At 39.3% G+C, this 65,845-nt stretch overlaps 2 protein-coding genes across 3 annotated transcripts; one reads left to right on the top strand and one right to left on the bottom strand.

Moving 5' to 3' along the window:
• The first annotated feature begins 34,436 nt into the window (after positions 1–34,436).
• LOC109237578 (peptide deformylase 1A, chloroplastic) lies at positions 34,437–41,160 on the top strand. Of its 2 annotated transcripts, none has more exons than XM_019403898.1 (5): positions 34,437–34,600; positions 38,709–39,204; positions 39,280–39,369; positions 39,455–39,522; positions 40,388–41,160. In XM_019403898.1, the coding sequence occupies exons 2-5, from the start codon at positions 38,773–38,775 to the stop codon at positions 40,626–40,628; spliced, it is 831 nt and encodes a 276-aa protein (XP_019259443.1). In that variant the 5' UTR covers positions 34,437–34,600; positions 38,709–38,772; the 3' UTR covers positions 40,629–41,160. The 2 variants fall into 2 exon arrangements, with proteins under 2 accessions (XP_019259443.1, XP_019259444.1); XM_019403899.1 differs by having other exon boundaries at positions 34,438–34,600; positions 38,712–39,204.
• A 2,061-nt stretch (positions 41,161–43,221) lies between these two features.
• LOC109237573 (polygalacturonase At1g48100-like) lies at positions 43,222–48,707 on the bottom strand. The gene is made up of 7 exons (XM_019403893.1): positions 48,532–48,707; positions 47,455–47,586; positions 46,929–47,129; positions 46,009–46,053; positions 45,505–45,712; positions 44,557–44,747; positions 43,222–43,857 (listed from the first exon to the last, which is right to left on the bottom strand). The coding sequence occupies exons 1-7, from the start codon at positions 48,682–48,684 to the stop codon at positions 43,480–43,482; spliced, it is 1,308 nt and encodes a 435-aa protein (XP_019259438.1). The 5' UTR covers positions 48,685–48,707; the 3' UTR covers positions 43,222–43,479.
• Positions 48,708–65,845: the final 17,138 nt, after the last annotated feature.

Here is a 65,845-nt window from a genome sequence, read left to right as displayed (position 1 = left end):
TATATATATATATATATATATATATATATATATATATATATATATATATATATATATATATATATATATATATATGTATGTATGTATATACCCTCATGTTTTACTTGTGTTTCATAGATTTCGGATGTAAAATGTATTGAGAATTCATGGTGTTTTTATAAGTAGGAATCATCTGGAGACAATAGGGGGCGAAAAGTGTGAGATTAGAGCCAAAACGGAGGAAAACGAGAAAATGTTGAATTCCAGCACCACAGACAGTGCCCACACCACCTGTGGCACCAATTACAGAATGTTCAGCAAGTCAGCGTGTATATGGTAAAAACCAGAGGGTCCAATTTTATGGCCGTTATGATGCTTCACAAGCACGTCTCCAAACGCTCACAACATGGTTCGAGGTTCGACCCCGAGGTTTCTCAACGTTCGATCTCGGGGCAGTATAATTCGATGGTTATAATGGTAAAACGGGAAGTTCCCAAGGCACTTGATTAATGCTGACCAAGTCTATTATGCTAGTAGCAGCCCGTACCGTGGGATTAAATAGCTATGTTAGCCACGTATCTTTGTAATAAATGCATCTGTACCATGTTGGGATTTCCCCCATATATAAAGGGGATCCTTGTCATTTTGTAAAAGATATAGCACACAACTTTGAATACAAGAAAAAGAACATTCTCTACTCTCTAACTTAAACATATTCTCCTTTGATTTCATTAACAACAACAACAACAACGACGACGACGACCCAGTAAAATCCCACTAGTGGGGTCTGGGGAGGGTAGTGTGTACGCAGACCTTACCCCTGCACCGAAGGAGTAGAGAGGTTGTTTCTGAAAGACCCTCAACTCCCGTGAGTAGAACCTGAGAATTGTCTTGGTATACCCGACGGTGTTGCGGCCACCTAGCTCGTTCACGTCCAACTCCCGTCGTTCCTTGCTGACACTCGGGTTGTTCTTCATTGTTTGCACGTGCACGTCTCGCTTGCCGCCCAAAGCCACCGGCCTTATCCTGAAATACACACAAAATACCACTGAGCCAAACAAACAGGGGTTGTCACCGCTACCACTGATGATGCCCAGTTATTGCAACGGAACACAAAGAAAAAGGAAGCGAATTTGAAGGTGCTAATTTATGAACAAACAAAATATTGCAGAATTAGTAAATTGCTTCGTGTATGGATATAGACTTCTTACTGAAGTTGCTGCACTGAATAGGAAAATTGCTTCGTGTCTCAGTAAAGGTAAGTGATGAAATTTCTTAATAGACCATCTAAATTATTCATAGTTCAAAAAAAAATCAAAATAAATCAAGAACAGTTTCAATGGATATTAAAAAGTAAAGGTAGGGGCGAAGACCACTATAGATCTAACTTATTAAAGGATTCTTACCCAATACAAATAGTTACTTGAAATAAATAACACCCTTCAAATAGAAAACACAGATAATGCAAAAAATGGCAAGAAACATTTATAAGTAAAAAGAGCCCAGATTGAAATGGGTACAAAAGAAGGTAATTGGTACCCCAGTAATCTTGATGAGCTAGTCGTGGCAGGCGATGCCGAGGTGACCGAGACCAGACAAGAGAAGCTATGCCTCAGAAGAAGGGAGGCGTAAGAGATGAGGGAAGGGAGGGGGGTGGTGGGGGTGGGGGTGAGGGTGTTACCTACTGGGTGGGTGTTCGGGGCGTGGGGTGGGTGTCGCCGGCGTCAAGTGGAAGGTCTGGTTTTTGACAGTTAGGGATGGGGACGTATATCTCAAAAGAAATCAGGAGTAGATAAAAAATAATTTTCTAATAATATTTTGATTTCATTATTTACATTTATTGTGTTTCATTAATTGTTCTTCATTTGTTACTCATCATTGATCGTAAAAAGCCCTCATCAAGGTCCTAAGAACTGTTAGTTCCCCATCAAATATTCAGAATTAAGGCCCAGCTCGACCTCAAGGCCCCGTATCCGTCAGCTCGAGGCCCCGATTCACAGCCACTCGGTTTGCTTGATACATTATCTTCAAGCCCATATCTTATTTTCTAGTCTCACACTTAGCCTATACTGCCTAACAACTAGCATAAAAATAAATCACATATTTTTAGAACCACAAAATCAAATCTAATTGTAATTACCATTTTCAAGGTAAACAGTTTGGCGCCCACCGTGGGGCTAAAAATAATAGTGATTGTTTTCTTGCTGGTTTACTACACATCGCAAGTTATCTTTCACACTTTTTCTTGTCCAAGGATCTTTGATTTCAGGTCAAAATGTCTAACTCAGTGAACGCACATGAAGACAACAGTCTTGAGGACCATGGAGAGAATGGTGTAGCTGTTCCAGGTGTTTGTGTACCACCGCGAAACCTTGAGGATGCAGCAGAACCAATTCCCGTGGACGTGGTCTCGCGCAACACCCAACGCGTCGATATAAGGTCCTACACCGTCAAGAGTATACGCCAAGAGAACCAACAAGAAGCTCAGAAAACTCCAGCTCGGGAGGAATGAGAGGTTAGACTTCACGTCATTTTTGAGATGTTGCAGGCACAATAGCTGGCGATCGCTCAACTGCAGAGCCACCAAAAAACTTAGAGCAAAGCAGCACCGAAAGCGGCTCCTCGAGCCGAACAAGTACCCGAAAGATCAAGCAACAACGGGTCAGCAGCCGACCCCGCAATCATAAAGATGCTCGAGGACCTCACGAAGAGGATTGAATCGGGTGAAAAGAAGATAGAAGCCAATGCAAAAAGGTGGAGATCTATGATTCAAGGGTTGATCACATCCCAGGCGCACCCCCGATCCTAAAGGGTGTAGATTCGAAAAAATTTGTACAAAAGCCATCCCCGTCAAATGCTGCTCCAAAGCCCATCCCGAAGAAATTCAGAATGCCTGATCTCCCAAAGCACAACGGAACCTTGGACCCCAACGAGCACATCACTGCTTACACTTGTGTTGTGAAGGGGAATGACCTGAAGGATGACGAGATTGAATCCATCCTATTGAAGAAATTCGGAGAAACACTTTCAAAAGGGGCCATGATGTGGTATCACAACCTAGCCCCGAATTCAATAGATTCATTTGCCATGCTAGCAGATTCTTTTATAAAGGCACACGCCGGTGCCATTAAGGTCGCTACATGAAAATCTGACGTCTTCAAGATCAAACAAAGAGAAAACGAGATACTGCGGGAGTTTGTATCTCGTTTCCAAATGGAGCGAATGGAATTACCACCAGTCTCCAATGACTGGGAAGTGTAGGCTTTCACCCAAGGTTTGAACGAACGAAGCTCAATAGTTTCAAAGACACTAAAGCAGAACTTGATAGAATACCCCGCCGTAACTTGGTCGGATGTCCACAACCGATATCAGTCGAAGATTAGGGTCGAGGACGACCAACTAGGAGCCCCCTCAGGCTCACTATATCCTAACAGGCTCTTGGCGAAGGGACCGAGGCCAAACAAAGAAAGGTATCAACCTTACACTGAAGATCGGAGAAACGCCCCAAGGTGTAACATACCCTGAAATGATCGAAGGAAAGACCAAGGTCAGAATCCTCGGGGACTCGTGGGCAGAGTCCGATTCGACAGACATATAGGACCAACGGAGGCACCCCGATTGTCCGAATACAACTTAAACATTGATATTTCAGACATCGTCTCGGCCATCGGTCAAGTCAGAGAAACCAGGTGGCCAAAACCCATACAATCAGATCCGTCACAAAGGAACCCCAACCTGGTGTGCCAGTTTCACGGCACACACGGTCATAGGACCGAAGATTGCAGACAGCTCCGAGAAGAAGTAGCCCGATTGATCAGCAAAGGGCACCTCCAAGAGTTCCTCGGCGACCGAGCGAAGAATCAAGTCCAGGAAAAAGAGGCGAACAGGAAAAATGAAACAGAATAACCACAACATGTCATCCACATGATTGTTGGGGGAGTCGACATCCCACAAGAACACATTGTCAAACGAACAAAAATATCCATCACCGGGGAAAAGCGAACTTGAGGTTACATACCCGCGGACGCTCTCACATTTAGCGACGACGACATCGAGACCCTGTCTCGGCCTCATAACGACGCACTGGTAATCTCTTTTCTTGTGAATAAATTCCAAATTAGACATGTACTTGTGGATCCAGGTAGCTCGGCCAACATTATCAGGTCGAGGGTGGTGGAGCGGCTCGGGCTGCTCGACCAGATCGTGCCCGCTTCTCGAGTCCTCAACGGATTCAACATGGAAAGCAAAACGATGAAAGGGGATATCACCCTCGCAGTCAACATGGCCGGAACAACCCAAAATGCTACGTTTCATGTCATCGAAAGAAACATGAGATACAATGCCTTACTCGGAAGACCAAGGATACACTGCATGAGGGAAGTACCATCAACTCTTCATCAAATGATGAAATTTCCAACAAGGGACGGAATAAAAATTGTGTACAGAGAACAGCATGCAGCAAAGATGTTTGCGGTGCACGATGTGGCACCGGCATCAAAGCCTCCAACATCGAAGGAGCTAAAGGATAAACAAACAGGGAAGTAGTGATTTTACGGCCGTTATGACGCTTCACAAGCACGTCTCCAAAGGCTCGAGGCATGGTTCAAGGTTCGACCCCGAGGGTTCTCAACGTTTGATCTCGGGGCAGTATAAATCGATGGTTATAATGGTAAAACGGGAAGTTCCAAAGGCACTTGATTAATGCTGACCAAGTCTATTAGGCTAGTAGCAGCCCGTACCATGGCATTAAATGGCTATGTCAGCCACGTATCTTTGTAATAAATGCATCTGTACCATGTTGGGATTTACCCCCATATATAAAGGGGATCCTTGTCATTTTGTAAAAGATATAGCACACAACATTGAATACAAGAACAAGACATTCTCTGCTCTATAACTTAATCATATTCTCCTTTGATTTCATTATTTACATTTATTGCTTACATTTTTTGTGTTTCATTAATTGTTCTTCATTTGTTACTCGTCATTGATCGTAGAAAGCCCTCATCAAGGTCCTAAGAACTGTTAGTTCCCGTCGACTATTCAGAACCTAACGCCCAGCTCGTCCTCGAGGCCCCGTATCCATCAGCTCGGGGCCCCGATTCTCAGCCACTCGGTTTGCTTGATACATTACCTTCAAGCCCATATCTTATTTTCTAGTCTCACACTTAACATCTACTGCCTAACAACTAGCATAAAAATAAATCACATATTTTTAGAACCACAAAATTAAATCTAACTTTTATTACCATTTTCAAGGTAAACACAGCGCTAGGGCCGGCACCCTACGCTGTCCTGGATGCTGGTAACGGGAACTTCTCCAACTACGCTCGGGACAAGGTTATTTCGACCCTAGACTTACCTAATGCGTATAAAAGCAAGACTAAGCCTATTTTGAGAGTCGGGACACCACTTTGAAAAGAGAATACACACGGGAAACATCGGGGAGCGAGGATATCTCAGTTTTCTTCATCTTTTCTTACTATTTTCAATTATCCAACACTTGTGAAGTTGTTAGATATTATCATGGGTGGCTAAAACTCATAATTCTGGGGTTGTGATTTAGCCATGAATATTTTCGTTTAACATTTACTTAACCTTGATTACAACTCACCAATATATTGTTGTTTCTTCATATTTGTGATTAATTGCTTAATTGTCTAGCCAGCAGTTAGGTTCTATTACTATCTATGCTAGGCTTGGGAAAGCCATATTTGGATTAGAGAAGAATTGAAGAGAGCAGATCTTAACTATGAGGGGGGATTGTGGTTAGGATAGGAATATACGTAGTCATCATGCTTAATTAAATATTGTAATCTTAATGCGTTCTTAATAGATTGATTTCATAGGAATATAGGCGTTAATCTATTTTGAATAGGCGAGTAGTACTTCGGGAGAAGGCTACGAGAGCAATTGTTCGGTTAATTAGCAATTATGAGTGAATTGTATGAAAGGGAGAGTTAACTAGAACACAATAGGATTGGTGAATCGATCACAGCCCTGGAATATTCGTCTCTACTGAATACATAATAACCATTTTGCTGCTTGATAATTTAGTTACTAGTTAGAATTATTGTTTAATAATATCACACTTTTGAACTCGGATTGGCTCAACTGAATAACAATTTTGGTGAATTTAGTGGGTAGTTAATACAATTCTCTGTGGATTCGACACTCGACTTATCATTTTATTACGTGTACAATCACTTATAATTGCGTCTGCGTTTGAGAGCAACACGTTGTAACTTGCAGTTTAGGCTCATGCCTCAAGGAGCTTTGTAACTTGCAGCTTAGGCTCATGCATCAAGGAGCATCATAACATGCATGGACTCTTCGATTTCATATTTAGATGAATAATTGCCCCCAATCTTGGCTTCGTCTACTTCTGATTCATCGTAAGGTTCAAAGACAGGCAGTTGTTGGTTCTCACTTGTCGCCATACTCAACTCCATATCATGAGCACAAGTTGCTAGTTCTTCAGTTTTAGGCTTTATACCTTGCAATATGTAACAAAGACCCTAGTGAATATCTTGGATGCATATTTCAATCCCAGAAGTTTCACTAAGGCGATCTTTGTAGTTGAGGCTTAAGCTCCTCCAACGGTTGATGAAGTTAATAACTGACTCTTTCTTTTGTTGACAAGCGTTTGTAAGTTCATTCATGTTTATGATGCGCCTTGTGCTATAGAAACGATTGAGAAACTTTTGCTCCAACTTTCCCAACTATCAATGGAAATAAATTTGATATCTGTGTACCAATCGAACACATTCCCTTTAAGAAATCGAACAAATTATTTGACAAGATAATCGCCGTACGTACCAGCATTATTGCAAGTTTCAACAAAATGCACTACATGTTGTTTTGGATTTCCACTTCCATCGAATTGCTGCAACTTAGGAGGTTGATAACCAGCCTGCATTTTCAAGTTATCAATTCATTGCGTATACGACTTTGCATATGTGAGAAAATACTTGTCTTATGGCTTGGATTTATCTTCGATAGCCCCGATGATGAAGTCCTTCAATTGCTCAACCGGAATGAGACCTTCGGCGGAGACTTGGATCTCCTTGGTCGTTGTTGCTTGGTCTGCAGAGGACTCTCCTTTCTTTTGTGCCTCATGAAACTTCAAAGTGCTTGTGCGGATTTCTTTCTGCAATGATCTCTACTTTATTTGTCAATTTGAAAAGTTTAGCATCTTGATCTAGCATATGCTTTGATAAGCCTTCAACTGCTTTAGTCAAATTTACAAGTTGTCCTTCTATACTGGAGGCTTCAATCCTATCGCTTGTATGACTATTGTAGATGATGAAAAATAACATGAGTTTTCATGAGCATGATATTTGGACATGTTATGCGGAGTATATCCAAGGCTTAAGACATTATAATTGACTTGCGTGAGGAATTATTTGGACTTAGATAAACTAAGTTTGGCAAGAACCTCCTTAATCCTTTTAGGAACATTGTTTGATCTGCAATGACTTTCTCTCTGTAGACTGAGTCTAGCCGAAATTCTTTCGACTCTATCAGCAATGTTGTTTCCTTCTTGTAGCATGAAAGAAGAAGATCTCACTTCTATTGGAGAAGATGTTGCGAACACATGAAATGACTTGGACGGTACCTGAAGCACTTGTTGTCCCAACAATTTGGTGTTACTCCTTTTGATATGGCCAATAATCTCCAAGGCAACTTTCAGTCCACTTTTGGATTGAGCCTCCTTAGTAGTATCGCATATAGAGTAGATCTTCATTGTGGCCATCTTAGAGTTCTTGAACTTTGAAGAGAAGAGATGAGAGGCAAAGATTGTCCCACTAGGCATGCCAAAATTTGTATCAACTAAAAGTTTCGTTCCTGAAAATAATAATCAAGGCAAGAAATATAGAGAAAAAGTATTTGTATTTCAATAATTTTTGCGGGTTACAATCTTTGAACAATCTTAAGTTAAAAGATGTAATCATCTGATTCTTCACCTCACGACCGTCAATTCGAGAGCTTTGCTTGTTCTTGAATTGAGGACCACTTGTTGTTGGGATTTGACCACGAATGCGGAGCTAGGCTTTGATCACAAACATGGAGGATGGAAACTTGTGTCTCACCCCTTGAAGACAATCACCACAGGAGAGGAGAGCTTTTTTATGTATTTTATTCTCCTTCTTGGCCTTATGGAGACCCCTATTTATAGTTATAGGAGAAAAGAGTTTGTGACGAATACAAACTTTTTCCTTCAATTTGTATGGCCAACTTGAATCATCAAACTTATCACAAAGGCTATATGAAAAGATTGCATGTGATTGGTTGAACCATGTCATTTGAACGCTTGGCGACATTTAACTGGTTGTTTAAATTGACTTGGCATGCTACATCGCTCACGCACGTGGCATGATTTTATTGGTCCTTGATTTGACTTGGGATGCCATGTCATTTTGATACATTGCATGGACCTTGGGCTAATAAAATGTGCTCATCATTGAAGACCAACTCAATGGACTAGCCCAATGAATTTGGGTTTTAATTTAAATCTAAATCTTGGACTTAAATTATTTAACCTTGGTTTGGGCGTGATATTTCCTAAATTTAGGAATTTGTCAAAATTTAATATGAACTTTAATTCCATAAAATTCATATGTCTACACCGTCCTTAGGGTAAGGAACGTAAAACAAAGGCATATAATTTTTTTTTTACTAATAGTAGGTTTATAAACAAATTTTTTAAATGTATTTTTAAGTAAAAAAAGCATATTTTTTTAATAAAATGAAAAGAAAATTTTAACATATTTGAATAATTCGAAGCATATGAAATATTTTTTTTATTTCTATTTAGAGGTCAAATATATTGCATTAACCTTAAGAGTTCCTTAAAACATAATTGTCAATTGATATTGACGATTTAGACTTATTTTTCAAATTAAAACTGTTAAGAAAAATAGCATAATTATAAGATAATACTCTAATCGATAATTCGATATGTTTAATAATATAAGAGGATTTGATTCTTTTTCAAATACATATATTGCTTATAAAATAATATTAACAGTTTTTATATTAGCTGCATATATGGAAATAATTTTTTTTAAATTAAAATTTATAATATCTTACTTAAGCTCAACAATATTGATGATAGGCTATAATTACATATTTTAGTCGATTGTTACACTCTAATTTACTGCACTTTAATTGAGTTTGAGCTTTAATCGCTAGTGTTTTGCACTAATTGTATGTTTTATACCTTGTAGGAGTGATTCCGAGCTATATAGATGTTATGGAATGAATTCAAGTGATTTTTAGCTTTAAAGTTTGAGTAAAAGTTCAAGGAATTAAGCCGGGATCGTGTTTGAGGGTCAACGGATGATAGTTAGAGCGAACGAAGACTCCAGTAGGCAGATTGCGCACTGTCTAGTAAAATAGACATAACCTTTTGATCAGTACACCATTTTGGCTACACAATATATGGTTGGAAAGCTAACTCAAAGGGCTACAACTTTTATGTTTTACGTTTTTCCAAATTCGGAACGGAACAGGGTGAAAAATGCCCAGATGCGCGGCCGCGCTAGTTTTAGCGCGCCCAGAAACAGAAAGTCAGCCAATTAGCGCGCCCAGATGCGCGGTCAAATGCGCTGCAGCGCTAGTTAAGCCCGTGAAAAGTGTCTTTTTTCACATTGGAGAACGTATAATTGTTTGGGCCCAACCCTACTTGGTATATATACATAGGAGGACGTTTTTGAGAGCAATTTTTGACGAAGGAAGAGCACAGAGCCGCCGTGGAGGCCGGTTTTATCTTTTCTTCCACCAACTTAGTCTTTTTATGTTTCTTTGTATGATTTGTTGTTTTTCTACCATGTCTATATGGAGCTAAACTTCACGTTCTAGGGTTATGGTTCTTTCATGACTGTTGTTATTCGGATATTGATTTTGATTTCTTGATTTATCGTATTGGTTTATTTGTTCAATCTTGCACTTAATTATTTGATTCCTTGATCACCAATTGAATACTATCTACGAATCTAGAGTTGAACTCGAAAGTGGGAATTCTAGATTGCATATAGGATTGAGTAGAGCAAGTTCTTGAACCTGGGCCTCGGGGAACGGATTCGCGGTTAGGATAGACATATACCTAATTGCCTTGCTTGGTTGATTTACAGGAATTATAAATGCGTTCTTGTTGATTCTAATTCCATAGACATATAGGCGTTAGGTTAGCTTGAATAGGCAAGTAAGAACTCGACAGATTCTTATGAGCAATATTAACCCTGTCAACCAATAAACTAAATAAATTGGTTAGTCAATTCAATTGAAGAATACAATAGGAATGTTAGATAGCCCATAACCCTAGATCGTTTTCATTACATTGATATCATAAAAATCTGCTCTTTCTCTGTCCAAAGTTCATTTTTTGTTTTTATTATTTTAATTAGTTTAGAATCAAATACTTCTAGGTTTAATTCTTGTTTAGATAATTAGGATAATCTAATTTAGTTAATAGTTAATCACAGTCCTCGTGGGATCGACATTCGACTTTTAGTCACTTTATTACTTGACGACCGCGTGCGCTTGCATGTGCGTTTGGCCGCAACAAGTTTTTGGCGCTGTTGCCGGGGACTTAGAAATTAACTATTTTTCTAAATTAGACTTTTACTTTTATCTCTACAAGGTTTGTTTTTTTTTCTTCTCTTTTTTTGTAAATATTTTTATTTTTATAACTATTTGATTTTTCTCTTAGCGTGTTTCTAGTTCTCTCAACACGACATCTGGGCATAAAATATTTGGAGATAAGGTTATTGATGAAGACTCTTGGTTGAAGGAAGACTTTTATGGCCCATCTTTTTGGGCTTGTCATGACCTGAACTCCTGGAGGTCTGAATTTGAATATGGGAGTAAGGATTGGTATTGGGAACTCCTGGAGGTCTGAATTTGAATATGGGAGTAAGGATTGGTATTGGGAAGAATATTTTCGATTAGGCGAATATGCGAAACGACGTTGTCTTCTAACAACGTTGGTGAATGATTGGTCTAAGGAGAGAGAAGAACTTGCACATAAAATTGATAATTTTGGCTTGGCTGTACATAACTTAGATGCAGATTTGAGTGCAAAGGTTGATGCGTGTAACGCCCAACAATTTAATAATGAGTTGTGTGAAGCTGAAAAAAATCTTTTAGACCAAATTGAGGAGCTAAAACGAGAATACCAATCACTAGACCATATTTTTCTTGATGATGCCAATATTGAGAAGAGTGCTCTAGAGTCATGTGAGGGAGTAGATAATATTACTTTGGGAGACTTGAGTGTGTGTAAATATGGGAATGCAAATAGTAGTAAAATTCATGAGTTAGGGCGCATTAGACCTCATTCCAATCATTTTTCCACATTGTGTTTAGATAGTAAGATAGTAATCGAGCCATCTGAGCCAATGAAGGGGTCAAAGAAAGAGGATGAGAGCGCCTATATTCTTGAATTTGTTGTGCCAAAAAGCAAATATTACATTCCTCATCTAAAGGCCGAGAGGTGCAGAGTGAAAAATTTATTACTTGGCCTGGTTATCTTTGTAGCCCCACCAAATGAGCATAGCCATAGACTGGATGCCATGTTAGGGGTACAATTCATAAGTTCAAGGTGGAGACAAAAAAGTGGTTCACGTCGTGTCGCGACGTTAAATTAGGCGCTTGTTGGGAGGCAACCCAGCTTTACTGCTTTCTTTTTATTTTTGATTTTTTTTTCTTATTGTATTATATTTGTAGTGTTGTTTTATTTTGTAGGATTTTGAGCATAGGGAGCAAAGCCAAGAGGCATGGGCAAAAGCGAGCAGGTGGTTGAAACTAAGTGTGAGGTACCCGCACAAGGGATCATACCAGGGAGAAGTCTGAGTATCCCGTGAGCTGCTAATTCTTCGGCCTTTGGCCTACCAGGGAGTCTCTTTTACCCTCTTGTTATTTTTAGTGTGCATTGAGGACATTGCACAATTTTAAGTGTGGGGTGAGGAGATTGTCTGGGTGATTTTCTGTGCTATGTTAGCTTAGTTATAGTACTCGTTCTTAGTGTAGTAATTTTTTTTTTTCTTAAAAAACTAAAAAACAAAAAAAAAATTGAAAGATTTGGACTTTTCCCGACGATGGATCTCCTAGACAGTTTTCTTGAGGGATTAAAGTCTAAACAAAAAATTCAAAAATATGTCTTTTATTTTCTTTAGGTAGTAATAATCCCCTGTGGTTTTTCTTTGTGCCTCGGTTCTTTTCCATGGAATGTACTTTGAACCGGGTAGTAGTATTTTTTTATATTTTTAGAGTAGATTAGAATTTAGGGAATAAATGGAGGAAGAATGATGAACCTAGGCGCCCTTGACTTGTTTGATAGTAGCATATTTAGGCTTTGCCATGTGCAGTATCTTCCCTATGATTTGAAATTATTGATGATGCCTTATATGTTGGATAGCATGTCTTGTGATGCCTATGTCTCGTTTTCTTGACTTATGTTCACTTTGTGATTCATGCTTAATATCTCGTGACTCCGTGAATACTTGCATTTGTTTGAGAGTCGGAATGAATCATCCTTAGTGAGTCATGTGCCATGTGTGGTGAGGTTTTTGTGTAGTCCATGTATTGTACTTGTGTCTAGAACTTGCCCGGTATGTGAGTTGAAGCGAAATTTAAGGTAATGCTCGGTTTGAAAAATGATTTTAGGCTTTCTTTGATTTTTTTTTTTGAGCTTTATTGCTTATCACAAATAAAATCTATCCCTAGTTAACCCTTTTGAGCCTATAGACTTTTATTTGGCACCCACATTACAAGCCTATACCCTTTTTGTTCTTAATTGACATTGTTTTGATCCCTTTTCCTCTTAAAGCACTTTAATTGTGAGATGAGCGCTAAAAGAAGTAAGAAGGAACTAAGTGTGGGGTGGCTTTTGGATGGAACCAATAAAAGGAAGAAAGGTGCACTTGTTTTGTAAAATAATACGCCATTAGCAGAAATTGAAAAAAAAAGAGAATAATCTGAAGAAAAAAAATAGAGATGAATACATTGTTGTCTTGTTCTTGCTAGTGGGTATGAACTAAAGTAGTGCTTAAAGAAGAAGGAAACGTTTTTGGGGGTGATATTAGTTGTGAAATTGAAGTTGGGATTGAATAATTTGCGCTTAAAGTTGATTATGTGGTGTGTTAAAGTGCTTAGGAGGGTTAGTCACTATTTCTAAATATATCCTACCCGTCCCTTAGCCCACATTACAACCATGAAAAAGTCCTAACTGATTTTAGATCGAGTGAGCCTACATTAGTAGAGATTTACATTATGGGCAAGCCTATGGTACCAATTACATGCATGTGACTTCTTTTGTGAGGGTGAGCGATATTTTCTTTGATATATATGAGTCCTTAAAATATATTTGATCATGAGATTCGAATGTGTGGATTCAACTTACACTCTTGCCTTGGTTGTGAGGGCACATGGTTTCACGAAGGATAGGTAACATTATTAGACTTCTCTAGGATGTTGGGTGTTCAAGCCATGAGTGCATTGTGACATTGAGTCGGTTTTTGAGGCTAGGATTGTTGTGAGGATATTGTCTTTGTTTGAATATTTTTGAAGAATGACATAAGTAAAGGGAAGTGTATGATGATTGCATATGCTAGAGTTTAATTGTTGCTATCAACCATAATCATTGGTGTAGTGTGCTTCAAATATGTTAAGTGCTCATAGATAGAGTAAATTTTTGGTTGACTCGAGGACGAGCAACGTTTAAGTGTGGGGTGTTGATGATAGGCTATAATTACGTATTTTAGTCGATTATTACACTCTAATTTACTGCACTTTAATTGAGTTTGAGCTTTAATCGCTAGTGTTTTGCACTAATTGTATGTTTTATGCCTTGTAGGAGTGATTCCGAGCTATATAGATGTTATGGAATGAATTCAAGTGATTTGGAGCTTTAAAGTTTGAGTAAAAGTTCAAGGAATTAAGTCGGGATCTTGTTTGGGGGTCAACGGATGATAGTTAGAGCGAACGCAAGACTCCAGTAGGCAGATTGCGCACTGTCAAGTAAAATAGACAAAACCTTTTGCTCAGAACTCCATTTTGGCTCCACAATATATGGTTGGAAAGCTAACTCAATGGGATACAACTTTCATGTTTTACGTTTTTCCAAATTCGGAACGGAACAGGGTGAAAAATGCCCAGATGCGCGGCTGCGCTAGTTTTAGCGCGCCCAGAAACAGAAAGTCAGCCAATTAGCGCGCCCAGATGCACGGTCAAATGCGCTGCAGCGCTAGTTAAGCCCGGGAAAAGTGTCCTTTTTCACATTGGAGAAGGTATAATTGTTTGGGCCCATCCCTACTTGGTATATATACATAGGAGGACGTTTTTGAAAGCAATTTTTGACGAAGGAAGAGCACAGAGCCGCCGTGGAGGCCGGTTTTATCTTTTCTTCCACCAACTTAGTCTTTTTATGTTTCTTTGTATGATTTGTTGTTTTGCTACCATGTCTATGTGGAGCTAAACGTCACGTTCTAGGGTTGTGGTTCTTTCATGACTATTGTTATTCGGATATTGATTTTGATTTCTTGATTTATCGTATTGGTTTATTTGTTCAATCTTGCACTTAATTATTTGATTGCTTGATCACCAATTGAATAGTATCTACGAATCTAGAGTTGAACTCAAAAGTGGGAATTCTAGATTGCATATAGGATTGAGTAGAGCAAGTTCTTGAACCTGGGCCTCGGGGAACGGATTCGCGGTTAGTATAGACATATACCTAATTGCCTTGCTTGGTTGATTTACAGGAATTATAAATGCGTTCTTGTTGATTCTAATTCCATAGACATATAGGCGTTAGGTTAGCTTGAATAGGCGAGTAAGAACTCGACAAATTCTTATGAGCAATATTAACCCTGTCAACCAATAAACTAGATAAATTGGTTAGTCAATTCAATTAAAGAATACAGTAGGAATGTTAGATAGCCCATACCCGTAGATCGTTTTTATTACATTGATATCATAAAAATCTGCTCTTTCTCTGTCCAAAGTTCATTTTTTGTTTTTATTATTTTAATTAGTTTAGAATCAAATACTTCTAGGTTTAATTCTTGTTTAGATAATTAGGATAATTTAATTTAGTTAATAGTTAATCACAAGTCCTCGTGGGATCGACATCCGACTTTTAGTCACTTTATTACTTGACGACTGCGTGCGCTTGCGTGTGCGTTTGGCCGCAACAAATATCTCAAGATAAAAAGATTATTACTTAACTTTTATTTCAAAAATCAAGATAAATAAACTTCAAATAAAAATATATACGAAGTTTTTGTTTTAAAAAAATTTAAGGCCTCTGATCAAGATTTGATTTTAGGCCACAAATTCCGTTGAGTCGCTCCGAATTAATCCTTTTAAAGGTCTGACTGAGGGCAGTCTTAAACGGTAGGAACCTTTTCTGTCTTTCTTTTCCAATTAATCTAATCGTTATCAGCTTAAAAGAAGTAAAATGCCTTATTATAATGTCAGGGGAGCCAAATGTAGGTTTCATATTTTCAACCCAAAACAGAGAAAAATGCAATGCTTTTTATTACTGTTCCTATTATATTAATATGCATGTCTCATCAAAGACGGATTAATGTGGACGGGAGTGGGGGTACATGCACCCATGTTCCCCTTCCTAGACTATGTATAAGCAGTGCTAATTTTTAAGATTATATATGTTGGGTGTGCGAACAAAGTCCCATATTGGTGGCTGAAAAGATTGAGATGCTACATATAAGGTGTAGGGATCTCTTAATGGTGTGAGACCTTTTTGGAAAAACCGTGCGGGCTTGGCCCAAAGCAGACAATATCACACCATGTTAAGAGAGTATTGGGCTAGTTTAGCCCAACAACTGGTATCAGAGCCCAAATTCGGCGGTACAAAAATGGAGATAGCATACTGATGGTGCGAGGCGGTGCGCACATAAGAAGAAGCTAGCTGCGGGCTTCAGTTGCCATAATATTCTAACAATATGGGTGGCACACAGTGAATCTCGGAAATTAACCTATGGATCGTGGTAATGAGCCACATGAAATTTAGTTCTATGGGGAGACCCGTGAATCAGGGGAGATTGTTGGGTATGCGAACAAAGTCCCACATTGGTGGCTGAAAAGATTGGGAGTCTACATATAAGGTGTAGGGATCTCTTAATGGTGTGAGCCCTTTTTGAGAAAACCGTGCTGGCTTGGCAAAAGCGGACAATATCACATCATATTTAGAGAGTATTTGGGATAGTTTAGCCCCCATAATATACCTTAAATATTGTGGCTACCCATGCTCAATTGGCTACTCTACTGCACTTGTGACGGCCTCATTTGTTTGCACTTAATGAAGGCCTGAATCTTAATCATTCAGATCTCAGACATTAAGTGCATTTATTTTTAAAGTCTGAATCTTAATTATTCAGATCTTAATCATTAAGTGTGTTTGTTTTTTTACTTCACAACCACTTAATGGGTCTAAATAGGTCTATATAATTAAGATCTATAACAGAGACTTAATTTCATTAAGATTGTTTACCGTAAAAATGGTAATAACAATTATATTTGATTATGTGGTTCTAAAAATATGTGATCTATTTTTATGCTAGTTGTAAAGCGATAAATGCTAAGTGAAAGGTTAGAAATCAGGATTATGGCCTAGAAATGGCAAGATAATCGAACCAAATGGTGGCAGGTCAGAGGCCTCGAGCTGTCAATTACAGAACTTCGGGGTCGAGCTGGATGGCCGATTCGGGGCAGTCGAGAGAGAGATAACAGTTACGAGAGCTATGATGATGGCCATTTATGATCAATCATAAGCAATAAATGAAGAACAATAAGTAGAACACAATGAATGTAAGCAATAATGGAAGTAAAAACTTAAGAGAATATGTTAGAGAGCAAAGAGAATGTTCTTTTGTATTTAGTATTGAGCAACCGATGTCTGCAAAATGACAAGGATCCCCTTTATATATGAGGGGGAACGTAGTACAAAAGCATTAATTACAAAGATACGGGCTGACACGGCCATTTAATGCCTTGATTCGCCTTTTTACTAGCCCACTAGACTTGACAAGCTATACATGCGCGCCCTGGGAACTTCACCTTGGTCCGCCGAGACCACTAATTCACATTTCCTTGGGGCCTGTCATTACTTATACTATCTCGAAGTCGACCATCGAGAATTTTCGAAGTCAATCACAGGAAACCCTCAAGATGCCTTGATGCTCGTGAAATTGAACCGTCGATTTCTACTGTATACAGATAATCTCCGCATTTCCTAGAACAAAGTGATAGGAAATGAATTTGAACTCCTACTCCGTAAGCATCATCATCATGACGTCAGCTCACTAGAGAATTAAATGTCATACTCAAAAAGGCGCGCACGGGTCGCCGTCAAACACGACTATCGAGAAACCCACGAATCGCTATTGGTTCATCCTTTCCGTTGCCGCATGGCTCCTATAAATGCATTAGTCATTTGATAATTCATACATTCACAACATCTTCAAATTTTCAAGGCCAGATCCATCCCTTTTCACATTGTTTCCGCTCTTGATCCTTTGCCTACTTTCTCAAAAAAGCTTTACCACCATCATGGCTAGAACTTCCAAGATAGTTCCTCGGAAAGACGAGGCTGCCTCTTTGTCCCGAACATCCAAAGTGAAGGCCCAAAGTGATACTCACCGTTGTACAATGTACTCCCATCGGGTTCGACACGACGAAGGATTTTTCTGTCGACAGACCTTCATCTATACCGGGCCGATGCGAACACGTGTCCCAATATATTAGCATTGTGACCGATATAGGGAAAGGTAAGAAAGATTACCGATGGGGGAAGGCAGTGCTGGTTGAGATCCCCCGATCTAACGAAAGCATAATGGATCACAAAGCTGCTTTCCTTTATGTATATACTTACCCGTTCACTTTGGGTCCGGCCGATTCTTCGAACCCTTCTTCCCCGGAGATAGATCCGGTTATTCTCGATTTCTGCGACAAGTACCAAGTGACGCTTGGTCAAATTTATCCATCTTTCTGGAGGATAGTCTACATACTCCGCCACTTTTCCAATGAGGTCGAGGGTGCGACTTTTACCCTCGATCATTTGACAAGATTGTATAGCCCTCAATTTTATCGAGGTTTGATTAGGCTTCACCCTCGGTCCAAGAAGTCTTTTTTCTCGAGCATTGATGAGGAGAGGGATCAAGGGTGGATGAGCAGGTTTGTCCGAGTGGGGACCTCGAACATCATCCCGGCCGAGAGGATGCCATTCCCAGAGAAGTGGAATATATAGCGTAAGTATCTCCCCTTCTAACATGCTTGCTTTGTGGTCTTCTTACTTTTCTTTCGAGAAATGATCTCCCATCGGTTTTTACAGCTACCGCTTGGTATCCTAAAGCGGTTCAGGATTTGCCGGGATAGATTAGGTGATTGATGTTGTGTTCCCGTTCTTGGGCGGTCTTGGCCCGACCTGGCCAAAATGCGGTGGGTGGCCAAGAATCATGGTAAAATCCTTTCTGCTACCTTCACCATATTTTTACATTTTCTTCCCCATCCCCTCTGTGCTGACAAATTTTGATCACTATGTTTCTGCAGACCTTGGCGATGGAGTGCAGATGAGACCACCTCCGGACGGCGAGGGGGAGGCTCCGAAGCCCGACAAGGGCAAGAAGAGGAAGAAAAGGGAAGCCGCTGAGTCCCCTGTGGCAAAGAAAGCCAGGTCTCGATCTGAGGCCGAGGTCTCATCTTCAGCTTCTGGAGTGGGCTCTAATGATGAGGGCGAGATGATGACGGCGATGATACCCCTTTGGTTCAAAGGAGAATGTCGAGCACGGATATCCCGCAGGCGTCCCGCCCGTAGGCCGCTGAATTGGGCAGTCGTTTCAGATCGACCACGTGTAGTGGAGACCCTCGAGGAAGGTGTGACCACTGTCCCTGAGCCCTTGGTCGAGCGTGATGTAGTTTCTGCTGAGGAGACCGTTGCTGCTGGCTCCAAAGGATCTGGTCCCGGAGCCTTTCGGGGACAGGATTTGCCCCTTGGTGATATCGATGCCCTAGGTGGTCCTAACTTGGGTGCTTATTTCTCGCCCGGGGAATATAGGGACGCTCGGGACCAAAGCGCTACCGACATGGAGGGTCCCCTCGGAGGGGGAGACGAGCTTGACAACTTCTTCGATGGTGTTGATGATGTTAGTGAGGACATTGATCTCGATGCTCCCAATGCTATTGAGGGAAGCGAAGAGGTTCCAGCAGAAGATGATGGCTTTTTATGTACACTCTTCGGGTCGTAATACCTTCCCACGTTTTTCCTGACTCTTCTGTTTATTTTTAGGCCAAGAAGATGTATGACCACGCTTTCTCTAGGCTCCAAGACGAGCTTTCGTGCTATGGAAAGGAGCTCGAGAAGCTCACCTCGGGACTGCAGGAGTCGGAGGCCCTCTCTGCTCGAAAGGAGGAAGAGTTAAGTGAGCTTCGGGCGAATTTGTAGGGAGTGCTCCGAGAAAAGGCTGGCCTTGCTGAGCAGGTAACTTGTTATTCATAAATCTGTTCGTTGCTCTCATAATTCGAAGCTTACTGACTTGTCTTTTCCCTTGCAGCTCGGGCAAAAGGATATGGAGCTTCTCGAGCTGAGGAAGCAAAACGAGGTCGTGGCCTTGGAATTGGCGTCGACTCAGGGTCTTCTCCAAAGTGCTCAAGAAGAGATATTATTGCGCTATCTGTGGCTAAGTCTGACGCCGAAGAAAAGACCGCTACTTATTTGAGAGACGCCGCCACTGCGAATCAAATAGCCCGAGATATATCGGTGGAGGCCGAGCAAAAGCTGATTCAGTCTATCGCTCATGCTAGTGCCAAAGCGAGGAGGCAAGCTTTAGAGGAAGCCAGTGCTAAAGGTGCTGATCTCTCAGCCGAGATCGAGGAGGCCCGAGATTCGGAGGAAGAATTGGAGCTCTTGGTCGCTTTGGACGAAGGTCTCGGAGATGGTTCAGAGGGCAGTGACGGTTGAATAATAGGCATGTGTCACCCCCCCCCTCTTTTTTTTTTATGTGTATGTACCCCCGGGGAAACAGGTCTTGTAAAGACGTCCCTTGTAAATATATTTTTTGGCAATGCAAGAGAATTTTTCTGCTTCAAGTTTTTGAATTCTTTATACTTCAGCGTTCATGTGGAGTTAGCCTTCAGATTTTGATGTTGACTCTTTGGAGTCCATACTTATAGTAACCAGGGCCCTCGAGACCGGGCACCATCTCGAGATTAGATTGATAACTTCTTTGGAGCCGACACTTGTAATAGTGGAGATCCTCGGGGTCTCAATATTTCCTGTGCGCCGCGTGACAGCGTTGTTCGTGCAACTTGGCAGCGGGGGCCCCCAGGGTGGTACCGCCAGTACATTTCCCAAAAGGTGACGCTGTCATGGCCAGACTTAATTAGTCTTCTAGGTAGGATAACAGTCGCCGCTTGCCTCAGTATATTCACTCGCTCACTTCTCAAATGGAGATTCTGCTACTCTGGGCAACTATCTCTTTCATAGAACTTGGAGATTCTACTACTCTAGGCAACTATCTCTTTCATAGAACTTTGTTCTTTGTGCTAGCTATTTCGTCATTTCAACCCACAGCCTTTGCCCAAATCTTCATCCTCCTCTTCCTATTTTACCGTAGCCATGGCCGCTACATCGAAGAACGTTCATCAAGGAGAGGGGAGTTATGCCTCTGTTCCGTGTTTGGTCGGTGGTACACCGTCGGTATCTGGTGAGCAGACCCCGAGGTGCCTTGTCTCGAGGAGAGATTTGACGCTGGAGAAACCTCCCAACATTTACGGACATCAGGAGCATATATCGAGGTTCGTCTCCTCAATAGGGGAAGAACACCTCGAGATGATTAGGAAAGAGTGTGGATGGGGAGAAGTAGTGGTATTGCAGGTGCCTTCCCCGGAAGAGAGCATCATGACCCATGTCGAGGGGATTTGAGCGTGTACACGTATCCTTTTACACTGGGGGGCCCCGACAGGGTCGTGCTTGAGTTCAATAGGAGGTATCAGGTTACCCTAGCTCAGGCTCACCCATCCTTCTAGAGGATAGTGCTGACGATAAGATACTTTGCAAATAAGGCTGGGCTCGAACTCACCCTTAGCCACCTCATTAGGTTATATCAGCCTCTGCATTATCGGGGCTTGATTACTCTGCGACGTCGATCCACCCGGTCCCCTGCTGCTAGTGATGAAAAGGACGAGGACTGAGGGTGGATGAGCCGGTTTATTTGAGCACGGACAGTCGATATCATCCCTGGAGAGTTTTTGCCATTTCCTGAGAAATGGAATTTCATACGTAAGTGGTACACTTGTATTTTTACCATTTTGCCTGTAGTGGAGGCAAGCTCCGTGACGATGTTTTTTTATTTCATTTTCTTTAGCGATTCCTTGGCTGCCGGATGAGGTTCCTGACTTGGCAGAATGGTCCAGTAAGCTGGCAGCTTGCTCGACTTATGATAAGTGCAAATGGCGAGACCTGTTCAAGGGGAGATGGGAAGCAAAGCATCATGGTAGGTGTTAAGTGGATCATTTCCTCAGAAAAGGTGCTTTCCTTTTAGCGTGCTAACCCTGCCACCGCAGGTGCCGGAGATTTTTCCGTGATGAGGTCGTGTCCTCTAGAGGAGGAGGAGAGATCGCCAGCCTCGGGGCCGAGGATCAATCATAAATGGATAGAACCTTCGAGGTGCGAGGACGCTCGTGGTCGGGCGAGTCCTCCTCTGAAGTTAAAAAGAGGCGAGTCGGTCGAGCCTCTGGCCCCAGAGGCTTTTGTTTTTGGAAAAACGTATCCTTCTCCTGTCGAAGGTACTTCGAGGGACGAGGGTAATCAGGCGCCTTCCTTTTCTCCTACCGAAGGCACTTCGGGGGAAACTAATCCATCAGACGTAGGCTCGACCTATGGCGAAGCACAACGGCTTAGCTCTATGGTAAGCTTTGGTAGCCGGTACAGACTTCTTTTGGTTTCGCGCTCTCCCTTTCTTATCGAGTTTTTCTTTTGCAGGCCTTTGACAAGCTTAAGTCCGAGTTGCTTCGCCGTGAGGCCAGGCTGCAGAAAGCTTTGGATTAGGGGAAATCCCTTAGGCTCCTTTGTATGAAAAAGGAAAACGAGATGGTATATCTATGGTGTGAGGCGGATCGAAGTCGGAACTACGAGAGCCGTCTTAAAAGACAGGTAACTTGCACTTTGTGCAGTCGTATGTCCCCGATTCCACTTTCGGATGTTAATACTTTGATATTTCAGTTGGAGAGCAAAACGGAGGAGCTGGAACGACTTTTGGGCGAAGTTGGCCGGGTTAGACGTGAGTCTGACGAGTTGAAGGCTCAGATAAATGCCCAAGTTGCGACCAAGGAGGATGCTTAAGGCTTCTGCCCTTTAGAGACAACTCCGGAATGTTTGTGCAAAGGATCTTGTTCGAGCGAATACGGTTACAAGGATCGAGTATGAGCTTTTGAAGGTGAAGGCCGAGGTTGTGGATGCCAGGGTCGAGGCTGTAATGAGCCGCACTAAGGCCGACCAGAAAGTGGCGGTTCATTTGAAGGGTGCTGCTGATGCTAGAGCTGAGCTGAGAAGGGCCCTCGACCGTGAGAGCTGTAATAAAGAGTATATGAGGTGTAAATCTCGGAGAAAAACCCTCGAGGAAATTCATGTCAGGGGCTTCGACCTCTCGGAAGAGATAAAGCAGGCGAAGGCGGAAGAATATGATGCTAAATTCCTTTAATCCGATGCCGAAGATAGAGGATGAGGCCGACGTGCCATAGTCCCCGAGAGGGACGTAGATTTCTTTTTCTGTTTATGTATATAGTACTTTCAAAGTACGTTATAAATGGAGCTTGTAATTTCTTGCGTATATGTATAAAAGGAAACCCCATGGTTTTATTCCTCTTGAATTTCTTTTTGCCTTGAATTTAGCCAGATGAACTGGTCTTTGAGTTAGAAGGAATCCTTAGATTCATAGTATGGCCCTGAGGCTCAATGGGCTGGCCTGTAGGCTTTTACGCGCTCGGTCGATGTGACCTTTTAGTGTAAGCCGGCATTCGAGCTCTTATGCTTTTGCTCTTAGGCATGTTTGGTCAACTGTTTTGGGTTCAGTCTCCGAGTCGGGTATCAGTTCGAGCTCATTCGACCCTCAAGTTTTTGAATTTCAGGCTGGCGACAGTGGCTCTTACGCTTTGGGTCGGTGCGACCATTTGTGTGAGCTGGCGACAATGGCTCTTACGCTTTGGGTCGATGTGACCCTTTATGTGAGCTGGCGACAATGGCTCTTACGCTTTGGGTCGGTGCGACCTTTAGTATAGGCTTTATTTTTCCCTCGTTAAAGATTTTTGAGATTGCATTTGCCTGACTCTTCAATGGTTTGATAAAAACCTCGATTATGAGTCGTTATGTGGCAATGATCGAGCACCTCGGGAGGTTTAGCTCGATGGCTGAGTAGCTCGAAGCCTGTAATTTGGAGCTAACATGGTCGAAGCTCTTTTACCTATGTCGAGGGTAGCCTGTTTAACCGGTTCTTTTCGAAGTAGATTCGAAGTAATTGAAGGCCTGTGTATTTGTAGCGACGGTCGGGCGTCCCCGAGTCGCGTTAGTTTGGCTGGTACAGCCTTGTGAGCGTAGTCATTTGTGTTCGGACGGAGCCTTTTAGTCCCGAGTGAAGTAGTTTCGGAATCTATATCGAGGGTATGCCTTTTAGGGGTCTTACAAGTTCAATATATATACTTTACTTTGAGATCGAGTTTATGCCGTTAGTAAGGTCTTACAAGTTTTACATGCCTTTGAGGTCTTACAGTTTTGGATACTTGGTACAAGTATGGTTCATACCTTGCTTGAGGTCTACAGATATTGCCACTTGGTACAAGTGTGGTTCATGCCTTGCTTGAGGTCTTACAGATATTGTTGTTGCCTTATACAGGTCTTACGAGACCGAGCCTGCCCGCTTGGGGTCTTATGGCCTCGGGTTTTGATAAGTGGCGATTGGCGACAGTTCCCGAGTCATCGAGGGTTCCTTAGCTCGGGAGCCATTACTTGTAAACTTGGTATTGCCTCATTGAGGGCTTACGATTCTGGAGTTTCCGACCCTGAGGCAGTGCGTTTTTTGAGATTTTGACGCCAATCCACGAGTGTTCGGGGCGCTTCTGGCTTTGGAGCCATTTTGTGAGTTTGATGTTGCCTCGTTAAGGGCTTATGAGTTTGGAGCTCCGACCCGGAGGTCATTCAGGCACTCCCGAGTGTTCGGGATGTTTTTTTTTGACAGAGGAGCCGTTTTTGCAAAAATATCGAGCTTCTTTGAATACGCAAAATGCTTTTTGAAATTATTCTTTGATTGCTTGGTGCAAGCATACATGTCTTTGCTGTTGAAGGCTCGGTTATTCTATGCAAACACGGTTCGTTCGACCGTTTGGCCCGGTACATTATTTTTCCTATCGAGACCCTGTTCAGCATATCTTAGCTTCTCCGCGAAGGTGATCTTCCGGGAGGATGCCCCCCAGTATTCGAGGCTGACTTCAAAAAAAGCCTTGAATACTTGTTGAGTCTTCCTTAGGTAGCATGTGGTTGTTGCCTCGTTAAAAACTTGGCTGGTAAAACCCTTCTTGGGATAAAAACCAGGGCGAAGGAAAAGAGTGTAACGCACGCTTTTGAAACCTAAGGCCTTCGGGAAGTTCTTTGGCCGTTTTGATTGGATACATGCACTCAGGTTAGCGTAGAGTGTAATTAAAAGAAAAGGGAGACGGTCATACCTTAGCGCGAGGCCTTCGGGAAGTTCTTTGGCCGTTTTGATTGGATACATGCACCCAGCTGTTGTGCCTGAACCATTTCAAAAAAAAAGTGAAGGCTAACCTCCCGTTCTTCCCTAGTGGGGCCTTTTTGGACTTCTTGCTGTTCTACTTGATGTACGCTCCTGTTGGTGTGGGAGCTTATATCAATGTGTTGGGCCTCGCGCGAGACCACGTCCACAAGAATCGGTTCTGGCGCATCCCCAGGGTTTCGTGGTTGTACACCAACACCTGGAACATTCACACCATTCTCTCCGTGGTCCTCAAGATTGTTGTTTTCACCTCCATTTACTGAGTTAGACATTTCGACCTGAAATCGAAGATTTTGGACAAGAAAAAGCGTGAAAGATAACTTGCGTTATGTAGTAAAACCAGCAAGAAAATGATCACTATTATTTTTAGCCCCACGGTGGGCGCCAAACTGTTTACCGTGAAAATTGTAATAATAATTAGATTTGATTATGTGGTTCTAAAAATACGTGATCTATTTTTATGCTAGTTGTAAAGCGATAAATCTTAAGTGAAAGGTTAGAAATTAGGATTATGGCCTAGAAATGGCAAGATAATCGAACCAAATGGTGGCAGGTCGAAGGCCTCAAGCTGTCGATTACAGAACCTCGGGGTCGAGATGGATGGCCGATTCGGGGCAGTCGAGAGAGAGATAACATTTACGAGAGCTATGATGATGGCCTTTATGATCAATGATAAGCAATAAATGAAGAACAATAAATAGAACACAATGAATGTAAGCAATAAATGAAAGTAAAAACTTAAAAGAATATGTTGGAGAGTAGAGAGAATGTTCTTGTGTATTTAGTATTGAGCAACAGATGTCTACAAAATGACAAGGATCCCTTTTATATATGAGGGGGAACATAGTACACAAGCATTAATTATAAAGATACGGGCTGACACAACCATTTAATGCCTTGATTCGCCTTTTTACTAGCCCAACTAGACTTACAAGCTATACATACGCGCCTTGGGAACTTCACCTTGGTCCGCCGAGACCACTAATTCACATTGCCTCGGGGCCAGTCATTACTTATGCTATCTCGAAGTTGACCACCGAGAATTTTCGGAGTCGATCACAGGAAACCCTCGAGATGCCTTGATGCTCGTGAAATCGAACCGTCGATTTCTACCGTATACAAAGATGCTATCACATATTCATTATTAATTGCCGCCACCGGCTACGATTATCAACTACCACCATGCCGCCGCCACCACACCCACCCCACCACCACCTGCACCACCACTATGACACCATCATCCTCAATCATAGCCACCATCATTATCGACCATCACCACCCACTATCCCCACCACTCCGATCACCATCATTCTTACTCACAATCAACACTCATCCACCTCAACTACCACAACTGACCACCCCATCACCATCAACAACCACAGGCGACACGTCCCATCATTATAACCTATCACCACCCACCTACCACCTTCCTCAGTCACAACTACTATCACCACCTGCTTATTAACTATCACCACCACCATCCTCAATCATAATCGCCACCACTACCAATCACTACTAGCTACTAGCATGAACCACCATTATCAACCAAAACTACCCCCAACCACCGTCTCTAGTCGGTATTCACTCGTTAGCCATCACCACCAACAACTATCATATTTTAAAAAACTATATATTTTATTGATAGAATATCAGATTAGTTAATATTTTATTCGAATTTTATGTTTATTAATTTTTAAATAAAGTTAAATTTTATACATTCAGATATTAAAAATCAAACAGTCTTAATTATTTAGTATTCAGTCTTAATACACATCTTAATATATTCAGATGTGTATTCAGATTCAGATGTCTTAATCTTAATACACATCTTGATATTCAGATGTGTGTTTAGATTCAAACGTTTTAATCTTTAAAACAAACAAATAAGGCCTAAGTGTCCCTTTTGACCCTTAAGTCATGTCGATCCCCATATAGTTTTTTTAATACTTTTTTATAATCAATAAATAAATAAATTCCTAATTTTCCATGCTCTTTTTGATTAACATGATGGTGCACCCATATTTCTATATTTCTAGATATGACTCTGTGTCTCGTTTTGAATTCTGAGAATGACAAACCTTTCGATAAGGATCACTTTAATCCTTTGTCTCCTTGGCGCAAATTAGGATTAGCCACTACTCATCATGCTTGAAAATGTCGCGAGTACCTTACCATGCCTAGGGCGTCGAATTATTAACAAGGAAACTTATTGGGGCAATGATTTGCCGTTCAGCGGTGAATTTTATTACGTTCCTGGCTACTGGGAATGGACAAAAGACGTCTTAGGTAGGTGTCGCTTGTCATTAGAGGGTGCAAGAATTTATGACACCGTATATGCTTCACTCTTCACATATGACCGTAATACGAATATTATGCAGGCTTTCTGTGAGGCATGGTGCCCTGTTACCAACACATTGCTTACCTCTGCTGGAGAACTGTCTATATCACTTTGGGATTTGTATAAGATCGGTGGTTTGCCTATAACAGGATCTCTTTACAAGGAAGTTGTGCCAAATGTTGAAGAGCTTACAGGCACGTACGAAAAGGGGAGAAAGTTTCTTCCCCAGACTTGTGAGCATTTGTTTGATGCCTTCCATCGGCTCCGAGAGGGAGGTAGCAATGATCCAAAGGTTTCTGCGACAAAATGGGTAGAGTTCTGGTGCAGGAAGACAATGAAGTATACTCAGCCACCTTTAAGGAAAGAAAAGAAGTCTGCTCATTTGAAATCAATGCACAATCCTACGGGTCATAGAAGAAGCAGTTAATTAGTCGACTTTTGAAGAAGCTTTATTCCATAAGCTAGGAGTTATGGAGGAGAAGACGAGACATACTTGGCTGCTTTTCTATCTTGTTGGTTATGTATTTTTGTGCTCCCTTCAAAAGATGGTGACTGCATTCGTCCTGGGACCTTTAAGATCGCGTGTCATCTTGCTTGTAAACGAAGAGTCAGCCTTGCAGTCCCGGTCTTAGCCAGAATATATAAGGGTTTGAGCGAGATTTCAAAGTGCTCGTTGCTTGATCCTGCTCAAATTTGCTTTCCTGCTCATTATGTGTATGGTTGGTTAGCCCATTACTTAAAGACTCATTTTCCATATGCAAAGGGGCCAGCTGTTCCTCTCATGGCCGCATGTTCTGGTGAAGGTGCTGCTAGATATTTTGGGAAAGAGGAAGCAAGGAAGCGTATTCATAATGGAGAAAACATCATTTGGACTTCGACAACGCCCCGCAGATCTGGTCCGTACCACTACTATGACGATGGTAAGGCAGATGAGTCTGAGTTAAATTTCTTTATGAGTATTCGCTCGAATTATCTTCCTTTGAGGGATGGAGTCAACTTTATTATTGAACCTTACAGCCCTCATCGATTTAGCCGCCAATTTGGTTTTTATCAAGACACCCCTGGTCTCTTAGAGCAAGACCTCATTAGAAGAAGGGTTAAGACTTGCGCGGATTTGTGTGTTGACTAGATCTAAGTCGAGGGCAGTATTTCCTCCTTTTGGGTCCAACATGAAGAAGTTTACATTGTCAAATTATAGATCTTGGTGGGCAAGGGCACATGGAAGCCTTCTTGAAGACCACTTACAATTTTTGATGAATACTGTTGAGCCAATCACAAATATCATTCAAGACCGCAACGAGGATGTCTTAGTGATTGATAAGCTTCCTGCTTTACAGCCTAAGGTTGTTGAGATGCACGCAGGCAACGGACCCATGCTACACAAAGAAATTCGAAGATAAGAGATCCCTGCTCCAGCTGACAAAGGTCTTATTCCATTTGGTGTAGTCGTTGATGCCTCTAACAAGCGCCTATCCCAAGAGAGAGTGATAGCAGCAAAGGAGATCAATGTTGGAAAAAGAAAAGGCCAAACCCAGAAGGGGTTGTAGAGGTCCAAAGCGTTGATAGCCCTTCAAGAATACTAACAGCTCAGAACGAGAAGGTAAAAGAAAACATAAACTTTTTATTTTTGTTATCCATGGCCAAATGGCTTTGCTAAAGTGTTCTTACATTTATTTATTTATTATTTTTTTCAGGCTAATAACGTTGGAGCGTTGCAACGAGTAAGGCCACAAGATAGTGGTGAGTCTGTAGCAGGACCGAACCCACAGAAATCATCTTCCACGGCCAAGGCAAGTCAAGAGGCAACTTCTATTTCTCATGATGGAATTAGGTCAAAGTTGGGCTCTGATTTGCACGAACGACCACCAATTGCAGCTTCACTTTTTGATGGAAAGAAGGTTGTCTTGGATATTCGAAAGGAGTTTATCTTGAAGCTTTGGACTTCGATTCAGCGTAAGCTGAAAGGAAGCACTATAGACAATGTCTCTGAGCTTGAAGAAAACACTAAAGTGATCCGGGTGAAATTAAAAAATAGCCAGATTTACAACTGGTCGTTAAAAAATAGCGCAGTTTCAAAAGTAATCGATATTTAGCCACTTTTCATGTAAAGATAAATCTGAGTGAAAACACTGTTCAAAATCTGGAAAATATGCCAACATATTATGCTTGAGTTCTAGCATAAGTATACTCGAACTCCAGCATATTATACTGGAGTTCCAAGATAAGTATGCTGGAACTCCAGCATAATATGATGGAGTTCCAACATAAGTACACTAGAACTCCAACATAATATACTGGAGTTCCAGCAATTATATCGGTCCAGCATAATATACTGGAGTTCGGAGCACCGGTGCTCCAGTCTCCAGTATATTATACTGGAGCCAACAAAGTATACCGGTCCAGCATAATATGCTGGATTTCATACACAGGTGCACCGAAATCCAGTATATTATGCTGGACCGGTCTCTGCTGCAGCAAAATAGTAGCTATTTTCCATTGACTTGGTAAACGCTGGCTATTTTTGAATGACCAGTCCGAAAACTGGCTATACCGTGCTATTTTGTCAAGTGATCCTTGAGGCAATGGGTGGGGATGTGGATATTTCCCCTTTGAGAAACCTATTAGTCCCTTTTTGAGCTTGTTGCTTCATATAACAAGACACGATCGGAATTATCTGAGAAGGTTGAAGAGAATGCAATATGAGATGTTGAGGTACACCTTACAAATGCCATGATTGAAGAAGAAGAGAAGGTTAGAGAAGTGTCATCTATCCGCCAGTCCCTAGTTACAGTGAAAGAGAAGATAGAGAAGCTCCGTGAAAAAGAGAAGAACTTAGAAGCCCTTTTAGAAGTGGCTGAGAAAGAAGTTGAAGAAGCCAAGTTAGGAGCCTCAACTACTAGGAAGGAGTATGACGCATGCTGCACTGCCTTGTTGACTGCTGATGACTTGGCCGATTTGGAGAAGAAGAAGAAATACTTGGAAGCTATGCTCAAAGATTTGGCCAAAACACTGCTTTATTTGTTTCTTTTTCTTCTTGCATTTTATTGTTTAGTAGATGTTCTCATCGGCAATAAAACTTCTTTTCTTCACTTTATATTGTATGTTCTCATTAATGTTCCCCTCTGTTCTTGATTTTTTTTAGTGCTTTATGGATTTGAAGCCTTGACATGCTTGCAGACTTTAATTTAAAGAACTAGCCGGTTTGAATACTTCAAATTGATGATGTAACAAACCTGAAAAAAAAATCAACTTGACTTAAAATCGGAGACTTCTTATTAAAGAAACTACAATCATTCCATCAAAGAACTCAATTTGACATAGAGGACTTGCTCCCGCTGAGCCATCAAGATAAGACAGAAGTTCAACGAAAGAATACATGTACACCCAATTTTCAACTGTCAATCAAGTGAATCATATTCCATCATACCTCATCTGAATAATGCCTTGGGTAATACGTATTTTGGAACTCATATGACTGAACTTAGAATGAAACTCTAAGCTGTCTACGTACCTCGGTGAAGAGGATCAAGTCATTCCGTAGTTCGAAATGGGTGAGTTTTTTTTTTGCGTCCTAACTTTTGCCTAGGCCGCCTCTTTGGAGGTTTTCAACCTAGCAGATTTTTTTTTGATGTCCTAACTTTTGCCTAAGCCGCCTCTTTTGAGGTTTCAACCTAGCGGACATTTTTTTGTGTGGGCCGTGCACAGTTTATACTCTTACGGGTCAGGAGTAATATGCAGTTTATGCTCATGCGTTAAGGAGCATATTTGTTTTCTTCAAGGATAATATCTCTTCATGAATTTCCCGTTGATGGGGCCGATCCGCAAACCTTCCGAGTCAACTATCTTGTAAGCGCCACTTGAGTATACCTCTTGTACGATATATGGTCCGTCCCATTTAGCAGAGAATTTGCCCCCAGATCGACGAGAGGTAATAATAGGCCTTTTGACCACAAGAACTTGGTCACCCACTTGGAAAGATCTAAGGCATACCCTTTTGTTAAAAGATCGTGACAGGCGAGCTTGATAACATTCAAGGCTTTGTTGAGCTTCTAGCCTCTTTTCATCAAGAGCTTCCAACTCTTCAAGGCGTAACCGAGCATTTTCTTCATCAGTGAGTCCTTCTTGAATGGAAAGCCGCAACGATGGGATTTGACGCTCAAGTGGAAGGACCGCTTCAACTCCATAAACAAGTGAATAAGGAGTCGCTTGCGTTGGTGTGCGATATGTGGTCCTGTATGCCCAAAGATCTTCTTCCATCCTTTCATGCCAGTTTCTCTTAGACTTAGAGACAACCTTTTTCAACAAGTTGCAGAGCGTCTTATTAAGTGCTTCAGCAAGTCCATTGGCAGCAGCATAATACATGGAGGAATTGCGTTGCTTGAAGCCAAAAAGATCACATATTTTATTCATTAACTTGTTATCAAATGGCTTACCATTGTCTGTCAATATATATCGAGGAATACCAAAGCGATAGATAATATTGACTCGGATGAAGTTAGCCACATTTTCCTTCTTTACTTCTTTAAGAGAAACAACTTCAGCCCACTTCGAAAAGTAATCAGTTGTGGCCAAAATGTATAGATGTCCACCAGAAGACTTTGGCAATGGACCAACAACATCCAAACCCCAAGCATCAAATGGCCAAGAAGCACAGTTGGGTGTAATACTTTAGGTGGTTGATGTATGAAGTTAGCATTGGTCCGTTTGAACTGACCAATACCATCCAGACACTTGGCATGATTTAATTGGCTCATTTATTTGGCTTGGATTGCCACATCACTTGACACATGCCATGATTTCATTGGCTCATTTACTTGTCTTGGATTGCCACGTCACTTGACATGTGGCATGATTTTGTTGGCTCGTTCTTTTGACTTGGATTGCCACATCACTTGACACGCGGCATGAGCCTGGGCTTTAAGATGGGCTAATAGCCATTTGGACCTTGGGCTAATGAAGTGGGCTTATCATTTAATTTGTCGCCCAATTAAATGGACCAACCCAATACATACATATTGAGTTAACCCAATTTACTAGCCATGATATTTATCTGGACTATTATCTTCAATTTAATTTAGTCCAACTTATTTTATGGAGTTAAATCCGATAAAATATAAATGCTTACAACAACACAAAAAAAACATTCCACTAGACAACATTCAATCCAACCTTCAAACGTTCTAACTCAGGCTGAACAAATTTCTTTAACTCAGCCACTACAAGATCATGAGATCCTCAATGCCATTCATTCTTTTAAACCGTTAACGGCTCCTGGGCCGGATGGACTACACCCCTTCTTCTATCAAAAATATTTGGACACCATTGGCAATTAAGTCAAATACTTCTGCCACAAAGTTTTTCTTGATCATAAGATACACCCTAACATCAACTACTCTTATTTGCCTAATCCCTAAACATAAAGACGCTTCATCTATATCCCAATATCGCCCCATAAGCCTATGCAATACTATTTACAAACTGATTACAAAAATAATTGTAAATAGGCTCAAACCAATTCTTGAACATATAATAAATCCAACTCGATCGAGTTTCCAGAAAAATAGTAGAGCTGCAGATAATGCTATTATTGTCCAGGAAGTAATTTCTAGATTCCAAAAAATGAAGGGCAAAAATTCTAATATGCTTCTTAAATTGGATCTTGAAAAAGCATTTGACAAATTAGAATGGTCATTCATACATCATACTCTCGTTACCCTAAATTTTCTGCCAACTTTTATTCAACTAATTATGTCCTGTATCACAACAACATCTACATCAATTCTTATTAATGGAAACCCCACTGAATATTTCAACCCCACCAGAGGCATACGCCAAGGAGACCCACTATCGCCATATCTGTTTATCCTCTGTCTTGAAATGCTCTCGCGCACAATCAACACATCAGTCGATTATCATGCTTCGCAACCAATCTCTCTCGCTAAAAGAGGACCTCTGCTATCTCACTTATTTTTTGCTGAAGATATTATTCTAACAACAAAAATTACTCCAACTACATACGAATTAATTGTTGATACTCTTACTCACTTTACAAACCACTCGGGCCAAACTATAAACTTTCAAAAATCAAAAATTTTCTTCTCAAAAAATTTCTCAACAATTACCAGAACATCAGTACTCCAACTCTTTCAAATGAACGAAGGAAAAAATTTTGGCAGATATTTAGGGTTCCCTATCTTTACAAAGAAACCATCAAAAAGGGATTTCCAATTCTTATTAGATAATTTCAAAAATAAACTAGCTGGTTGGAAAACAAATTTTTTATCCAAGGCAGGTCGGACAACACTAATTCGTTCTACACTAAATCACCTACCAAATCACCTCATGCAATATATTACAATACCTAATTATATACTCTCTCATCTTACTCGCTACCAAAGAAATTTTCTATGGGGTACAGCTCCCAAAAGAAAAAATTACATCTTACTAAATGGAATATATCCAAGGCAGGTCGGACAACCGCTCTCTGCTACATCTACTTTTTGTAATAGTAATGTTTTGCTTAGTACTGACTTTCTGTCTAGTAATGTTCCCCATGCGGGGGTACTTGTAGTAAATCCTACTATTCCTAGCTTAGCTACTCTGATGCCTACAATGCATCATACTAATGTTACTGTTTAATTTCTATAATATAAGTACTTCTTTTCGACAAAAAAAAAAAGAAAGAAACGTTATTCCAATTTAATTTCAAGTAATTCAATATACATATGTATCGAGTTTGTACTTGCAAACTACATACATCCACAATCTATTGTGAGGTTTAAAACTAGTCCATTATTTACTGGGCTATTATCACTTTTAGCCTATGTCAGAAATTATTTATATTTATTGCCGAAAAAGTATATAAAACTTATATTATTTTTGTATATAACATACAGAATGTACATATACATATAAAATATACTCCCTCCGGTCCAAAATAAGTAATTTTTGGATGTTTTCACACAGATTAAGGAAGCTACCTTTTAACATTAATTAGCAATGGAATTAACCATATTAACCTTTACTATCTCACATAAACACTCCTAACACATATTCCAATACTATTTACTCCCAGGATAATGTAGGAAAAAAATAATTAATTCATTCTTGAAATCTGGAAAAATCACTTATTTTGGACCACAAAAAAGGCCAAAAAATCACTTATTTTGGATCGGAGGGAGTATCTTTTTGGCTTATTTTGAGAGCGACTATATAATGTAATTTTCCCGTATTTTACTGGGCTCAATCCCCGACCATGCTTGTTACTTGAGCCCAGACCAAAGCAATTAAAATGGACAAGCTCAGCCCAAGATGCAATCACCATACGTCATCTTCTCTATCTATTCCTCTGCATTTGTGTTAAAAATCCATTCGTTTCCCTATTGGGTTCATGAGACTAGAGGAATAAAGCTCATAGCCTGAGAATTGGGCCAGTGGAGCTGAAGGTTTGCATTGTTTCAGGTGCTACCGGATAAAGGTATATCTATTGAGTTTTTGGTGTCAGCTTGGTGTTTGGGTTTTTGCTTATTAACTTTCCACTTCTGACTTCACAACTTGTTGGGAAAAAAAAAAATACTATGATGGTTTGTTATGCTTGCTTAATTTTGCTTAATCTATTTTAGAGAGTTGTTGTTCAGTTGCCAGAACTTATGGAGAAGGTGACAGACATGTTATAGGTTCTTTTTTGCCCCTAATTTGATACGCTGATAGTGTGAAGATTTTTGTACACTATCCGTTAATTTTAACCTGTAATAGCAGGCTACGTATCATTTTTACCAGATAACCAATTAAAATTTTATCAAGAGATTTACATTAACCTGTAATTACCTGATTATCTAATAGATAACCTGATTGTGTTTATATTTTTTACACCACCAATGCATGGAACATAAATTCTTTACTCATTGCTTTTTCTTTTTTTTCTGTACGAGGACAAGTTAAAGTTAAAGAGAGTTAGCATTTATCTATGTAATACCGGGGTTAAGTATAAAATGTGCTTTTTTGTTTTTGATCTATGAGTTATTTACATTACCAGCAGTAACAACAAATCCAGTGGAATCCTACAAGTGGGGGGTCTGGGGAGGATAGTGCGTACGTACTACGTTGACCTTACCCCTATCCTGGGAAGGTAGAGAAGTTGTTTCCGAGAGATCCTCGGCTCAAGAAAGATGAAAAGAAACAATAGAAACAAGCAATATCAACAACAAAGGCCAGAAAGATAAATAGCAGCAATCTAAGAGCTAGAAAATCAGATGAAAGGAAGCAGTAGCAATAAGCAGTAACAACAGCAAGATACTAGAAAACCAAAGTGAAAGATAGTATGAAAACAACATGTAATACTAACAATCTAAGAACAAGAATACTACCAGACTAATCCTAGAACCTCTGGTATGGCACAAAAATACTCTAAACTACCTACTAACTTTCTACATAATTCTCGGCCTCCACACCTGCCTATCAAGGGCGATATCCTCGGTAAGCTAAAGCCGTGTTCATGTCCTACCCGATCATCTCTCCCCAATACTCCTTTAGCCTCCCTCCATCTCTTCTGATAGCCACCAAAGCCAACCGCTCACACCTCCTTACTGAGGCATCTGAGCTTCTCCTCGTCACATGCTCGAACTATCTAAGCATCACTTCTCGCATCTTGTCCTCCACGGGAACCACGCCCACCTTTACTCGGATATCTTCATTCCTAATCTTATTTAACCTAGTATGCCTGCACATCCATCTCAACATCATCACTTCTGCTACTTTTATCTTATGGATATGGGAGTTCTTGACTAGTTAGCACTCTGTCCCATAGAATATAGTCGGTCTGACCACCACTCTAAAGAACTCACCTTTAAATTTCGGTGGCACATTTCTTTAAGACGTCAAATGCTAACCTCCATTTCATCCATCTCTCCCCAATACGATGTGTGACATCCTCGTTAATCTCCCAACTCCCTTGGATAACTGTCCCGAGATACTTGTAACTTCCTCTCTTGGGATGACTTGTGAGTCAAGCTTCACGTCTATGTCCACTTCCTCTGCCACGTCGTTGAACTTGCACTCCAAGTATTCTGTCTTAGTCCTTGCTCAACTTGAAACCTGACTCTAGAGCCTGTCTCCAAACCTCCAGCTTCTCGCTAATAACGTCTCGCGTCTCGTCAATCAGAACTATATCATCTGCGAATAACATATACCATGGCACCTCCTCTTGAATATGGCGTGTCAGTGCGTCTATCGCCAATGCAAATAAAAACGGGCTAAGCACAGATCCTTGGTGTAACCCCATCACAACAGAAAAATGATCAGAGTCTCCTCCCATTGTCCTCACCGGAGTCTTAGCTCCATCATACATGTCCTTAATCACCCTAGTGTATGCTACAAGAATGCCTTTAGCCTCCAAACATCTCCAAAAAACCTCCCTTGGGACCTTGTCGTACGCTTTCTCTAGGTTAATAAACACCATATGCAAATCTTCTTCCTTTTTCTGTACTATTCCACCAACCTCCTAACAAGGTGGATGGCTTCCGTAGTCGAACGTCCCGGCATGAATTCGAATTGGTTCTCAGAAATAGACACAGTACTCCTTACCCTCACTTCCACCATCCTATCCCAAATTTCATAGAATGGCTAAGCAACTAATAGCCCTATAGTTGTTACAAATTTTGGATATAACCTTTGTTATTGTACAACGGAATCATCGTACTTCACCTCCATTATTCGGTCATCTTTTTCGTTCTAAAAATGGCGTTAAACAACCTTGTCAACCACTCCTAGCCTGCCCTACCCACGTACTCCAAAATTCCACCAGAATCTCATCTAGCCCTGTCGCTCTGCCCCTACTTATCTTACACATAGCCCTCACGACCTCCTCAACATTTATGCGCCTACAATACCCAAACTCTCAACGGCTTTCAGAGTGCTCCAAACCACCCAGCACAATGTTCATATCTCCCTCCTCATTCAGGAGTTTATGAAAGTATGTCTGCCATCTTCGTTTAATCTGTGCCTCTTCCAATTAAACTCTGTCTTCCTTGTCTTTGATGCAGCTTACTTGGTCCAGATCACGAGCCTTCCGTTCTCTGACCTTGGCCAGCCTGGATAACTTCCTGTCCCCGCCTATGGCCCCAAGTTCCTTGTACAAACAACCAAAAGCTGCAGTCTTAGCCTTCGGACCGCTAACTTCGTCTCCTTCTTAGCCTTCTTATATCATTCTTTGTTTGTCCTCTTCTCCTACTCGTCTGTGCTCTCCATTAACTTCAAATACGCTGCTTTCTCGGTTTTCACTCTTCCTTGGACTCTTCATTTCACCACCCGTACCCTTTGTGACCGCAAGGGTAACCCTTCGGGACTCCTAACACCTTTCTCACAGCTTCCCTAATGCAGTTAGCCGTCATGGTCCACATACCATCCGCATCCCCACTACTCCTCCAGGCCCCCATAGCCAGCAACTTTTCCCCCAACTCCTCCCTCAACTCCTGGGCTTTGTCCTTAGTGAAGACTCCTCACCTGATCTTCCATAAACCCCACACCATCCTCTTCTTCCTCTTCAGCATGATCTCTATGTCCATCGAAGAGCCTATGCTAGGTCGTGAGTTCTCACTTGGGATAACCTTGCAATCGGTGCATAGACCTCTATCACACTTCCTGGGGAGAAGATAATCAATTTGGGTCATGGCCACCGTACTTTAGAAGGTAATCAAGTGCTCCTGCCTCTTCTTGAAACTTGAGTTTGCAATTACCAAATCAAAAGCTTTAGCAAAATCCAACAGTGAAGTTCTTCCTCCGTTTCTATCCCCAAAACCGAAGCTGCCATGCATCTCGCCATGTCCCCAGCAGTCGTCCCGATGTGGCCATTGAAATCCACTCCTACATTACCAACAAAGAAAGAATTCAAGCAAATTGTTAGTAGCACAAGAAAGGGGGGCCTTTTTAGTTGTTTAAACTTCTGAACTTTCTGTTTTTCTTGCTTTTCTGCCATTGAAGTGAATGGCTGAATTCTTTCGGTGTACCCATGCATTGCTGAACTGCACTATATTGTTTCTTGAATCTTGCCTCAAACTAGGGATTTTTTAGTTCTACCAAAGATCTTCGATTGATATACAAGCCACCTGAGATAAGAACTGCCACTAGTCTGAATTTAGCTTTAGATTCTGCACCGTCTGATTATTTGAATGAAAATATATGGTTTACCTGGAAAACTTGGCATCTTTTCATAATGCATTACTATCAGTTATTTACATCTCTTGTTGTATTGTCTTGGCCAATGTTATCAATTTACACTGCCCCATTTTTATAAAGCTAAGTCACAAATACACATCAAACAGTTATAGCCAAACTAACTAGTATTAATCATACATTTCGATCTATTTGATCTCTAGCTGTATTCACAGGAATCTGAGGAGATAGTAGCTCCTAGGCATCATATTTTATCTGTAAAAGTTCGATAAATTGTTCTGTGACCGACCGGAGATTCAAGTTTTGTTGAAATTGCACTTTGCTTCATGGTGTTTTCTGGCAGTATTGTCCATTATATTGCTGACATGAAATTACTGCCAATTCATCTGATTTTCTTGAACAAAAACTGTGTGCAGCAGGCACGTGTACTCTGGGATATTCTAACCAGTGTTATTGGGGTGGTGGGATCTGAATTTAGTAATGGAGAGCGTTCCGCGATTATCACAGCGTGTTCTTTCTGTGCCATTCACCCCAAAATACTTGAAATCTTGTAAGAAACCAAGGCCTCTGACCTCCTACTTAATGCAAATCCACGACTGCCAGAAACCAGTATTCATACAATGGAATCTTCAGGGCAGACCTTCTTTATGCACTGATTTAGTATCTGTAAAAAATTACAGTTCTACCACTGCTCGAGCTGGTTGGTTTCTTGGTATGGGAGAAAAAAAAAAGCAAGTCTTGCCTGATATCGTGAAAGCCGGTGACCCTGTTCTTCATGAGCCCACTCAGGACGTTCCTCTTGGGGAGATTGGATCAGAACGGATCCAAAAGATCATAGATGAGATGGTGAAAGTTATGAGAAATGCACCCGGGGTTGGTCTTGCTGCTCCTCAAATTGGTATTCCTTTAAAGGTTTGTTGAATAAAACCTTAGTTTCTCCAAAATATTGTTTTCCCTCGCTGAGATTGATTGTCTTGCAAGTGACAGATAATTGTGCTGGAAGACACAAATGAGTATATAAGCTATGCTCCTAAAGATGAAACCAAAGCACAGGACAGACGCCCATTTGATCTCTTGGTGTGTGAACATTTATATTTATAATCTTGATAAACAGGAGGCCCAAGTTTTGTGCCATACATTCATTTTTCTTCTTTTCTTGCAGGTTATTATAAATCCAAAGCTTAAAAAGAAAGGCAATAAAACTGCATTGTTTTTTGAGGGGTGCTTGAGGTAACAGAAGCAACTAGTCTAACTTCAAGTCTTTTACATTTGAACTCTATAATGCAGTAGTTTATTGAGTTAGGACCATGTCAGGCATAGAGGCATGCTGTGTGGTACAAATTACTTGGCTTCTGCAGAAAGACAGCTATATATGCACTATGCACTCTCAAAACTCCTTTAGTATCAATATATCTTTGGAGAGTATCCAGAAAATGACATGCATTAACAACACATAAGTGGAAAATAGTTGTTTGTTTATTCTGTAATAAACTAGCAGAATTTACCATCACTTCAAAAAATGTGAAACAAAGGCTTATGAAGTTTAAAGAAGGTACAAGAGGCAATATTTTCTCGGCAATTATCAGGAATTAGCTCTTTTTTGTTTTCAGTAGAGGCAATCACCAAGGTTCACTTGACGTTTATGTTCTGATAATCGCGTCATTTATTCTTAATGAACTACCAATCTAGAGACATGCTCTTTTACTGTGCAAGTAAATGTGCCTTGAGGTGAAGATTTCACTTCGCCTATTGAAGAGATGGCATGTGAAGGAGAGCTTTGTTGATTTACATTGTCATAAGTTTCATTACTTTGCTTGAACACTTATTGTAAATAGTAAACAGGAAATAAGTGCTTTTCTTTTTAGCTTTTATAATTGTAAAATGTTTATTAGCAAAACTCCTAGCAAACTGCAAACAGTTTAACAGCGCTATTATGTGGAGGTTCAAACTGTCACAAGAATCTGAAGTTCTTCTTGACAGGGTGTTATGAGCTTTTAGACTGATATATTATGTTGGTCAAAACATGATATAATTGCTAGATGTCCTATCAAGTTAGTAACCAGAGGTATAAGTGAATTCTTTCCTTTCCGTGTAGCGTTGATGGGTTCAGAGCAGTTGTGGAAAGACACCTAGAAGTAGAGGTTGGAGGATTTGACCGAAATGGAAAAGCAATCAAAGTTGATGCTTCAGGATGGCAGGCTCGCATTTTGCAGCATGAATATGACCACCTAGACGGAACTCTTTATGTTGACAAGATGGTTCCTAGGACATTCAGGACTGTAGAGAACTTGGACTTGCCTCTTGCAGCCGGATGTCCTAAATTGGGAGTGCGCTAATTAATCGCCCCAATTGACTCTTCATCAAACTAATTGAACAATATCTTCTTGGGATCGTTTATCCTCTTGTTCTGATGTCGTGAAGTTAAAGTTTGACGCGTGCTTCGACATTTGGAAAGTTTCGAAGACAATTAAAGATGCTGCAGGCACTGACTCCCTGTGTTTGTGGAATATCGCTATGCTTCATTCAGATATCAGCAATTGAGAATTATATGGACGGCTCAATGACAGATAAGTGTACTGCATATACCATTTTTTTCTTTAAATGAGATGAATTACGGAGATTCATTTTTTTAAATTGTAGACTGTTCCCAGAATGCTGCCAGAACTTTATGAAAACTTTTGAGAGTTTGGAGTTCCTACTCTTGGGTTGACACGGACTCAGAAATACTTTTTGTAGATTTTGACCCTTTTGCTGGTACTAGGGCTGCCTATAAATACCTTAGATGCCTTAAAGCAAACACTAGTTGCGTCCTAATGCTTTTGAAACTCTTGCACGATCGACAAAATACTGCAACCTTTCTTTTTTCTACATCTTGTTTTTTTTTTCTGGAATAATTAGGAGATACTCTATTGATGAGTATACTCTGCAGTTGATACGTGTATTATACTCCCTCCTGTCCTTTTTATCTGTCTCTTCAGCCAACAAAATTTAATCTTAAATGTATATTTGTTACTTTAGAAAACTAAAAATGCATTAACTATTTTTCTGTAATTCTAAATTCTTAAACTATAGATACAAAAGTTAGAAGGAAGTACCTTCTATGATTAAAAAGGCCCCCATCCCACTCACTTATTAATGGTCTAAGACTGACTTTTCATGTATGTAATAAATATACATCAACCGGACGCTAAAAGGGTTTGGTCGTGAGATGTGCCTTCGTATTGTTAGTGTAAAAATTTGTTACACTATCAGTGTATATAACTTAAATCCATGTTAAAAAGCATCTTGGCTTGGAGTTGGTTCGGTTTCTTCTTGATACACGAAATGAACTCCTCGTGTCCTGCCATATGCAGAAGAAAAATAGAATGACAGTCTTATTCATAAAAGCTTTTGTTTATGCCTTATGGATCAACATGAACCCCTGCCAACGCTTTTTTCTGCAACAGCATTCAAAGATCAACATGTTACTAGACCGATCAACATGTTACTAGACTATATCTACACAGATGATGTTTGAAGAGCCCCAAGGGAAAAGTTTCTTCTCTAGCTACCGTAGCTGTTGTGATAACGTTCTAACTAGTACATAGAGAGAGAGAGTAGAAATGAGAGCGAACCATCTTTTGCACATAAGCTTGAATCCGTCTAGAGGTATTAGCTACTTTCAAGTTCAGATTCAAGCTTGTGGCAGAAGATGAGTCACTTGTTTTTCTCTTCTCTTTTGCTCTTCTGTATGAAGGTCTAAAGCATTGCCTAGTGGCCATTGTCTAGGCCTCTTTAAGTTAGATGATTTCATATTTTCGTTGCTAATCCTCTTTTGGGTAGGAAGTAGTAGTAACACAGATAAGTTTGAGAAGATGGGTTTTTCTGAGGCATTTCTTTCTCATCATTCTCTGTTCACAATTAGCTCCAGGCTTTACTGTAGTTTGTTATGTTGCAATATTTGCGCAGTCAAACTAGTTCCATTAGGCCAAAACATGCCTTTTGATTATAGGTAGGTGTCTTGAAGAAAGATCAGTTGTCTCCAATTTTAGATGCAAAGTAGAATGATTTACCCAATAATTGCAATTTTAGTCGTAGTAGAGCAGCCTTAATTACCCAGAATGAGGCATGTCGCTCATTTAATTGCTCATTTTCTCTGCCAAATTATATGAGTGACCTATATTATTGATCCCATTCTAATCTTCATACACTTGAAGACAAGGCAGGAGCACAATAAATTCTTTTTGTATCAGTTATTTGTACTATATTCTGTCTTCCGTATACTACATTCTATCTTCAGTAGTAAATCAGACACTATGGTCACCACCACTGCATACAAATTACAAATGAAATTCATGTCAAGAATGTAAGCAGACAACAAAAGATTCAGAAGGAACAGAGTTTCTCCAGTCACATTTACTAGCTACCGACTTTAATTTAAAATGTTGCTCGCACCCAAGGGTTTGACCTACGGTCAATGAACTGGGGGAGAAACCTTGAAATCTCTGCTTCAAATTCCAATATAGACAAAAATACTAGGTGATTTCTTCTCATCTGTCCAAGCCGTAATGAGTAGTTACTTAGTATCAGTGTTGGTGGAAGGAAGCAGTTACCCGATCGTGGTGTATGCAAGCTGGCCCGGACACCACCATCATAAAAAAAAAAAGCTTGAAACATTGCTCAATCTAGAAAATGCTGTGATATTTCTTATTTCATAGACACTTTTCTATTCCTTTTCATTTTTTTCTTGAAATAATGAAAAGACATTCAAGTCAGGTCTAAAATTACTTATGCTAATTATTCACTTGGTTAAATGGAAGAAATTAAAGTACTGCAAGAGTTTGGTCCAACCAAGTAAAAACCTATCGATGAGAATATACGGTGTAATTGATAAGTTTGTCACACCTTTTAAATTTTGAATCATCTTGCAATACTATATATACACAGAAAGCTAGATTTTGTACATCAATATCCCAGCACTAATAGCGGATCGATCGAGGATTTGAACTTCATAGGTTCAGGATGCTAATTGAACCTACTGACTATTTGAGATATTAGGTTTGAAATTTAACATCTGTATATATTTAGTAGATTTCTTAATACATATATAGGGTCTTGGCTAAAGCTACTAGTTTCGGCTGAACCGATCCGCCCTTGCAACTGAATGAGAGAATAATACTTCTAATTATTAATTAATCACTATGGAAATCAACAAGAATCATAACCAGGGGTGTCTTGATCGGGTTGAATGCAATCAATAGGAGGGGTTGTCTTTGTTTTCAATTTTCCATAAGTTTGCCAACAATAAGGTCCATGAAAATTCTCCTTTTCTGGTGAAGGTTTAAGCTCTATGTCTGCAAGGGAAACACCAGTGCATGGCACAGAATCACTGCATGCAAAATGAAGTGGTTCATATGAATAAGTTCCTTTTATTGATTGATATGAAACCCCTGAGATGGCCACTGCTGATGTCTGATTCTTGCATTTGCTTTTATCACAATAGAATTGATCTATCATTATTGGTGTTTCCACATCTAAAACTTGGATATTTGCAAACATGATTCCTTGAACTGAACCTGAGCCTCCCTGGAGTTTCAAACAAATTATAGAGACTTAATTAATTACCATGAAAGCTTTTTGGAAGTGTTTTTTATTGGGCAGCAGAAGCAAATGGAATATATTGTATGTGCGTTCAGCAGAACCTAGTATATATATATATATATATATATATATATATATATTAAAGGTATGATGAACTAAGTGCTAAGAACCATATAGATAGAATCCATCAAATTTAAGTTATGGATCCGTTCAAAGGATAGCCTAATAGCAACTTTGTAGTTGTTTATTGAATGAGTAACATTTAGCATGTTTGACCGAACTATCAAAATCTATTTATTTTTAAAAGTAATTTTTGTTAAAAGTGCTTCTCTAAAAAAGTACTTTTAGAGGATAACAGTTTGTGTTTGATTAAGCAATTTGAAAAGCACTTTTGATAATATTAGAGGAGCAATTTGTGCTTGGTCACTATTTCAAAAAGTACTTTCAGGAAGAAGTTACTTTTATCATCTTCTGAAAAGTAGCTTCTGCTGTTACTCAAAAGTACTTATTTTTGTTTTAAAAAGTTTGACCAAATATTTCAACTATCTAAAATAAGCACTTTTGGCTACTAAGAAGCTTGGCTAAACAGGCTTTGTAATATTTTCTAACAAAAAATCATCACCCGGAATGGATTTTTAGTTTTGGTTTAACTTATATAACATCATCAACAAAAAGATAGTTTACCTGCCATGTTTTGATTCGTACACCAGTCAAAGTATTATGTAGTGTGGAATCACGAACTGTTATGTTGGAGACACAGGCTTTGGTGTTGTCTTTTCCCAGCCCTCCTATGCTAAATCCATGTCCAGGTCCACACTTCACATCCTGAATGAACACAGCTGAAGTTCCACTTTGTATAGAGATGCAATCATCTCCTGCAAAATGTGTATGGTTAACCTGATAAGAAATAGTATTATATTTAACCTGCTATTACAAGGTAAACTCCACTTATATAGTCCCTCTGTTTAAAAATAAGTGAATTTTTAAATATTTTGGGAGTTAAACAAGGTTTTATTTGACTATATTTTTTGCAAATAGTATTTAAATATTTTGAATTATTAACTATTGTGACTTATAGTACTTTTCTTTTATAGTTTCTACGTATATAACTTTTATTTCAAAAAGCTTAAAGAATCTATATCTGAATTTACATCAAAAATTAGTCAATTTAACTTTCGTACTCCGAAATGGTTCCAACAAATTTAAACGGCAAAAAACATGTAGGGAGTAATATAAAAAATCGTGTATATAACTTAATTCCTTTTGTTTTCCTTGGGTTTCGGCATGTATCATTTTATATTAATGAATGTAAGCTATTGACGCATATTATAAAAAGTTTTTACATGATCAGTATAGTTTAACCTACTATAGCATGTTAATTACTTTTTTTTTTATAAGATATTTAACAGTTCACGTTTACCATATAAATTTACATGTAATTACTTTATACATCGTGGCATGATTATGTAGATATTGATGTCATCACCAGTCAATACATTTGAACTTAAACTCTTATATTATTGTTCTAGTTATGAAGGGGTCCCTTTCATTTGTGTTTATAAAAGAAAAACAATCATGTATAAAAAAGTACCATTATTAAAACATGCTATACGATACAGACTAAAATATTACCACAAGCAAGATCACTGCTATGGATAACAACATTTTGGGAGTTCTGAAGGTGAATTCCATCTGTATTGGGGCTATCTTCTGGGGATGAAACTGTGATACCTGAAACTTGAACACTCACACAACTATCAAACTTTACATGTGCTTTTGGGCTGTTTTGGATTGTTATTCCTGTTACTACCACATTAGAACACCCATAAAACCTCAGAGCCTGCACAAAATGAAAAATCCACTTAATAACCCTACTAATTTTTGTTGAATGATTTGGTACATGTATATGTAATTGATTTTAAGTTATACACATCGTCAGTGCAAAGAATTTCTATATTATATCAGGCCATCCAAAAGATATCTAAAGGAAAACATTCTTAAAATGTGAGATTTGTAATCTTGAAAATAAGACCTGCTTGCTGTAAAGGTAAATATGACCCGATGATAAAAAAATTCTTTATGGTGACGGTGTAATATATAACTTAAACTCTATGTAATTTAGCAGATGGAACTCACTGTTGGTCTGGTTCTGGGCATTTTTCCTTTTGCTGTGCTACTTGTCTGTCCAAGCAGTCAAGCACAATTAAAGGCAATTAAGCAGTAAAAAGTGACAGTGTTAGGACTTACAACAATAACAATATACCCACTATAATCCCACAAGTATTAATGCTGATTTTATTAACGGGATATTTCTTATACTAATTTGCAGACTTGTACGTAGAACAAAGAAAAATGCTATTCAGACAAGGCAAAATTTCCTTTAAAATGTTACTATACATTACATGGTTCAGGACCATGATGGACTCTCTCTTCATCATTAACCCATGTGGGCCCCGCCTCATCTACTCTTGAAATGTGAGGGTAAGATGTTAGAGAGAGTATACTTTTAATTACTCAATTATGTATTTAACAGACTTCCCCGCATATTGGTTTGATTCTTTTTTGATGAGTTAAATATGTGAACTTTTGTTTTTTTTTAATGGGTGGCGATGAGACTAAAACAAACCACTACTTTATTTGATATTATGTTGAAATATATGATAATTTAATCTAAAAGATTAAGTTGTTAGGGAGAATAAATTTTATTTATTTAATTATGTTTCAACATCTACGATGAAAAGAATTAGATCAAGAACCATATATGCAAAATTAGCTCCAAAATTGAGAAAAAAATTTCTTGTACGTTCATTCTATCAATATGGGTCGATCAACTAAGCCTAGACATATATACTGAATATTTTTTTCCTGCTTTATGTTGAGTGTCACATAATATTTTTCAAAAGTTCTGAGTTACACTTGACCTTTTCTTGACTTAGAATAAGACTAAGTTATGTCATAGAAAAGTTCTTTCCAAAAGTGTACTGATGTATAAATTCTAACCTTTTCTCAAACCCCAAAAAGGAAAGAAAAGGGATAGAGAAAGTAATAGTGATTACCAAAGCAAATAGCGTAGTAATATTTGGATCATCATCAGGATCTTCTAAATGAGTGTTTTGCCACCAAACTGAGCCTTGACCATCAATAGTTCCTTTTCCTTTAACAGATATTCCATTTAGCTTTTTGAATTCAAGCCATTGCAATAGCCCTTTTGAACCCCAAACTTTAGGGTTTGTTGGTGCTATAATTCTCCCATCCAACTGTTCAAAAAAACAAAACAAAAAAGAGAACATATAAGACAAAGATAGATCTCAATGTGTTATGCGAAAAGAATAATTTGTGTTGAGCCAAATTTAAGTAAATAAAAGTGCGCCATCATAGTTACAGAGAGTGGACAGTTCAAATTTCACCGGCATTCTTATCAAAAGAAAAACAAAAACCATGAAAAAGAATTAAGCTTGCACATGAGGGAACGTATTGAGACAAGAATAAAGATGCATATCTCGCTCTAATATTTTAAACTTTAAGATGAGATCGACACTTTAACAATTTTTACTTAATTTAAAGTGGATTGAAATTATTTACCAGGAAAACAATGTTTTCTTCGCAGTGTGGTCCTGAAAAAGAGATGGGTCCAACTAGGAAATCATAATCTGATGGAATCACTATAGTTGATCCTTTAACTTTACAACCTTCTATCCATGTCGCTTCAAATGCCTGTCAAGAAATATTAGGTAACCATGTAGAATAAAAACTTGTAGAAATAAGTATGAGGAACAGACATGTAATGCAGAAAACGCTACAGCCATATACCTGTTGTGAAATTCGTTGGTTAGGTCTGAACGAAAACAATTTTCTTGGCATGATTAAAAAGAAATCATTATGCTTTAACCATGCTTACATAATTTAACTTCCTTTTTTTTTTTTAATTCTTCTTGTAGCCCGTCATTAACCGTTGAAGACATAACTAAGTGATACCAACAGTACACTTTCTAATAATTACTTTAGATAAAATATCGTTGCACATATCAATATGGTATTCAAAGCTGCTAGAAGTCTCTACTGTCATTTATTATCAAAAGAATTTAAGTTATATAGATTATAGACTGATTCTGTATGAATTTTGTACACAATCAATGTAATTTAACCAATTATAATAAGTTACTTCTCCCTCCGTTTCAAATTATATGAACCTATTTCTTTTTAGTCCGTGCCAAAAAGAACGACCTCTTTCCATAATTGAAAATAATTTATCTTTATGCAATGATTTATAGCCACACAAATTATATATGCCTCATTTTGCACCACAAGTTCAAAAGTCTTATCTTTTTTCTTAAACTCTATGTCCAGATAGGTTCATATAAATTAAAACAGAGGGAGTACCGTTTATTTTAGGTTAACGATCAATGCGATTAAGTATAGTTACCTGCAATTACATTTAAGTGTCATGCTTGTGTAAATATATTTTACACTGTTAAAGCATAAAATTTAAACTCTTAAAAGAACTTCACGCAATTGGTACAATAAACAACCAAGCTTGCATAACACGTGTAAAAGACATAATTAAATAATTAAATATTAACATTCTCAATGACTTAGAATTTTAAATAAGATAATCACATACTTTAACATTGTGAAATATTATATTATAGAGCATCTTACTTTGGTGTCATCTGTAGTACCGTCACCTTTAGCACCATAGTCTAATACATTAAAGACAGAAGAATTCTCATTGCATATTGCACTCCCCAAAAAACAGATTAGTAATAACAGCAAAATGACTAACTTCAAGAGATTTACGCTAAACCTCAACATTTTTATGAGAGGGAGAGAGAGAAAGTTAAGGGGTGTACTCTTAATTAGTTGATGATGTTAATTAATCCATAGAATATATATTTATAGGCTTAAGCCTTCTAATAAACCTAACAGTTGCAATCATGTGATGAACATCACCTTTCTTGTAGTGTTGGATATATACATTCTTCTCTTTACCATCAATGAATTGAAAACGAAGAACAATCTTTAATCATTAAAGACGAGAACACGAGACTCAACTATATTTCGAATAGTTAATGATTTCTTTATGACCATATCTTAATTATCTTGTTTAATAAGGTATTTTAGTTAACAAGAATAATATTCTTTTAAGCTAAAAAGAATAATAGGAGTTACGTGTGTGCATGATGTAGCTGCTTTTCTTTCTGCTATTGATGTATCTTTTGACTCAACATCCCCTACTCGATCTTACTTGCTTGTAGGTGAGACTAATCTAGATTAATCTTCAAATAACTTGCGGTTGACAAGTACAACTTGTTGAAGTTGAAAACATTCCTAAATAGATGTGCTCTAGGAAAATAATGACTACCAAGTATTTCACATATTACCTTTTGTAGAGAGAAGTTAGTGGAATATGATAGAGATAAACGCAAGAGTTACGTAGTTTTGCTTATGCATTAATTATCTTGATGGTATCAAATAGGTCGGATGAGTAGCAGGGATAAGTAATTCGAGTATGTATAATTTGACGTTTAGCTCTTTTGGTGTGTTTAGTACGTAGGGAAATATTTTCAATATCTATATTTTATAAATAAAAAAAAAGTAGTTTTCTTACATAATTTATGATATTTGGTTATTAGTTAGCAGAAAATATTTTTTGAAAAATTATAACATACGTAAATACTATGGGAGATGAAATAGGTGAGGAAGGGGTGGGGAGAGGAGCAAGGCGCTGGGGGTCTGGATTCGGGGTCAAGGTTAGGGGTTAGTGTCCAGATCATATAGGGGTTCGAGGTCGGGGTCGAGATTGGGGCTCAGGATTGCTGAGCAAGGTCGGATTCGAGTTCGAGTTTGGTATCGAGATTCAGAGTCAGCCTCAGGAATGGGGTTCAGGGTTGTGTTGGTGTAACGACCCGACCGGTCGTTTTGAGAATTGGCGTCCCGCTCGGTCGCTTAAGGTCTCGAGTAGCTTCGTATTGTGTATTATAACTTGTGTGTATGGTCGAATTCGGTTTTCGAGTGTTTCGTGATTGATTTGGAAGAATGATTCTTGTTTAGAAGCTTAAGTGGTAAGAGTTGTCCGGAGTTTGGCTTTTGTGTAGACGACTCCAAAATGATGTTTTGAGTATTCCAATAGATTTGTATGGTGATTTTAGACATAGGCGTATGTCCGAATTTGGATTTGGAAGTCCGTAGGTTGATTTGATGCATTTTGGCAAAAGTTGGAAAGTTGAAGGTTTGGAAGGTTGAGAGGTTTGACTGAGAGTTGACTTTATTGATATTATTTTCGGATTGTGATTCCGGGAGTTAGTATATCTCCGTTATGTCATTTGGGACTTGCATGCAAAATTTGATCTCATTTGGAATGTGGTTTGGTATGTTTCGGCACAAGTGTAAGAAGTTGGAAGTTCATTAGGCTTGAATTAAGGTGCAATTCGTAGTTTCGATGTTGTTTGGTCTGATTTGAGGCCTCAAGTAAGTCCGCGTTATGTTTTGAGATTTATTGGAGTGATTGGATAGGGTCACAAGGTATTGGAGTGATTGGACAGGGTCCCGAGGGCCTCGAGTGTATTTTGGACGAGTTGCAGATCATTTTTGGACCTTGTTGTATTGCTGCAAAAATCTGTGTACTAATGCCTTCGCACCTGCAGATAAGGGACTGCAGCAGAAGCGGCAAAGCGACCGCAGGTGCGACTTGGGTTGGTGAAGGCAGGGACCGCAGATGCGGTCGATCTATCACAGAAGCGGAACCACACTTGCAGTGAGTGGCTGCAGAAGGGTGAGCGCAGAAGTGCTTTGTGGACCGCAGATGCAGTGGGCCGCTAGTTGATGGGTTCTCGCAGGTGCGAGACTATTTCCACAGAAGCGGCCGTCGCAGAAGCAACCATTTGACCGCGAAAGCGGAATTTCTACAGATTACATATATTTTGAGGGCTTTCCCATTTTTATCATATCTTCAGTTGTAGAGCTCGGTTTTGGGTGATTTTGTAAGGGATTTGTTACAGCCCATTTTTTCATACGTGAGAGTACGCTATAAGCCAATTAATGTAAGCTAAAAAATGAGATCATATTTGAAAGTACATAAAGTAAGTTAATCATATTTCCGTGGAGGTTACAAATATTTATGATCATGAATTACAAGTACCAAGAGGGTTGGAAAGGCTTAAAGCTAAACAAATTGAATAAAATAAGTTTCGTCGAAAGTCGACAAAGTAAGGTATGTTATAACATGTACTTTGGGGTGAGACTAGGGTACCCAACATGATAATGTTATGTGTTATTTTAGTCTTATGATAGTCGTGTGTTATATTTTGAAGTCAAGCAAGTTGTGGAACAAAAGTTGGCAAAGGTCATCACTAGTTACATTCATAAATTTACTGAAAATTAGGTCAAACATAGCTGAGCGTTTCTCCCAGTGTACTGAGAATTATGGGATGATGCACCTACCAAATTGAATATGTTGGCCCAAGAATAGGTGAAGATTTGAAGATTGACAAAAGAACTCAGACATGGACCAGGTCCATCTTGTGAAGCACAGTTATGATCAACCTGTACATGTGAGATGCACGTGAAAGAGATAAATCTAACTGATCAAGAAGCAATATCTCCTGATCTGATCGAAAAGGTTGCATATTGGATAAGGAGAGAAAGACTCCTTAGATGAAGAGAATACAGTTTAGGAAAGAGATAGTTTTAGAGTTTGAGATCACCTTGAACTCTTCTACGATAGAAGAGTAGCATTTGAATCCCAGTCAATCTCTGATTACTAACCTATTAAATGTCAGTGCTGTTCTCTTTTACAGTAATGCACATAAGCAGAAGTTAAACTTAAATTGAGAGTAAAAGAGCAAGGCGATTTTGCAAGCAATTTATGTGTGATTGAAGCGTGCAATCTTGAAGCTACTTGAACGAGATAGAAGAACCAGTTCCAAGTGTCTATCTTTTATTCTAGTTCAATTGTAGTAGGTGTTTTTACTTTGTACCTTTCAGCTTTCATAGAAGCAATTGTATTAGGTACCTAGAGTGTTCAAGTTAGAGTTAACTTGAAGTTGTCGCAACAGTTGAGGCTGTGTGCCACAACGGGATTAGAGTTAATCCTTAGGTTTACAAAGAGTTTTGTAAATGCTATTTTGGCTCAGTGATTTTAGTGGAAGTTTGGGAAAATCCTACTGAGTAGTAGGTCATGGTTTTTTCACCTTTTGAGCCAGGTGTTTTCCACGTAAAAATCTCTGTGTTCTTTATTTTCTTTATTTATTATTCCGCAAACAGTAGAAGTTGGAACACATAGAAGAACCAGGTCCTTCTATAGTTCAGTTAAGCGCAAATTGGGCACCACACAAATCACCCCCCCCCTCTTGTGTGGTATTGACGTTTAAAACATCAATTGGTATCAGAGCGTGTTATCCTTGAAGAGGTTAACACCTTAGGGGAAGATCAAGATGAGTGCACCACCTGGAAACTAGGAAGGGCAATCCACTGCTAGGCCTCCACTCTTTAATGGTCAGTACTATTCTTGGTGGAAGAACAGGATGAGAGATCACATCATAGGAGAAGACTATGAACTCTGGGACATAGTCACTGATGGTCCCCTGGCGACTACAAAGAAGAATGCTGAAGGAGTGGACGTGCCAAAGACAAGAGCTGACTGCACTGCTGAAGACTTGAAGAAATGGGAAAAGAATGCCAAGGCCAAGAAATGGCTTGTGTGTGGACTGGGTCTAGACGAATACAGCAGGATTCAAAGATGTACCACTGGTAAGGAGATATGGGACACTTTACAAGTGGCTCATGAAGGAACTCCTCAATAAGAGATCATGAGGAACACTGCTATATTCTCAATATGAGAATTTCACTATGAAGGAAGGAGAAACTTTCCAGGAGATGTACACAAGGTTCATAAAACTAACAAATTAACTTAAATCTCTTAGGAGAATTATCCTTGAAGAAGACAAGGTTGAGAAAATCTTGACAAGGGTCTTACCAGTGACTTGGGAAAGCAAAATCACTGCTATTCAGGAATCAAAGAACATTGCTACTCTCAAGTTGGATGAACTGATTGGAAACCTCACTGCCTATGAACTGAGAAGGCAAGCCATGAAAATGGATGCACCCAAGAAGGAAAGGAGTCTGGCTCTCAGAATAGCTGAAGGTGCAGATCTGGAGGATGATGAAACGGCCATGATCACAAGGGATTTCAAAAAGTACCTAATGAGAGGAAAGGGTTCTTCAAGAGGTATAACCTTCAACAAACCAAGGGCTCCTTGAGAAACAGACTAACGAGGGTTGCTATAAATGTGGAAAGACTGATCACATGATCAAGAACTGTCCTCAGTGGGAAATTGAATGGAAGAAGGAAAGGGCTGAACGAAGGAACAGGTTCAACCCAAAAGGAACAAAGGATCAACAAAGGCTGTGGTTGCTGCTTGGGGAGAAACATGAAATGAGGATTCAGAAGACGAAGCTGGATATGAACAAGCACTTATGGCCATCGGAGAATCAGATGATGAACAAGAGGTAAGTCATGTGCTTCATCTCAAAGACAAGATTAAATTTCTGTTTAAAGAAAGGTTGTCTAAACTATTGCTAGACTTCATCGATGAGTATGAGATAATTAACAATGAGAAGGAAGAGTTGTCTAGGGAGTGTGTGATCTTAAAAGCCAAGTGCAAAAATCTAGAATATAGGGCTAATGAGAGTGACAGTAAAAATGCTGAGTTGAAGAACCAGGTTCTTGAACTTGACACCAATGTCCTAGAACTTAGGCCTGAAAATCTAAAACTGAAATTAGGAACAGGTAAGAAGAAAGCTGATCACACACATTTCACCTTAGAAGAAAACCTAGGAAAAATAAAGGATGAGTTGTACAGGAAGATGAGCAGATAAGAGTCTTAAAAGAAGACCTAGGGAAGGTAAAGCATGAACTAGACAGAACTTGCAAATGGAATAAGGCTTCTGATGCACTATCCTGGCTACAAGAACATCACAGTAGCAACAAGAGAGGACTTGGCTTTGGGGCTCAAGCACCTAAGTGGGACCCCAAAAGCAAGTACCTCACTCTTCCTGAAAACAAAATCTGCACACACTGTGGCAAGACTAGTCATTACAAAAATGAATGTAATGCAAAAGAAAAGGCCAGTCAAAAGAACAAAACCTTTGTTCAAGAGAAAAATAAGCTGACTGGGTGGACTAAAAGGAATTTGATTTACCCCTTTGCCTATAGAAAGGGACCCAAACTAGTTTGGGTTCCTAAGACTAACCCTTGATTTCTTTTTGCAGGTACAAGTGAAGGGAAGTAGCCAAATATGGTACATGGATAGTGGCTGCTCAAAACATATGACTGGAAGCAAGAACCAGTTCCTTTCACTTGAGGACTTAAAATGAGGTAATGTATCCTTTGGAAATGGGAAGAAAGGTGAGATTATTGGGGTTGGAAAGGTAGGTAAGACAGACTCACACTCCATTGAGAATGTTTACTTGATAGATGGCTTGAAATATAGCCTAATCAGTGTATCACAACTGTGTGACAGAGGTAACCTTGTAGCATTTACCTCTACCAAATGCTTTGTGATTAATCTTACCACTGACAAGATTGTTTTGCAGAGAAAAAGAGTTAACAATATTTACATTGTAGATTTGTCCACTCTCTCAGAAAATGAACTCACTTGCTTGAGTGTGTTGGAAAATGATCCCCTCTTGTGGCACAAAAGACTTGGTCATGCAAGTCTGAATCAACTCAACAAATTAGTCTCCAAGGACTTGGTGATAGGGTTACCTAACATCAATTTTAAGGAAGACAAAGTTTGTGAGGCCTGTGCAAGGGGGAAGCAGGTAAGATCATCCTTTAAAAGCAAGAAAACGGTAAGCACAACCAGGACGTTGGAACTGGTTCATATGGATGTCTGTGGTCCAATGAGAACATTGAGCAGAGGTGGTAAGAAATATGTGATGGTACTTGTTGATGATTATTCTAGATTTACCTGGGTACTATTCTTAACATCTAAGGATGAAGCATTTGACATGTTTACTGCCTTTGTTAGAAAAACTCCGAAACAACTAGGTAATCAACTTGCATCAATCAGGTCTAATCTTGGAACTGAATTTGAAAATGCTAAGTTTGCTGAATTTTGTGATGAGCATGGTATAGATCATAATTTCTCTACCCCTAGGACTCCTCAACAAAATGGAGTAGTTGAAAGAAAGAACATGACTCTTGAAGATATGGCTAGGACTATGCTTCTTTCTAGTAAACTGCCTCATAGCTTCTGGGCAGAGGCTGTAAACACTGCATGTTATATCATTAATAGATGCATGAATAGACCTCTTGTAGAGAAGACTCCCTATGAGTTACTTAAACGGAGAAAACCAAATATATCCCATCTTTGGGCATTTGGATGCAAGTGCTTTGTGCACAATAATGGAAAGGACTCCCTAGGTAAGTTTGATCCCAGAAGTGATGAGGGAGTATTCTTGGGATATTCTTCACATAGCAAAGCATATAAAGTGTTCAATAAAAGAACTTTGTGTGTAGAAGAAAGTGTACATGTAGTGTTTGATGAAACTAACATTCTTTATGAGAGACAGGAATATGAAGATGAAGCTATTGGGCTGGTAAAAGATTTGAGTGAAGTCTCAGCTCAAGCTAAAGTGGCACCAAAAGAAGAAACAGGTGATGGAACAGGTTCTTCCATCCAGGGCAACCTGACAGGGGGAACTGATCAAAGAGGAACTGAAACCAATTCCCTAAAGGAACCTGTTCAAGACCCTGTTCCTCAGCAACAGAACATGGGAGAAACATCAAGCAGAAATCAGTTGGTTGTGAAACCTCACAAGTATCAAAGTTCTCATCCCATTGAGAACATAATTACTGATCCAACCTCTGGAGTTAAAACTAGATCACAATTAAAGAATCTGTGTGCTTTTGATGCTTTCCTATCTCTTATTGAACCTAAAAATGTTGTTGAGGCTTTGCAGGATGCAAATCGGGTCAATGCAATGCAAGATGAACTCAATCAGTTTGAGAGAAGTCAAGTTTGGAATCTAGTTCCAAGACCCAAGGACAGATCAGTAATTGGCACAAAATGGGTCTTCAGAAACAAGCTTGATGAAGATGGAATAGTTACAAGAAACAAGGTAAGACTGGTGGTCCAAGGTTACAGCCAAGATGAGGGTATAGATTATGATGAGACTTTTGCTCCAGTTGCAAGACTGGAGGCAATAATACTCCTCATAGCCTTTGCAGCACACATGGAATTCACTCTTCATCAGATGGATGTCAAAAGTGCCTTCCTGAATGGCTACCTAAAAGAAGAAGTGTTTGTTAAACAACCTCCAGGGTTTGAGAGCAAGGAATATCCTGAACATGTGTACAAATTAGACAAGGCTTTCTATGGACTCAAGCAGGCTCCTAGAGCATGGTATGAACGATTCTGCAAATTCCTGCTTGAACATGGCTACAAAAGAGGTAAAATTGACAGTACTCTATTCTTGAGGGAAAAAGGTAAGGATCTTCTTGTGGTACAAATATATGTTGATGACATAATTTTTGGGGCAACCACTGACAAACTAAGTAAGGATTTTGCCAAATTAATGGGGAGTGAGTTTGAAATGAGTATGATGGATGAGCTTAACTTTTTCTTAGGATTACATATCAAACAAAACTCAAATAGAACCATGATCCATCAGCAGAAATATGCAAAAGAGTTGATCAAAAAGTTTAAAATGGATGAATCAAAGGAAATAGACACCCCCATTGCAACTGCCACTAAATTAGACATAGATGAACCTGGTTCATCTGTTGATCAGAAGTTGTATAGGGGTATGATTGGTTCACTTTTGTATCTTACTGCCAGCAGACTTGACATAGTTTTCAGTGTAGGGCTTTGTGCTCGCTTTCAGGCTAATCCAAAGGAATCTCACTTGACTGTTGTCAAGAGGATACTGAGATATTTGAAAGGCACTACTGATCTGTGTCTTTGGTACCCTAAAGGTAGTAATTTCAATCTAGTAGGGTATGCTGATGCTGATTATGCAGGTTTCCTTGTGGATAGGAAGAGCACCTCAGGTATGGCTCATTTTCTTGGTTCATGTCTTGTATCATGGGCCACTAAAAAGCAGAATTCAGTGGCCTTATCTACTGCTGAGGCTGAATATGTTACTGCTGCCTCTTGTTGATCTCAATTGCTATAGATCAAACAGCATCTGATAGATTTTGGCATTGAAGTTGGTTGCATTCCTATCTTTTGTGATAACACTAGTGCTATAAGTATGACAAAGAACCCTGTTCATCATAAGTGGACTAAGCACATAGATGTTAGACACCACTTCTTAAGAGATAACTATGAGAAAGGATTGATCTCCATAGAATTCTGTGCTACTGATAAACAAATTGCTGACATCTTCACTAAAGCACTGAGTAGAGAAAACTTTGAGAGGAACAGGTTGGAATTAGGGATGATTAAGATCACCTAATAGGACCAGCTCAGAATGCATAATGAAAAAAAATTGAAAAAAAATGAAAAAAAAAATTTGGCTAGGAAATCTGAACTTGTGTAAATATCTAGATTAATTTTTACTCAGCTTCATACTGTAATTAGTATACTCCTGTGACATGTGTTAATATGACTCACTGATCTCTTACAAAATTTTCTCTATTATGGTAAAGTGAGGCATGGTCAAGAGAATTCTAAATGAAGAACCTGGTTCATCAGTATTGGTTCATCTTAATGCTAAGGTATATTTTCTATACTCTGCACAATTAGAAATATAAATATTTAAATCATGAGCAGAAGTCCTACAATTGTTCAACTTCTTAGATAATTCTATCCGTTAGTTTTGAACCAGTTCCGTCAGCCTTAGAACTCTTAACCACAAAAAAATTGCCTAAAATCTAGGGAAGCCTAACCGCTCATTCAAACCTGAAATTTCAGGTTGATTAGACCTCTAATTGACCACTGCTAAAGCCGTCGTTATACATTACATGTGTATTTCTCTTTAAATACACATCATTACCTCCTGCCATCTTCATAATCCCAAACCGTCAAAAATCCCTCTTCACTTTCACTTGCTTTCTTCTCCAAAATTCTAACTCACCAATTTTCTCAAGAAACCAGCGATCATGACAAACCTACAAGACAAACCCTGGAACTCCTCCACAACCCACTCCCTCTGATTCATCTACCTCTCCTCCGCCTAGCACGACTCCCAAACCCAGGCTGAGAAGGGTAAAAATACTTGCTAGAAAAATAGTAGCATCTGGGGCTCTCTCAAAGAAATTAAATGAGAAATTAAAGGCAAGCTAGGTCCAAGACTCTGACTCCAACTCTGATTCTGAGTCATACAAATCGGCTAGTGAGGGGGAAGGACCTGGGTCTTCTGACTCTGAGAAGACTCAAGAATTCCTTTCTAAGGTAAGTTCTTCTCTGACTGAAAATCTAGAAACTAGGTTTGTTCTGGTTGGGCCTATCAGGGATGTAGAATTACCTAAGTTACGAAGGAGTGAAGGTAAAAAGAAATCTGAAAAAGAAAAAGAGAGAGAGGGTGCATGTGGTGAAGAGAGGGGAAACGGGAAAAGAGTGGTTGATCATTCACCCACTGCTGGTTTGTCTGTGCCTGCTATCTGTGGGGTTGAACAAGAAAATGTAGAAGAGAGTGGCAAGAATTCAGGGGGAAGTGGTTCTGGTGAAGCTGCTGAAGGGTTAGTTAATCTAAGCGCACAAGGAGATTAACCCGGTTCATCAACTGAAGAGACCCTAGCAGACTTGATGAAAAAGGTTGAGGATGGTTATGATCCAAAGAAAAGAAGAACTCCCACACCAAAATCCCCAGTGCTCCTAAACCCTCCAAGAAAATAAAGGCTTCATCCCCAACAACTACTGAAACTTCCTTGCCTAAGGGAAGAGCCACAAGAAGCAGGGTGAAACAGTGTGAGAGTGATCTACAAAAGGCTCTAGCTGAGAGTAAGAAGAAAAGGATGGCTAAAGGAAAAGGGAAGGTGGCAGAGTCCTCAGAGGCTGTGGAAGTTGAGGAGATGGAACAAGTCCATCAGGAGGAAGTTCCAACAGTGGAGGTTCAGACCCCCAAGCCCCAAAAGCCCAAGACTTTTTCCAAGAAGTCTTTTTCTGTGTCTGAGGATGCTGAACCTTCATTAGCCAAGAGGACAAGGTCTGCAGTGAAAAGTAAACAAGTAAGAATTTCTGAAGATGAGGAATGGAGTGGAGAAGAAGAAGAAGATGAGTCTGATGGTGAACAAGACAAGCTAGCCATGTTTGGCAAAAGAAAAATTTTGAAGGGTAGATTGCTGAAAGACCTGGTGGAACCAGGAATGATGAGACTGGTGGATGCCTTAGCTGCTCAGGGGTGGAAGGACATGGTCCTTCAGATGGATAGAAGGCTAGCCAGGAATGAGATCATTGAGTTCATGGAAAATGCAGAGGTTAAGGATGGTAAGGTTAGCAGCCTGGTGAAGGGAGTTGAAGTGACCTTTGATGCAGAAAAACTGGGAGAGATCCTTGACATACCCTCTGAAGGGTTTGATGACTATACAAGGCAAAGGTGGCCTTGTCTGGACTCCCTTCCTACTGCCCTTGAAATTACCAGGAGGTTCTGTGATGCTGAAGATGTGAATGAGGCTAGGGCTGTTCAGAAAAGTGAAATGAGGCCACAACACAAAGTCTTGTTTGAATTTGTCCCCAAGTGTCTATTGCCCAGACAGGAGAGAAGGCATATTGCAAATTATATGGACCTAGTTCTTATGGCGTGCCTGGAAAGTGGAAGGCAAATAAATTGGCCTGCATTCATCATCAAGCTGCTGGACAGGGTCATCAATGGCTCCAAGGCTCATGCTACCCCCTATGGCATTATTCTGACTACGATTCTGGATAGGTGCAATGTCCCTTTGAACAAATGGGAAATGGCCTCAAGCAAGGATCACTTTGGCATTAATACTCTGATTGCTTATGACTATTTAGTCAATGCCATCCCAAATGAACCTGGTTCATCCAAGAAGACTCCTATCAACAGTAAAGTCAGGGCTCTAGTTCAGGAATGTGAAGCCAAGGATGCTGAGATAGCTAGGCTCAAGGCTCGTGTGGCAGAGGTGGAATCTGAGAGGGATGCCCTCAGAACTGAGCTTACCAAGCAAAAGGAGAAGAATGATGGAATTCTTCACAATATGCTGAATCTTCTCCAAGCCCAAAACCACCCCTCTAGCCCCCCCAAGCCTTAGGAATTCTGGCCTTTGTCTCCTGAACCTATCTAGTACCATCAGTGACCCGGATTAGGGATTTTTCTATTTTTTTTTGCTCATGTTTTAAATGTTTTTTGCTTTCTGGTTGTGGATTGTGGTAGCAACATATCTTCTATCAATGATATCTACTGTTTTTGCTCTTGGTCAATGTTAATCTTTCCTTGATAGTTTAAATATGTTTGCTTGATTATTGATGATTAAACCATGATTGCACTTGCAGTTGCCCCAGTGGCCATGAGTACTTATTAAAATCTGGGACTCACACTTTGTATGCAACTTTTTGATGATGCCAAAAGAGGGAAGAGATATTGTGCTTTACATATTCTAAATAAGTGATATTTATAACCTAATTAACCTGGTCCTTGATGATAAGTGAATTTTCTAAACTTTGTATGGATGTTTAAGCTGAGTTCTCATAGGATCCAAGTAAGTAAAAAGCACAGAGTTTGTCATCATCAAAAAGGGGGAATTTGTTGGCCCAAGAACAGGTGAAGTTTTGAAGATTGACAAAAGAACTCAGACATGGACCATGTCCATCTTGTGAAGCACAATTATGATCAACCTGTACATGTGAGATGCACGTAAAGGAGATAAATCTAACTGATCAAGAAGCAATATCTCCTGATCTGATCGAAAAGGTTGCATATTGGATAAGGAGAGAAGACTCCTTATATGAAGAGAACACAGTTTAGGAAGGAGATAGTGTTAGAGTTTGAGATCACCTTGAACTCTTCTACGATAGAAGAGTAGCATTTGAATCCCATTCAATCTCTGATTACTAACCTATTAAATGTTAGTGCTGTTCTCTTTTACAGGTAATGCACATAAGCAGAAGTTAAACTTAAATTGAGAGCAAAAGATCATGGCAATTTTGCAAGCAATTTATGTGTGATTCAAGCGTGCAATCCTGAAACTACTTGAACGAGATAGAAGAACCAGTTCCAAGTGTCTATCTTTTATTCTAGTTCAATTGTAGTAGGTGTTTTTGCTTTGTACCTTTCAGCTTTTATAGAAGAAATTGTATTAGGTACCTAGAGTATTCAAGTTAGAGTTAACTTGAAGTTGTCGCAACAGTTGAGGCTGTGTGCCACAACGGGATTAGAGTTAATCCTTAGGTTTACAAAGATTTTTGTAAATGCTGTTTTGGCTCAGTGATTTTAGTGGAAGTTCGGGAAAATCCTACTGAGTAGTAGGTCGTGGTTTTTTCACCTTTTGAGCAAGGTGTTTTCCACGTAAAAATCTCTGTGTTCTTTATTTTCTTTATTTATTATTCCGCAAACAGTAGTAGTTGGAACACATAGAAGAACCAGGTCCTTCTATAGTTCAGTTAAGCGAAAATTGGGTACCACACAAATCACCCTCCTCTTGTGTGGTATTGACGTTTAAAATATCAAAATATCTACGAGTCTAATTTCCAAGGATTAACCCATTCACTGATACATCACCTACTTAAAAATCAGACTGGTAGGTGTCAAGTAGGTGCATCACCTACTTGCCAAAAGGAGAGGCCTCAATTAAAAGCTCTTGAAGTGACTAGAGAGGGGCGGCCAAGAGGGGATTTTTAAGGACTTATTAACTCATTTCTTTCACTTATTTTTCAGACCAAGAACATCAGATTGAACCCCTGCAACTCCTTCCCAAAAATCCCACACAAACCCTAGGTGATTTCGGGTGATACGATTTTGGATGAAGAAGGACTAGGTTTCATGGGTTCTACTCAGTCCAAGGTAAGTATATGCTTCTCCTTCCCTTATTTATGCTTCTTAGAGTTATAACTCGATCGTAAAGACTAACCTAGCGAGTTTCAAAAGAGTGATATTCTATTTGTTGTTGTGTCACTGTTGGCTGATTGTGAACTTATTTTTAAGTTGAATTCATGGCTAGCTTATAGGATAAGAGGCTTAATTATCAACTGTTGGTTGTGTTGTTTGATTTGAAAGAAATGACAATTCGGAGACGTATTTTAGTAAACTGTAAAGTTAGTTTTGAGTTGCTGAACTTGTGGAACTGTTATGGGATTGTTTTAAAGTTGTATTGTGGCTGAAAATTAGTAGGGATTATTGAACATGTGGCGGTTGATGTTGTTGATAAATCCTGAAAGGAAGAAGGAGTTTAAAACTTTAGTGGTTTAATCACAAATCGAGCTTTTCGCTCGTTATACTATTGTTTGAATTGTTCTTACGCTGTTGATGGGTTGAATGGATAGGATTAGCTGTTGATATTGATGATATTGTTGTGTTGCTATTGTTTTGTGTTCTTCCATGGTATTAACCATAGTTCATACCTTGATGTAGGTTGAAGTACTACGGGCAGTGTATATTAATTCGCTATCAATAAAAGTATGTTAAGGCTAAAACTTTCTTCACTTTGGCATGATCCCGTAACTACATGCATTTGATAATGAGACTTAAAGAGATGTTCGTATTCCTGAACTAATGTACATTATCCTAGTCTCATAAGTTATAATATTCTCTCTTATTGAGACTTTATATTCAGTTTAGTATTGTCTTCTTCCAGTCAGAAGAGTAGATGGTCGATGTATATATACAATATTACAGTATTTTCACCATCATCGACTATAACCGGTGGGCAAGCCTCTATTGGACAGTATTGCAGTATGTTCACCACCATCGAGCTATAATCGGTGGGTGGTCCTCTATTGGGCAACCTCAGATCAGATGGTAAATTATATACCGAGCCTACTGTGGAAGAGAAATCGAAAGTAATATTCATGATCATATGAGAAAATTAGTGGCATATCTTCTAGCCTATGTTTTCCAGCTATCAAGAGCTCTAGTTAAGAGAGTAAACAAGAGTTAGAGATGACGTGATGTCTCGCTGGAGGTTCCAGAATAACATAAAGAAATCAATAGTGCTAGAAAGTTAAAGGAATGTTGCGAGTAGTATAAAGAGATATGTGAAGGTCATAAGCTAAAGTATGGTAGAGAGCCAAGGTTTGAGGCACACATGAGTATGGATAAGAAAAGATGAGTGGGAAGGTGACAAGAATAGGCAAGGCCTCGGGATTAAGCCCGTAAAAACAAGAGAGCTGATGATTTTTGTAAGTTATAGAAAGATCAGTATAGCCTGAATAAACTCGAAGGAGTCTAAGATTAGGAGAATTTAGAAGAGATGGAATGCTGTCCTAGTAGTAGAATAAGGGTGTAATTATGATAAATTATAAGAGGATGACATATTTAGGCCTTCGATTGAATAATGATTCAAAGAGAAGAGATTTCATGAATTACATGGGATTAAAATACTCCCATAAGATGAATCACGCTGGGATGCTATGAAATACCATTATTGAAGTATAGTATCGTCCCTAACTGGAGCAGGCAAATAACTTCAGATGTTCCCCGCTAAGACATGAGCCTTAGTGATAATGTATGCTTTAAGAGGTTTCAAGTTATCAATGGTAGATTAAAGATCATCATTAAGGTGAATCAACAATAGATGGATAACAGTTCCAAAGTATGAGATGAGGTTAGGCTGTCATTCTTAAGAGGAATAGTAATGAGGAAGCATTAAAGGACTTAGATTTATACATATAGGATAAGAAACAAGAGAGTAACTTGGAGTTGGGTAGCAGACATTGGTAATAGTAAAACTGAAGTGACTGTTATGGTATAGTATTACCAACCTAGATGCAGTAATGCCATAAGGATAGATAAGCGAGGCTACGAAACAAAATATAGCAATAGTCATAAGTTCGACAAAATACCAAACGAAGAACTTTAGTACACCTATAGATGCCCAGAGGGATAGCTTGCCATAGTTATATATATTGACAAAGTGAGGCCTAGAGATTGGCTAAAAGATGGAGGAAATAAGAGAGAATAGTTGCATAGGCGCGCATACAAGGACAAAGTCATACAGGCTGCATGACAGAAGGTAGACAGAGTTACGAGATTGGAAGAATTCTGGCCATAGACCGTGGTGTGAGAAAGAGGCCTAAGGGGGGGGGGGGGATGCCCTGGACTTTGGATTTATTTACAGCATAGTTTCCTAGATGGAAAGGACAGTATTAAGGTATTCATAAGAGTATAAGTGATGAGACTTAAAAGCGCATCAGACAACATTCGAGGACGAATGATATTACACCCCATGTTTGTGTACATGAGAGTACGCCATAAGTCAATTAATGTAAGCTCATAAATGACATCATCTTTGAAGTTATATAAAGTAAGTTAATCATGTTACCGCGGAGGTTACAAATATTTATGATCATAAATTACAAGTACTAAGAGGGTTGGAAAGGCTTAGAAGCTAAACGAATTGAGATTGGGTATGTTATAACATATACTTTTGGGGTGAGACTAGGGTGATCAACATGATAAGGCGGTTATGTTATGAGTTATTTTAGTCTTATGATAGTCGTGTGTTATGTTTTGAAGTTAAGCGAGTTGTGGAACAAAAGTTGGCAAAGGTCATCATAAGTTACATACATAAATATGCTAAAAATTAGGTCAAATATAGTAAGTGTTTCTCCCAATTTACTTGGAATCAGGGGATGATCCACCTACCAAATTGAAGATCTACGAGTTTAGTTTTCAATGGATTAACCCCCTCATTGATACAATATTGGAGTAGAGAGATATTCGCATTTTCGCGAAACTTCGCAGACTGGTTGGTGACAAGTAGGTGCATCACCTACTTGCCAAAAGGAGGCCTCAATTAAAAGCTCCTAAAGTGACTAGAGAGGGGAAGCCAAAAGGGGACTTTTAAGGACTTATTAACTCATTTCCTTCACTCATTTTTCAGCCAAAGCATGTAGATTGTTGAATTCAACGAAATAGTTGCTCAAACTTGAAATTGATCTAAGGAACTCAATGTAACAGTATTTTTTGGAATTTTCTGTTGTTTTTGTTTGTTTTTTTTGGTTTTTGAAGACCTAGATCTAGAGTTTTTGATTTGAAATTCAAATCTTCAGCTTGTGAAGACTTGTGGAAAATTGGAGGGAATTTTCAGATTCTGAAACTCTTTTTTCAGGTGCTCCAAACTTGTAAAACAAGGCAGTATCTACTGCCTTTTTATAGGCAAAATGAGAGCAGCCCTTCAATTTTCTATTTTCTTTTTAGTCTTTCTTTTATTTTTAGATTTTAACTAACTAGTCCCTAACTTACTGACTTGTTTCTCAAGTTAATATACCTAATTCCTGAATTTACCTTAGAACCCCCATCTAGAAACTTCTAGGAAGTTCTATTTCAGTTAATGTTAGATTCCTACCCTTGAATTACCTCATTTACCCTTGAATTGTTCTGAAACTACCAATCTAACACCAAACTGTACCTCAACCTTATTTCCCCCTAATCAAACCTATCAGCTATACCCAAACAATCCCTTTAACTATGGTTAACTAAACAAGCTCTAAATCAAATGTTCATGAGTGAACAATCTCCTAAAATCAAACTAAGTGGACAAATTAAACCAATTATGAAGTTAATCCTATTAATGAACTAAATTTAACAGCTAAATCTAATTGCAGTAATTAATTGGCTAACACAGAATCAAACCTATTAAAACTTGCAGAAATTAAACGAAACAGCAGAAACGCCTTTAAACTAATCATGACATGCTTAACCCTAAATTGAAAGCAACCAAACACAATTGAATTAACGAACCAAACCCCACTATTGATCAAAAGAGGATGAAGAACAAACAAATAAAATCAGACTAACCTAATCGAATACTATTTTAAACGAACTGACAAAGAAAAATAAAATAAAAATCCTA

Source organism: Nicotiana attenuata, unplaced genomic scaffold, assembly GCF_001879085.1.
Source record: "Nicotiana attenuata strain UT unplaced genomic scaffold, NIATTr2, whole genome shotgun sequence".
Taxonomy (NCBI): Eukaryota; Viridiplantae; Streptophyta; class Magnoliopsida; order Solanales; family Solanaceae; genus Nicotiana; species Nicotiana attenuata.
Note: the sequence above shows the minus strand (reverse complement) of the source record. Positions and strands in the feature narration are given on the sequence as shown.

Coding starts and splice junctions, on each gene's coding strand:
- LOC109237578 (XM_019403898.1), top strand. CDS start 38,773: ATGGAGAGCGTTCCGCGATTATCACAGCGTGTTCTTTCTGTGCCATTC. Junction 39,370..39,454: donor GACGCCCATTTGATCTCTTG/GTGTGTGAACAT, acceptor CTTTTCTTGCAG/GTTATTATAAATCCAAAGCT. Junction 39,523..40,387: donor TTTTTTGAGGGGTGCTTGAG/GTAACAGAAGCA, acceptor CTTTCCGTGTAG/CGTTGATGGGTTCAGAGCAG.
- LOC109237573 (XM_019403893.1), bottom strand. CDS start 48,684: ATGTTGAGGTTTAGCGTAAATCTCTTGAAGTTAGTCATTTTGCTGTTA. Junction 47,130..47,454: donor AAGAAAACATTGTTTTCCTG/GTAAATAATTTC, acceptor TTTTTTGAACAG/TTGGATGGGAGAATTATAGC. Junction 43,858..44,556: donor TACGAATCAAAACATGGCAG/GTAAACTATCTT, acceptor TTGAAACTCCAG/GGAGGCTCAGGTTCAGTTCA.